The 61,510-nt window shown below is 45.2% G+C and overlaps 1 protein-coding gene across 3 annotated transcripts; it reads left to right on the forward strand.

The window, feature by feature from the left end:
* Positions 1-9,021: 9,021 nt before the first annotated feature.
* On the forward strand, positions 9,022-57,883 carry PITX2 (paired like homeodomain 2). 3 transcript variants are annotated; one of them, XM_042470154.1, is made up of 5 exons: positions 9,022-9,577; positions 16,885-16,940; positions 18,233-18,370; positions 50,690-50,895; positions 56,191-57,883. In XM_042470154.1, the coding sequence occupies exons 2-5, from the start codon at positions 16,895-16,897 to the stop codon at positions 56,746-56,748; spliced, it is 948 nt and encodes a 315-aa protein (XP_042326088.1). In that variant the 5' UTR covers positions 9,022-9,577; positions 16,885-16,894; the 3' UTR covers positions 56,749-57,883. The 3 variants fall into 3 exon arrangements, with proteins under 3 accessions (XP_042326088.1, XP_042326089.1, XP_042326087.1); XM_042470155.1 differs by lacking the exon at positions 18,233-18,370; XM_042470153.1 differs by lacking the exons at positions 9,022-9,577; positions 16,885-16,940; positions 18,233-18,370 and adding an exon at positions 46,340-47,474.
* Positions 57,884-61,510: the final 3,627 nt, after the last annotated feature.

The raw sequence follows: 61,510 nt of genomic DNA on the forward strand, positions 1-61,510 counted from the left end.
AAGCCCGCCATTGAGAACTAAGTCAGAAGCTGAACCCTGATGGGACTTTGGTCAGATTTTGAACACTGTAAATTCTCTCTTTATCCCTCACTCTTTTTTCCCTCTTTTGTGCTCTCTTTCTGCCTATCATTCCCGGTTCTCGTTCGGTTCGACTAGTCGGTTCCAGGGGCAATCTCCTATTATTATTATTATTATTATTATTATTATTATTATTATTATTATCCAACGGTAATGGGAACCCTCCAAACAAAAGAGTTTTGGAATAATTGGGGTGGAGGGGTGGAGAGAGAAAGTTGCGACTAAGCCAACTCTGTTGCTGTCAAGGGCCTCCTTTCTTTCTTTCTTTCTTTCTTTCTTTCTTTCTTTCTTTCTTTCTTCCTCTCCCTCCTTCCCTCTCTCTCCTTCTCCCAAGCCGCTGATGTGGTAATTAAGAATTTGGTGAGAGCCGCGGTCAGGTCACCTCGTTTCTCAGATCAGAAATTCTTTCAAGTGTCCTTCTGCGTCGCCAAAGATGACAACAGCAAATCAATAAGTGCTTGAAATGAAAGGGGGAGGCTGTCCGGCCCCCGAGGCTACAGATTTTCACACCGCCAGCCTTTTTTTTCCCCTTGCTTTCTTTTTCTTTTCTCTTCTTTTTTCCCCCTTCCCCCCTCCCTCTTCCCCTTCTCCTGCTCCTTCTCCCTGAACTTGGAGACATTCCTCTGCTTCGCTTCACCTCTTCTAAGGAGAGCTGCTCCCCTTTCATGCCCAGGCGCAGCGAGACCGAGGTAAGCATCCCCGGGCCCTTCGCTCGCTCACAGCTCTAGCAGCCCTCGCAGCCCAGGCCCACGCTCCAGCGCTCCCTTTCTCGCCAAGGATGGATGCATGAATGCATGGATGGGTGGATGGGGGCTAGCTGCTCCTCTCGCCTGCTCGCCTGGAGGGGGAAGGAGGGCAGGGGGAGGAGAGGGGGCATTGGCTAAAGAGCTGCTGCTCGCCTTTGCCCCGACCAGAAGGAAAGCCAAGTCAGCCTCGCTCAAGAGGAAAACAGGCAGCACCGAAAGGGGCCTTTCCTCTCCCGACCACTGCTTTGCTACTTTGCTTTCCCTCCTTTGCTTTCCTTGCTTTGCTTTCCTGTGCTTTCCCTCCTTTCCTTTCCTTTCCTATCCCTTGCTTTCCTTTGCTTTCTCTGCTTTGGTTTATCTCCTTTGCTTTCCTTTGCTTTGCTTTGCTTTCCCTTGGTTTCCTTTTCCTAGCCTCTTCTGCTTTCCCTCCTTTGCTTCCCTTCCCTTTCCCTTCCCTTTCCTTTCCTTTCCCTTCGTTTTATTTGCTTTGTCTCCTCTGCTTTCCCTCATTTCTTTTCCTTTCCTTTCCTTTGTTTTTATTTCCCTTGATTTGCTTTCCCTTGCTTTACTTTACTTTGCCTCCTCTGCTTTGGCTCCTTTGCTTCCCTTCCCTTCCCTTTGCTTTCTTTTGCTTTCCCTCCCTTGCTTCTCTTTGCTTTGCTTCTTCTTCTCCTCCTCTTCCTCCAGAGCGTTGAAAGAGAAGGTGAAACATAAGTGAAAGTTTCTTCTGGACGCCTCTTTTTTGCGTGCACTCGGATTGCTCCCCACCATCATCATCACCATCATCTCTATTTTTCATGTCCGGGTTTCTTAGGGATGGGGTTTGTTTATTTATTTATTTATTATTTTAAAAATCTAAGGCATTGTGTTCTTCTTCCCCATCTTCGACCCAGGCCCCTCTGCTTTCTCCCTGTCCCACCCTCCTATAAATAAATAAATAAATAAATAAATAAATAAAGCCAAACCCCGGGACATTTTAATGAGGTCCTTCATTACTGAGTCAATGCGGACACACACACACACACACACACACTTTTTAGCTTGGTTTCCGCTAAGATGATCAAACCAACGACGTACATGAGGTACTAGGATGGGTTTTAATTTATATGCAAATCGATGGGTCGGTTTAGAAGCCGAGGGTGGGGTGGGGGGGATGCGTTTCTCCTTCTTCTTTCTTTCCCTATGACAGCCTCGGAATCAAATCAGGCAAGATCTGAGTCAGTTCCCCCTCCCGCCTTGGAAATGAAGAGGGCTGGAAGTCGAGTAGCCAACAAATCAATAATTTTCTCTCTCTGTGTGTGTGTGTGTGTATGTTTGTGTGTGTGTCTAAGTCTAATTAACTATAGAAACTTCCACACTGACTTCAAGATGAATAATTGGGAAAAGAAAAGCTGGGAAACAGGGGCCGGGGTGGCATGAAAAATTATGCTTCAGGATTTGTCAAACAGTAAATTGGAAATTATTGTTTAGGAAAGCTTCTATCTATCTATCTATCTATCTATCTAAAGAACTGCCTGATCGGGGCTCACTTGTTGTCAAGTTCACCAATGGCAAAGCTAGTTGCTAGATCCTGGATATTTCTGCGTTTTCTCAGTCTCATATTTAAGACATCAACGTTGAATGATTCCAAGAAATAAACATTTCCAGTTAATATTCCTTCAGCTCAGCTCTCTTATGCCTGGAAGTTGTTGTTGTTGTTGTTGTTGTTGTTGATGATGATGATGATTCAGCAGTACCTACCCAAATTGTGGGCGTGCACTCCGGTCCTAAGAATACTAATGTTTACTCAGAAGTAAGTTTCCTTTGAATTCGATCAAGAAATATGATTGCAAGGCTGAAGTCCTAAATTTACCTCCTGAGAATCAGTCCCCTGAATACGGTTAGTCTTACTTCTTGGAAAAGGCACCAATATACTGTTGGACACTTCTGACTTTTGATGGGTTTCATATTTTGAAGAGTCTTTCCCTGCCTACCCGAATCGAGCACATTTCCAAATCTCATAGTCAAAGGACGGAGTCCTAACCTCGTTTACGTGGCAGTGGTTTTCTTCAAACAAACCATTTCTAGGTGAGGGACTCCAGTGGCAATCCTAAATACGCTCAGCTGGGGATAAATGGCACTGAAAGTGGAGGGGGTTGGTTGTCAGTAAATATTCATAGGCTAGGGTACTAGCCTTGTGTCCCGATCCTAGTCCATTGGAAAGGAGTGAGAAATAATCCAAAGGGATCATACTTGGGATCGGAGTGATAACTTTTCAGGATAAGGCGCATTTTGACCAAGGAGAGCTCGGCCACTGGTGTCTCCTTCAGAGAAAAAAGATCGCCTCCAATCCGACTATAAGCAATTTTTTTGTGAGCCCATTAATCCCTTTGCTTTCCAAAACCCGGGACGTCCTCTAATTTGTGTGTTTTAGGAGTCCTTTCCAATTTATGGCGACCCTAAAGCCAACCTATCAAAGAGTTTGCGTCTTTTCTAATTCCTCCATTCTTAAATTTCTAGAGGAAGAAGGAAGGAAGAATTCTTTCCAGGACTGATGTTTACAGATTTCGGTCAATTCTCTCTGTTTTGCCGATGACAGTCTTGGGGAGGGGAGATTTGATCCGCAGTCTATCTAAAGATTTCTTTCTTTGTTTTTCCAAAATTAAGGTCGAGTGGGCCAGAAGTTGCTAAAGAAAAGGGCTAAGCAAACTAGGCTGCTCTTAAAGTGGCTACAAGTGGAGAGAGGTGCGGTGAAGAAAGGAAGGGATCGTGCCCTTTTCCTTCCCTCTAGACCTCTGCCAACCAGTTCCAGGACTGGCTCCGGATTAACGGGTGGCAGGATCGCAGCGTTGACTTTGAAAGAGAGGGAAGCTGGTCGTTTGGGGCATCTCTGTGCAAGGTTTGAGCTCTGAGGAAGCAGACTTGAGTCTAGGAAAGCTCCTGCTGACTAACTTCTTTCTTTCAACGAGTCTCAAAGGTTTCTCAAGATCTCTCTCTCTCTACACACTGATTCTACAGCTGTGTCTTTGAATTCTGTGCAAAGGGATCTTGTGGAATGAGTCCACATCGAAATCACAACCCAGGCATTTTGCAAAAAGATCACCTTCGCCTTAAACCGGCGGCGGCGGCGAAGTCGTTGCCCTCCGCCATTGCTTCCATTTTGCTCTGCAGGAAGCCAAGGGCTGCATCCATAACCCGGTTTGGCACCGCTTTAACTGCCCTGGTTCAAGGCTATAGAATTCTGGGAGTTAGAGTTTCTTGTGGGGCCCGGAACGGAGAACAAACTCCAACTCCCAGAATTCCATAGCCTTGAGCCAGACAAAGAGTTCAAGCGGTGCCAAACCGGGTCATTTCTCCAGTGTGGATGCAGCCAAGGCATATCTAAAGCGCGGAGGGCCTTTTACCTGGTGCAGGGCTTTCTTGCAGGGAATGGGGAGGGGAGACCAAGGAGGGGAAAGGAGAGAAAGAGTGGCTGGGGTGGGTGGGGGGAGAGAAATGGAAATCTTCCCTTCCAGCAGCTCCAGAGCCCCTGGCAGCCCTCTCCCTGGGCCCGCCTGCCTAATGTATTCCCCGGGGCTGCTGGGCATTAATTAGTTGTTTAATAGGAGTATGACTAAAAATGTAAAAGAAGGATTAGGAGCGCGGAACGTATGTCCAGCTCCTTCCAACCCACTCGAGGAGGGAAGGGAAATCGCGGGGCCCCGGCGAGGCATTTGCATTTCTCGCCAGCTGCTCACTTCAGCTGCACCGGTGGGCACAGGAGGAGCCGGACTATTCCAGAAGAAGGCCCGGCCTGGCAAAGGGATCGGAAGGGGGGGACGATGGGGCACTGTCCCAGGCCTGGCCACCCAGCCCCAGAGAGGAAAGCAAGGGCTGGGGGTGGGAGGTGGCAAGCATGCAGGGAAGGAGGGAAGTGGTCTGTCTGGGAAAGTCCAATTTCAAGTCATGGGGGGGGGGGGGAGGGAGGGGCGGGGTGTAGGAGGGGGGGGGGGGGGAGGGGGAGGGGAGGCTGTCTCGCATTCTTCAGATGGGTTCGAAGCCCCAGCAGTCCCAGCATCCAGAGAATCTGTTTACCTTTATTATTTTATCCCGGGACTGTCCTTCCTTTAATGAGGGACACAGAAACGTGGATATATTCCAGGAGGAGGCAAAGGGGGTGTCTGGTAGTTGCTGACAACCAAACAAAAGGAGACCTTTCTTTCTTTCTTTCTTTCACATGATTTTTAAGTTCCTTCCTTCCTTCCTTCCTTCTTTCTTTCTTTCTTTCTTTCTTTCTTTCCACCTCCACCCTCCCAGCCAGCCTCTCTTTGCAGAAAGAGAGAGCTTAGGGTTAACTCCAGTTAATTGGTCCTCCTCCCCAACCACTCTTGCTTTCTCCACTGAGCTACAACGACCCGACCTCTGCTTCAAGAGCATCCAAACTCCACCAGACAGTCACGCACTTTTATGGGACCAACCCAAATGCAGACTATCTTGCAAGCTGTCGAAGCTCCACCGGCAACGTGTCTATTGTGCATTCGGGTTGGTCCAATAAAGGTATCACTGTTTGGTGGGTTTTGGTTGTTCTTTTATGGGCGATATGGCCACCACGGCTACTTCTGGATATTCTCCCGATCTCTTGTAAAATAATAATAATAATAATAATAATAATAATAATAATAATAATAATAATAATAATAATAATAATTGTTGACAGTCGCTTCGGGAGGACGAAAATACCGATCGTCTGAAGCCTTTTCACACGCATAGATGTGCGGGTTTGTGTTGGGGGAGTTGTTAGAATGTGTGTGTATGTGTGTGTCCACACATCCAATAAGACACAACTTGTATCACACACAAAGACACATATGGGATAGGGAGACAGGCATATGCTAGTAGACTCTGTGTGTGTGTGTGTTGTGTTGTGTATGTGTGTGAGAGAGAGGAGATCCACCCAAGATTGATGGGCTACCCCGATTCCTCGTCTCACCCCTTCCTATAGTAGTAGCCTCATCTTAACATGATCTCTTCCTAAAACAATGAGGGGTCATAGTAGCTCCAACATGATCTTTTGCTTTGGCATGTCAGCTCTTAGGAGTATTAAGATTATCCATGGGAAAACAATCCCCCCCCCTACCCAACTCAATTTTTTTCTTCTTGATTTATAACCCCATATCTAGCCATTTACACATTTCATAAGTCCTATTGATTTCAGTGAGGTTTCCTTCCTTGTGATTTTGCCTAAGGTTTATGGGGGATGTGTCAATACATTTAGCAACATAGGGAGGGAAGTTTGTGTGTTATCAAAGCTTAGGGCGAGATCCTAACCATTCATATCGAAAGCAAGCCACGTGCCCTTAGGATTGGAGTCCCAGAAAGAATCACAATGGTATCAATTTATTTCCATTTCCAATTTTGATCCCTTTTCCAGTGGAGGATAAAGCAATCTCAAATAACCATCTTTCATTTTTATTTTTAAATAATGTGGTGTTTATTTATTTATTTATTTGCCATAAATCGAGGGAGGTCGCGGGTTTCTGAACTTTAAAACGGAAAACTTTTCATAACACGAAGTAAAAACACGGTGGGGGGGAACCCTTAGTTTGTACCACTTTGGATCATCAGTACCAAATACAGAGCAAATAAAAATAAAAATCATTTTAGGGTTTGGGGCCATATTTTAGTGCTAACACCCCCCATTCTAATGCTCTGAAACCCATTCAGCCACATTTATATCCTAACACTTTTTACAGCATATTTAAGGGGGAGGGAGCATGGGTGAGGATAGTAAGGAACAACCATGGTTTAAAACAATTTATTTATGGTTGATAGGAAAGAAGGGATTGCATGTAGCCCGGATCTGGGCAGGTTTCCCAAGACGTTATGCTCAACTAGGATTAGGGCTGCATCCACACTGTAATAATAATCCGATCTGTGACCACTTTAACTGCCCTGGCTCAATGCTATGGAATTATGGGGACTGTGGTTGGTTGTGGCAGATCAGAGCTCCGACTACAATCCCCAGAATTCCATAGCATTGAGCCATGGCAGCTAAAGTGGTCTCAGTCCCGATTATTACTAGAGTGCTGATGCAGCCTGCTTAGGACGGCAACAGAAATAAATTGTGTTCTGGGGGTAGATCTCGCTGGAAGGCGTAGAAAAGAGTTTCTTTCCCTCCCTCTGTCCTGAGACCCACCGTCCGTCCCCCCAACCCACCCCTTTTGGCCTCCATCTCTTCGGGTGAAAAAAGGAGTGATCCTGACCCCGCGTGAACCCGGTGGGTGCCACAGGCAGCGGCAGAAACTCGAGCCTTTGGGCTTCTGGCGGGGCCCCCTCTCAAGCCTTCCTTTCAAAGTGCCTAACCAGGCTGGGCTGCTTCTCTTCTCTAGCCAGCCCTCGACCCCCGACTCGCCCACTGGAGGACTCTCCCATCCTTTCTTGGGTCGTTCTTCCTTTCCTGCGACTTGACTTTGAACTCCGGAGACTGGAGAGGCTTTCCTGGCTTCTCCTTGATTCCAGCCCTCCTAGCTCCTGATCCACCCCACAGCTGGGATTAGGGGGGGGGGTCTTGATCTCTCCTTTCCCTTTGGCCTCTGGGGGGCCTTGCACCACCAACTTTCGCTACGAATGGCCACACACTTTCCCTTTCTGCCAGCCTTTGTTGCTCTCGATTCTATCTTTCGCGCTGGGTTTACTGGTGGAGCGGGAGGGGTCTTAGTTTAACAGAGAAAGCAAATAGATTTCTGAGAGAGTGTGTGTATGAAAGAGAGAGAGAGAGAAAAGGAAGGGAGGTTAGAAAGAAAGAAAGAAAGATTCCTCCATTCTTATTTCTTCTCCTCTCTCTCTCTCTCTCTCTCTCTCTCTCTCTCCCTCCCTCCCTCCTGATGCTCCACTACTTTCCCGTTCACTGGCCCAAAACAACACACTGCAGACCAACACCACCTAAACAAAATTCATTCATACATATTTAAAGTCACATAGGAAAATAAGAGAATGCATAAGAGTATGTATGTATGGTGTGTGTGTGTGTGTGTGTGGTCCAAAACACACTGCAGAAATAATCCACGTTGAGACCGCTTTAACTGCCCTGGCTCCATGCTATAGAATTCTGGGAAGTGTAGTTTGTTGTGGCCACAGAGAAAAGCTCCAGGGAGTTGGGGGGAGAGAAAGGAGGTTCCCTGGAAAGCCAGCAAGTTCAAGGAGGCGTCAGCCCTGAAGGACTTGGTAGCCACTACCCCCCTTTTTTCGCCCTCCTTCCTCAACCGTCTAGTGAGGGATTTGAGTCAACTGGCCAGGAGGAAAGCTCTGGTGGCCACACAACCCACTCCAATCCCCACAAATCCATAGCATGCGGACAGAGCAGTTAAAGGGATGTCAAAATGTGTTATTCCTGCAAGGCGGAGGAGGCGTCAGTCAGGCCTAGGGACGGCTTTCCCTTTCTCTCTCTCTCTCTCTCTCTCTCTCTCTCTCTCGCCTCGTCGCCATCTGGCTACCTCAGGGTTGTCCGACCTAGACGTCTAGACCCCTCTCCACTCTTCAGATCTGTCCCGACGTATGCCCCTCCCCGTCTCTTTCTCTGTCCCAGATCTCCTCCCCACCGCCTCAGCCCAATCTAAACCCCCCACTTTAAATGTCTTCCCTTTTCTCTGTCCCACTGCATCTGCCCGTCTAAACCACCCTAGTTCTTCAAATCCCCCCCCCCCCATCCGACGTGTGTCCCCCCCTCTCTTTCTTTCTCTGCCCCAGAGCTTCTCCCCACCACATCACCCGGTTTAACTACCCCTTTCAGATCTGTTGCCCCCATCCGAACGTGTGTCCCCCTCCCTCTCCTCTCCCAGATCTCCTCCTCATCGCATCAGCCTAGTCTAGACCCCCTTCAGATCTGCCCCCCAATCCGACGTGTGTCCCTCTCTCTTCCTCCCTTCAGATCTGTCCCTCTCTGCCACCCGACGTGTGTGCCCCCCTCTCTCTCTCCGCCCCAGATCTCCTCCCCACCGCATCAACCAAGTCTAACCCCCGCTTCAGACCTGCCCCCCCAATCCGACGTGTGTCTCCCCCCCCACCCCTTTTTCTCTTTTCTCTGCCCTGAGATCTCCTCCCCGCCACCTGGGTCCGGCTGAGCGCCCCCTGCTCTTCTCTTCTTTCCCCTCCTTCCCTCCTTCCCGCCTTCTCGTCTCTCACCTCTCTCTCTCTCTTTCTCCTCCCCTCTCTTCCTTCCTTCTCTCATAGCTCTCTCTCTCTTTCTCTCTCTGGGTCTGCTTTGGGGGTCGGCAGGGAGTTTGGTGGAATCTCTGCTGACGTCAGGCGGCTCCCCAGCCGAAGGCGAGCCTCAGACCAAGCCGAGAAGAAGAAGGAGAGCCCCAGCACAGACCCAGAACCCAGGTCCAGACTCAGACCGGCCAGAGGAAGAGGAAGAGGAAGAGGAAGAGGAAGAGGAGGAGAGTCTGCCCTGAGGGGTCCCGCAGCCGCGCCATCCAAGGCCTGCCTTCTATCCATCCCTCCTCCTCCTCCTCCTCCTCGACGGAGCGGCTTGCCAGCCAGGAGCCCACCCTGCTTCTCTCCTGCGGGGCCAGAGGAAGGGAATCTTCTCCCAGCCTGTACTCCTCGCCCGCCCCGTCCCGTCCCATCCCAGCCCGGCCTGGGAGGTTGGGGGGGCTCCGTCCGAAGCGAGCTTTCCTCCTCCTCCTCCTCGGTCCTCTTCCAGCCCCTGGCTTCCAGCGCAAGAAGGCAAGAGAGAAGACCCCCCACCCCCCGCGGAGGCTCAGCAGCAGAGGAGCGCTCCCGAAGGAGCCCCGGTAAGCGCCCCCCTTCCTCCCACACAACACACAGGCTCCCAGGCCCCTTCTCCGCGGTGTGAGACAATGCGAGTCGGGCGATTGGTTCCACTCGGGGCCGGGCCTCCCGAAGGGTGATTTGTGGGGCTCCAGCCCAAAGGGGCCGCCGGGACGCCAGACCCAGGGCTTGCCTCTGTGTGTGTGTGTGTGTGCGCGCGCGCGCGCGCGCCGTTTATTTATTATTTCCCCCAGTTATAAATCGAGGTCGGGGGTGCAGGCGTTTCTTTCCTTTCTGTATTTCTTTTCCCTCCTCCCCTTCATTTGTCTTCTCCCCCCCCCCTTCCCTTCCTCCTTCCCCAGCATTTTTAACCAGAGTCTCTTTCCTTGCAAAGACATCTGGGGAAGACTGGCCTTGAGGAACGGCCGGGGGGGGGGGGGGGGGGGGACCGAAGGGCCCAAAGGGGGAACAAGGGGGAAAAAAAGGAAGGAAGGAAGGAGGGGAAAGGGGGGGGGGGAAAAAGAGAGAGAGAGAGGGGGAGGGAGGGAGGGAGGGAGAGAGAGAGAGAGGAAGGAAGGAAGGAAGGAACGAACGAACGAAAGAAGGAACGGAGGAAGAGAGAAAGATATGGGAAGAAAGGAAGGGGAAAGAGAGAGAGGAAGAAAGGAAGAGAGGACGAGAGAGAGAGAGAGAGGAAGAGAGGAAGGAAGGAAGGAAGGAAGGAAGGAAGGAAGGAAGGAAGGGGGATTATTTAGGGGAGTTGAGAGGAAGGCCTGATCCTCAGGCCTTTCCCCCCTTTTGCAAATTCAGTGTTTTTCCAACGGCTTTCTAGCCGTTGAAGTTAGCGACTGGGGCGACAGCCAGTCCTGAACGAGGCCGATCCCGAAAGAAATGTATAATAAATTACTCCGCTCCTGGAACCGGAATAAAAACAGGAAAGAGAACAGTAAGAGAGCCATCGCTCCTCCTGCCGTTAGGAGAGCCAGAGCGGTGCCTCTTAATATTTCCACTGCAGGCCAACAGATTATTTAGCGCTAACTAGGCACAGAGTATTAACATTCGTGTATGTTGATCTTCTTCTTCTGTCGGAGTGTATTTTTAAGGCACGCAAACACACTTTTCTCCAAAACTTTGATACTTGTTTTTCTTTCCCTGGCCCTTAGCAGTCTGCAAAAAAGCGGCCTCATTTTCCGGTATTATTATTATTATTATTATTATTATTATTATTATTATTTGATTTTGGGAAAAGTTTGTTTTTATTTTTAAAAAAAAACCCCATACAAATATGTACAGACATATACTCATATGCATTCTCTTTTTCATATCTGACTTTAAATATGTTGAACTAATTTAATTAAATCACATTAAAGAAGGGGTTAGATTTAAAAAGAGGAGGGGTGAGAAAGGGGTCGTACTTTCTTATGGGGTTTGCCCAGCTTTGCAAAAGTTTCTTTGTGGTGAAGTGAACGGCACATCTTTCCGCTGAACTTGTTCGTCCCAATAGTTTTCAGAATACCTAAAATAACCTACTATTTAAAAAAAACCCTAATTATTAGGCTTTTAAACTTTCTCCGCCAATTCTTTTTACCTCAGTGACTTTGCAGGAAAAATAGCAATCATTGAGTTCAAATAATTGGATGTGTCTAAGATTTGCTGGTTTGGGCCCTTAAACAAGTCCCAGTCCAATTTCGTTTAGGGGTCACCTCCTACAACCTTCCTCCAAATCCTACTTTCTAGTATGTGATCAGACATCTTTCTTGGATGTCCCCCAGCATTTATGATCCCATTGATTATATCCTCTATGGCTCACAATATATTTAACGCAGGAAATTTCACTGCCGCCCAAGAAGATAAAATAAAAAGTGATCAGGGAAACTGGGCCAGAGATTTGGGTTTGGAGAGGCGCATAGATCTAGTACTCACAAGGTTTAGTGGCGGTTTAGTGGCAGAAAGTCTCAGGGTTAGATTTGGGCTGGTCTTTGACCGCAATAAAGATTCTGTTCTATTTTATTTATGATTAGATCGATGATTGGGTAAATCGGTTTACCATAGGCGCTTCGTGTTAATATGGAGGGACATAACTTCTGAAAACTCCCCACCTTTTCCATTCAAAGGGGCCAGGTATTTTCATCCCTTTTAACGCCTGTCAATAGCACCTAAATTAAATCTATTCATACATATTTAAAGTCATATAGGAAAAAAGAGAATGCATACATATGACTGTATCTACCTCTCTCTCTCTCTCTCTCTCTCTCTCTCTGTGTGTGTGTGTGTGTGTGTGTGTGTTTTGATCCAAATACACTGCAGAAATAATCCAGTTTGAGGCTTCCTTAACTACCCTGGCTCAGAGCTAGGGAATCCTGGGAACTGTAGTTTATTGTGCCACTAGAGCTCTCAAACAGAGAAGGCTAAATGTCTCACAAAATTACAATTCCCAGAATCGGCTAGCATTGAACTAGGGCAATTAAAGTGGTCTCAAACTGGATTATTTGTGCAGTGTATTTTGGACTATATATATTTATCATAGCTACTTGAATTCAGGTATAAATGAGTGTATAGGCAGAGGGAGCTGAGTCTTTAAGAATCGGTTTTCCTTTGGCAATCCTTTACAGGACAAAAAAAATCCCTGGGGAATTTCCTTCCCCATAAACCAGGTTAGGCTTGTCTTGCAACCCGTCTTTCCTACTCCAGAGCCCCATCAAGCCTGGGATCAAATATTCATAACCATGTTGACCGTATTCATATTCACATCCAAATATGAAGGTCTATCTTGCCAAAAGATTTTTATTCATTCATTTATTTATTTTTGAAATAAAGTACAGTAGAGAAAGGTGAGCCTTGGAGGCCGCTGAAGTTTCTGGCATGTGTTTTTAAGGAAGGGTGGTAAACCAGTGTCATAATTTTGGGAGGCAAAGGAGGCCTCCGAGAGAAAAAGAGGAGGAGGAAAGAAGTTGTACGTCTCAATTTGTTAGATAAATTAGCCCTCAAGACGGGCCTTGGGGTTGGGAGGCCGAATTTGTCATATGCGAGGTTTGTCTTGACAGAACCGGTTGGAGGGCCATCAGAAAGGCATGGAGGAGTTTCTAAATTCCCTTCCCAAATAATTTCCCCACAATTTATATATATTAGGCCTCAGGATTGCAGAGGCGTCCCATACACTCCTTTTCCTCGGGTCTCTGCGGCTTGGAATAGCAGTTAATCTGGTCCTATTAGAATCCTGTGGCTAACCTGGAACGCATCAATCCACACTGCAGAATTAACCCAGTCTGAGACTGCTTGAACTGCCCCAGGCTCAGTGCTAGGGAATCCTGGGCCCAGAACTCTCTGAAAGAGAAGGCTAAAGGTCTCACAAAACTACAGTCCCCAAGATTCCCTAGCATTGAGCCAGGGCAGTTCAAGCGGTCTCGAACAGGATTATTTCTGCCGTGTGTTTTGCCCCTATGTCTTTGAATTTAATCCAATGTAGTTTAATGTGGCATCAGAACCATCTGACAGAGAAGGCTAAATGTCTCACAAGAATTCCCTAGAATTGAGCCAGGGCAGTTAAAGCAGTCTCAAACTGGGTTATTTCTGCAATGTGTTTTGGACCTTTCAAATCAACGGAAGTCCGTAAGACTTTTCTCGCTCCTCATTTGAAAAGCCACCGATTGCCTGCCTTTAATCGAATATATATAAATTCCAAACTGCAACAAATAATCTGTACGAAGACAATTGCAAGAAAACCTGCTCAAGATTTGGATATTCTTAATTATGTAGTATTTTTCTTCTTCTTCTTTGCGGCTTTTCTCCTCCTCACCCTTGAAGGCAGGGATTATTTGCATTTAGTTACTTATATTCATTTTATTTCTGGACAGGGCTCTTTCTTTCCTCAAATCTTAGCCAGCTTCGCCAGGATATTTATATTTATCTGCTCAGTAACGATGTAAGCACCGACTAAGAAGGGGAGCCCCTGAACTCATGGAAATAGGAGAGGTGGGCTTTCAAAAAAAGAAAGAAAGAAAGAAAGAAAGAAAGGGGGAGGTTTTGAGAGAATTACTCCCAACGATGATGACATGCAAATTTTCCACCCAAATTATCATAAGTAAACATTGGAAGCCTGGGCTAATAAAATCCCATCTGTGTTACTTCATATCGAGTTAGTAAGAGAGCGCTGATAATGATTTTTGTAATATCTCCCGAACAGACATCTCAATCAGGCACTAATCCTGCGATTTCCCCCCCTCCTTCCTTCCTTCCTTCCTTCATTCCTTCCCTTCCCTCTTCATTTTATTTTCTTTTTTTTAAAAAAACCTTAGAATGACTAAAATCTTGAATTTCACAGAAGTGGCATCTCAGAGTCTGGTCTCAGGCGGCCTTCAGCAATGGGCCTTCCTTTACTCGAAGGCTGGATGGGAACTCCAGTTAGTAAGGAAATGGTATAGGTCAACCTCCTCATCCCTCTCCATCCTTCATCCTAACATACACACAAACGCACACACATAGGAGTCAACCCCTGCGAAGATACACAACAGGCTCTGAGAGGTCCTACTTCTGTTCCTACCGCCTTACTCCTTCCTAAGACCAGAAGCACCCCATTTCCTATCATAGATAGATAGATAGATAGATATTGTTCATTACAGTCATAGAGCAGTAAAATTTGCACCAGAGGCATCTAAATATGAGTTACAAATATTTACGAAAAAATACAAAAACATAAACATACAAATATGTAATCGCATAAAAAGAATTGTCGGAGAAGCGATGCTCCGTTTCCTATCGACTGCAGAAAAACTTCCATCCATCCCTCGCTTTATTTCTACCGCCCTTGTTTCCAAACTGGGCCTCCAGGCGCTTTACAAAACATAGGGAAATAACAATAAAAACTTAGTTAAAAACAGGCCCAACGTTTTTTTGAAAGTATTCGAATTAAAACCATTTAGGCAACTTATTATTATTTATTATTATTAGCATGCAACTCGCCCCTTTTTATATACACACAAACGCCTTCGGGATTAAATTAATTCATACATATGTAAAGTCATATATGAAAAAGAGAATGCATATCTTTATGTATGTAGGCCTCCGGGGGTGTGTGTGTGTGTGTGTGTGTACTCCTTAAACAATCTCTCAGCCTCAGAAGAAAGCAGAAGAAAGCCCACCTTCTGGACAAATCTTGCCAAAAAAAAAAAAAAACTGTGATAAGGGAACCCTAATTCGAAAACGATTTGAAGGCACACAGGGACCAAGTATGGCATTAAAGCCAAAAATAAGAGCCGTGCAAACACCATCAAAAGCCATTTTTGTCTTTAAAAAAACAATCAAACTCTATCTGTCTCATTCCCTCTTTTTAAGGATATCAGAGCTAGTAAGGGCCCGCTCTATGGTCTAAAAATATACATATATACTTGCAAATTTTATATATTTGTAAAATTTAAATACACACACACACACACACACACACACACACACACACCAGCACACACTGGAAAGAGGGACTCTCTGGCCAGTTTCCAAGAAAACAGCTTTCCCTAACCCCACTAAGATGGAAAGAGCAAAGTTGAAAATCCCTTCTCTTCCCTCGTCCTTATTGTAAAAATTAAAGCAATTGTTCAAAGCCTTAAATCAGACAAAGAGGTCGCCTTTCCTCAGCTTCTTCGACTCCAAGCAGCCGGACTCTGGATTTGTTTCCAGTATTTTCAGCATTTCTAGGATCGGGCTGCGTGGAAAGGAGATCCCTTACTTGAAAAAGTAGGGTGCCCTTACGTTTCCTGGGACTGGCTTCTGTGTAAATCTACCGCTTTGCCGCCCTTGTGCTTATGGATGTCAAGGGATGCCTCCACACTGCTGAAATAATCCGGTTTGACCCCACTTTAACTGTCCTGAGTCAATGGTATGGAATTCTGGGAACTGCAGTTTGTTGTAGCACCAGAGCTCTCTGACACAGGAGACTAAATGTCTCACAAAATTACAATTCCCAGAATTCCGTAGCACTGGGCCGTGGCAGTTAAACTGGATTGTTTCTGCAGTGCAGATACAGCCTCAGTATAGGGATGGATGAGGATTTTGTTTGGTCTGTTATTTTTCAGAAAAAAACTTTCCAAAATTCATATATTTCTTCATAGGTTGTTGTTGGGGGGGACTTAAGGTATATGTGGACCAACTACAATTCCCAGAATTCCATGGCACTGAGTCAGGACAGTTAAAGCGGGGTCAAACCGGATTATTTATCCAGTGTGGATGCATTTTAGAAGCCTTTAGAATCAGAGGACAGACTCCCCTCAGGCCGATCTTTAGGACAGAGGATCTGAAAAGAAGTTAGGATTCTTCGCAGGGGCAGGCTTCGGTTGTGTGCCGTTTTGTGTTTAGTTAACATTTCAGGTTGGTTAGGTAAACTGAACCGAGCTGTTTTCGAAAGAGGCCGAGGCTAAGCCTCCTTCCCCAGCATTTTAATTAAAAAGCCTGAGCCCAGCTATTTCCTCTGGCTTTCTCCCCAGCCAAGGTGGAGGCAAGGCAGATAGATAGCCTGGCTATTGCCATGACTGCTTTTGGTATCTTAACATTTTTACTTGCAAATATGTCCAACTACCGCATCCTTTAAAAAATAAATTTAAAAAAATATGCAAAGGGAAGTCCAGTCCCTCTCCTGCCCCCATTAATAACTTTATTTCCCCCAAAACGTTTGCTAGATGGGATGGTTTGTCAAGTAAGAAAGAACCCCAGAAGTCGGAGCAGGAATATGCATGATGTTTTTGCATCAAAATAAAAATTATAACAACGAAAAGTGTCACCTTAACCAAGGACAGCTTCCTGAATAAGAATCCGAATCAATGACGGTCCAAAGCTCCAAACTTGGTACAGTGTGATAGTATTGCACTAGAATCAGGTCTGTGCGGTGTGTCTATTTAGTTTTCCCAGCACAAGAATTTAAAAAATCAGAATTGAAAAACAGCTGTATGGGTGCGAATCGCCTTCATTTTCATGAAAACCCAAACATCCAGAAGGAGGGGGGGGCTGAAGGGGGGGTGGAAGCCTTAAATTGAATTAAAGAGACATATTTCATTTCCATGGACTGGGAATGTCTGCAGAAGTGTCCCCCTCTGCATTTAAATATAGAAGAAGGAAAGGCCTCTTGCACAGGTTTGCTCTGAAGTATATGTGGGTTTATTATTTCCCTCCACCAAATCCCTGTCACCTCTCAGCCCTCCAGAATATAAGAAAGGCAGCGACCTTTTTTAAAAAATGGACGGGGGGGGGGGTCAGTTTGGCCTCCTCTCCTCGCGATGCTTGAGGTTGTTCTTCCCTGACTTCCATTTTGTTTGTCCTAATGTTCAATACGTCTAATGTTTTGCAGATAACGGGTTATGGAGTCCAACTGTCGTAAACTTGTATCGGCTTGCGTTCAGTTAGGTAAGAGAGACCTTTTCTGATCGATTTTGCGCTTTAAAAGAGGACGGTTTGCTTGCTGTCGCTTGGCTTTCCTTTTTAAAGCCCCGGGATGCTCTTGAACAAAGGGACCCAGACAGTGGCAAAACTTCTGAGATCCCACCCGAATCCATAAACGAGTTCAGAATCTGAGTGCGATAATATCCACAATCCACACATCAGTGATTCTTTCATGGGGGACAATTAAAATGCACACAAATGTTTGTCGCAAGCTTTGGAAGCTCCATTGGCTTCTTCCATCAGGCAAAGGTTTGAAAAATTATAAAGGATGGGATATAATGATGTTAGTCCCACGCCTGCACTTGATCAAGATGTGGTTATTCTCAGTTCAGATGGTTCAGGTGGTTCAGATATATTTTATGGACATCTGAAGCGATTGTCGCACTAGCCGCTTAGGGTCCAGGTTTACTGAGGATGATGCAACCACGCCCTTGGGTTTCTTAGGTCGAAAACACACTACAGTAACTATCCAGTTAGAGAGCGCTTTAACTACCCTGGCTCAGTGCTAGGGAATCTTGGGAATTGTAGTCTATTGTGGCTCCAGAGCTCTCTGACAGAGAAGGCTAAATGTCTCACACGACTACAGTTTCCAGAAACTCCTAGCATTGAGCCAGGGCCCTTAAAGCGGTCTCAAACTGAATTATTTCTGCAGTGTGTTTTGGGCCTGAGTGTCACCTCTCTCCAAAGGCTGCATTGCTGGCGCTCCGGCTCAAGCCAAGGGGCACCTCCCTCTGAAATGGCACCTCTTGTCTAGAGGGACTGGTTAGATCCGGCGTTTTCTCTCTGCCCCAGAGATCTGCAAAGCTTGAGGGCAAACATTGCCTGGGTTGAGGAGGACTTGGCAGCGGGGAGTTGGTGAATGGATTTGCCCAGGCCTAGCAAGAACTTGGAGGGCATTTCCCAGGAGCGCCTCTACGAAGGAAAAGGAGGGCATTGCCCCGCCGAGGGACAATTCTCTTGCTTCCCAAAAGGAATTTTTTGCCCCCAAAATTTCTAGTGTCACATAACATCGTTCGGGGGGGGGGGGACAGAATTCTTAGAATTCAATGCCCTCTGTTGCCACATCCCAGGCATTTCTACTTGTTTAGGTTAGAGACCCCTTCCTTATCTTTAAACTTTCTTTCTCCTTCTTTCTCTCTCCCTCTCCTGTCTCTTTCCCTGTCTGTCGATCTTGTCTTTCCTTCTTCGGAAAAAACTCTCCTCCTCCCCCTCTCCATTCCCCACCTTGCACCACTCCTTTTTCTTTTCCCTCTCAGGGGTACAACCTTCTGCTGTTGAATGCCTTTTCTCCAAAGACTCCGATCTTAAAAAAGGAGAATTCACTGATTCTCCTGAGAGCAGGAAAGAAGCTTCCAGCAGCAAACTGTTCGGGAGGCAACACACTGGCGCCAACGGTGAGTTGCCTTTGCTCCTTTCTTGGGCGGCCTCCTGCCGGGATCCACACCCGATCCTACTCCCGATGCCCGCCCCTCAGATGTCCAAGCAAGGGGATCGGGTGCGATCTCACATCCCTGAGAGGATCCCACCCATCAAGGGAATAATGGGCCACAGCTTTGAGCTGGGCAAGGGCTGGGAAATGTGCATGGTGTGCCAAAGGAAGGGAAATGTCTAGTGCTCCTGCTCTGCCTTTTCGAGCTTTCTTCCCCATCTGGTGACTCGTCTGTCCTGGTCCAGTTCAGACGTTTCTCCTATCCTTTCCCCCTTCTGTTTTTCCTCCTAAAAAAAGAGTGGCCCTAAATGCAGTACAACAGCGCCCTCTGCTGCTCAGGTTTGAATGGGAAACTGGAAGGGTGAGCAATAGGAGAGGGATTTTGATGCTGAAAAATAGAGCAGAATCCAAAATCCACAAAGCAGCCTTACTTTCACTGGGCCAACTCCAAAAAATGCATCATGCAAGCATTCCAGGCTTCACTGGCTTCTTCAACATGCCTCTGAGGAATTAGGCTCAAGTCTAGGAAAACTCATGCTACCAACTTCTTTCTAGTTTTCAGTTAATTTCATAGGTGCGACTAAGATCTCTTGGCTTCTTTATCAGGCAAAGATGTTAAAAGTCATACAGGAGAAGGAAACATATCCAGAGGTAGCTGCCTTGGCCCTGTAGCAAAGTACAACAACATATTTATTTATTCAACCAACCAAAAGGTAGAAAATACATGTTGCAGACTTTCGAAGCTCCATCAGGCAAAGAAAAAATCATACAAGAGGGAAAAATATGACAATGTTAGTCACAGGAGAAGGAAGTGAGGATGTTGTCAGTCGCAGGCCTACATTTTGGGTCAGATGTTATTCTGATGTCAGATAAGATGATATTGAGGGATCTCAAGGCAGGCAGAGGGCAGTCCCCCTTCTTGGACATATGAGAACTAGGGAAAAGGGGCAAAAAAGGGCAGGTTAATAACATTTTAATTCCATTAGCAACAGAAAAGTGACTTCCAACCCACTGAGGTTGGCCAATTTACCTTGGAGTTGGCCCAATAAAGGTGTGACTGCTTTTGTGGATTTTGGATTTTGTTGCATTTTTTAATCTAAGGTACTGAATGGACATCTTGGGATACGACAGGAATGGAGGGGAAACAAGACTATCCCAGAAACTCGTTTGTTTCTGTAGCAGAACTACCTTGAATGTGTTTACTCCAAAGTAGATCCCATTGTCCTGAAGTAAAATTTTATAACCAACTCTTAAGGTTATAACCAACAATATAATCTCAAAAAAAAAATCATAACTTTAGTCCCTAATCCAAAAGGCACAATAGAACAGGGTGGCCAGACGCCCTCCTTTATCCGGACGTGTCCTACATTTCCAGCCTTCTGTCCAGGAGGAATTTCAAAATGTCCTCCATTCGGAGCATGACTAAGAAGCGTGAATATATATTTGTGGTAGTGTTTTTAGCTTTTCTTTGGAAATGTCTTTGATGGTCCTACATTTTGCGGTGCCTTGTCCTCCTTTGCGATGGTGGCATCTGGCCACCTTGCAATAGAAGCATTGCCTCTTTGGTTTCTAGGAGGAGGAAGAGGCTCCCATTGACAGCATTAGCGAAACCAGAAATTTTACCTGCACTAAAGTGGAGGAGAGGGAGGGGGAAGATCCATGCATATCACAGCAATAAATTGGGTCTGACGGCTCTCTAATCCCTGATCCTCGATCCATAGGGAGAGGCCGGATATTTATTATTATTATTATTATTATTATTATTATTATTATTATTATTGGCTCTTGAGTGCCAGTTGAGTTACTTGAAGCATATAAACCCACATTATTGAATTTGACTGGTAGGCTGCCTCCTCACTGCAGAAATAATTTGCTGTGACACCACTTTAACTGCCATGGCTCAATGCTGTGGGATTCTGGACATGGTAGGTGGTTGTGGCACCAGAATAGAGCTCCGGGACAAGAGCTCCGGGAGACCTGGGTTCGAGACCCTCTCAGTCACTTGGACAAGTCAGGTTTTCTCAGTCTCAGAGGAAAACTAGGGCAAACATTGTTTAAAAGGGAACCTTGGGTCCTCCTTAGGGTCTCCATCAGTCGAAAATGGCGTGAAGACACACAACAACCATAGTATTTGTCACAGTTGAAAGCCGGGGCTGGGATCTCCTTGCTGTTGCTGTTGTGGTGGTGGTGGTGTGCCTTCAAGTCCTTTCCAATTTATGGATGTTCATTCTACCAACTTCGGTCAAAAACACACTGCAGGAATGGTCCGGTTTGAGACCGCTTTAACTGCCCTGACACAGTGCTAGGAAATCCTAGGCATCGTAATTTATTGTGGCACCAGAGCAGAGGCTAAACGCCTCACAAAAGTATAGTTCCCAGAATTCCCTAGTATACACTCAATGGGATCTACTTCTCAGCAAGTGTTGCTTTTCCCTTTCCACTTAACACACATGGGCTGCTGGAATTTCATCTTCCATACAGCCATGAAAAGCACAGGAGCCCGCCCCGGTTTTCAGGCTGGCAACCCTACTGGAAGTACCTTCTCTGGATATTAAGAGGATTGGAAAGGAATGCCTGGCTTTGAGGGAAGGGAGTACTACAATAGCAACCTTCGTAGCCAGGGATTTTTATTTCTTGATAAAAGGTCTGTAAGGCTGCATCCACATTGCAGAAATAATCCAGTTTGACACCACTTTAACCGTCATGGCTCAATGCTATGGAATTCTGGGAACTGTAATTTCCTGTAGCCCCACAGCTCTCTGACAGAGAAGCTAAATGTCTCAACAAAAAAAACACCCCAAAAAACCCTATTATCCCCACAGTTCCTTAGCACTGAGTCACTGCAGTGAAAGCGGTGTCAAAGTGCATTATTTCTGCAGTGAGAAAAGCTGGCTTTCTTTGGACATCGTTATAGCACCATCGGTTAAGTGAAAGAGGGTTTTAAACGTCGAACCCACTTTGAAGCAGCGCAGAAACACGTTTCAGGGCACGAAACATTCTTCTGAGAAGGAAGGATGCTTTGGTCCTCTTCCATGCATTCAGGATTAGGGTTTCAAACCCTGAGTTTGGATCCGTGGATCCATGCCATTCACAACTTTTTGAGGACAAAATTGTTCCTGGCATTGGTCGCCTGTGCTCCCTTGAGCCCATTCAAATCGAAATAGGGGTCACACTCGAGTAGACCTTCTGGATACATGGGATTTACCTAGCCCTGGACTCTTCCTTCAACAATTGGCGCAATGGGTCTACTTTGAATGGAACGAAGGGAAGGTTAAGAGATGATATGATAGCTTTGTTTAAATATTTGAAGGGATGTCGCGTTGAGGATGGAGCAAGCTTGTTTTCTGCTGTTCCAGAGAACAGGATCGGGAGCAATGGATGCAAACTACAGGAAAAGAGATTCCACATCAATGTTAGGAGAAACTTCCTCAGAGTAAGAGCTGTTCCACAGTGGAAACACTGATGGAGTCTCTTTCTTTGGAGGTCTTTAAACAGAGGCTGGATGGCCGCCCGTTGGGGGTGCTTTGATTGTGAGTTCCTGCATGGCAGGGGGCTGAACTGGATGGTCCTTGGGGTCTCTTCTATGATTCTATGACCATCCAGTCCAGGGTCTCCAAGAATGAGGAAATCGCCTTCTGTGTCCTTCTGAAGAACATTAGGGGACGTTTAATCCGCCTCGAGTAATTCCAGCTCAGATGGAAGTGACTTCGAACTAAACAAAGGACCTCAGCCCTGGGAAGGCTTTTCACATGCTCTATGACCCTTCTCTCTCTCTCTCTCTCTCTCTCTCTCGCCTTGCGGAGAAACCAATGCCTGTTTTTCTAAGCATTTATGAAGAGCCCGGGGTTTTGTACCTACATGTTACATTTCCTGCCCTGCGCCATATCCTCTGGGGATGGAGGGTCTCTCTTTCGCTCCCTTCCAATCAGAAGGGAAATGCCTAGGCAAACAGACCGCGACTTTGTTTGGTTTCAACATCGCTTTCGTCTCAGCATCATGACTCTCTTGCTGCGAAATCCTCTTCTTTTTGGGAAGAAAGGCCCATTGAGTTCAGTGGGACTTACTCCCAGGAAAGTAAACATAGGATCACGGCCTGAAGACAATCTGCATCCCTTCAGATACTTGGTGAAAAGTTTGGGGGAAAAGCTGAGTCCCTGGATATTTATGCTGTGTATTTTAATACTCCAGATCTGACCGTTGGTGCTTGTTGTTCTGTGCCTTCCAGTCGACTCTCATTTATGGAGGTGCTATCATTGGGGGGGGGGGTGGAGAAATTTATTTAGAGGAGATTTGTCATTGCCTTCTGAGAGAGTGTGACTTGCCCAAAGTCACTGAGTGGATTTCCATGGCTTTAGCGCGGTTTTAGTCTCCAGAGCTGCATCCGCACTGCACAAATAATGCAATTTGACACGGCTTTAACCACAATGGCTCAATGCTATGTAATTCTGGGGACTGTAGTTTTTTGTGTCATCAGTTCTAGAAGGCTAAAGGTCTCACAAAGCTACAAATCCTGGGATTCCACAGCATTGAGCCATGACACTTAGAACCACGTCAAACTGGATTATTTCAGCAATGCAGATGCAGCCCAGAGCAAGACTTAAACAACTGTCAACCAACCATTTTATGGGCTATATAGTAACATACCTTCCAAGGCAAAGGCGGTCCACATAGCTGAAATCAAAACCTTTAGGACAACCCTCCCCAATTTTGAAGGCTTCCGTTGTTTTGGACTACAACTTTCTTCATCCTCAGCCATAAAAGCCAACGCTTGTATAGCATGGGAGGTATAGTAAAAAAAAATCTGGAAGTGAAAACCTGTTTGTGGGTGTGATCCAACCCACCCTTACCTATGCCATATGGTTTCTGTGTTTGGTGGGGGCATTAAGGCCGCGTTAAAATCCTTCCCATGGAAGTGAAAGAGACTTCAACAGGATTCAGTTTGTAAGCGATGGTGCTCTTGAATAGATAAATGCCCTTCCATACTGGATTAGAGAGCTCCTAGGATCCTTTCTTGCTTGAAGAGGGGTATGTTGGGCGTGATCCATCGCTTCCAAATTCCCATAGATGTCATTGACAGAGAGAGACTCCCTTTAAAATAAGTGAGCATTAAACGTGTTTCTTTGGGGGCTCGGGGGTCTTATGCTTGTCACTATCTTAAACTCCCTTTAGCCTGAGCATGATCAGGAAAGCAGTCCCACTAGTCCTTATTTCTGAGCAAACATGAGTCAAATTGTAGCCCTGAGCTGGTATCCTAAGGCCACCCACAGGGTCCCATAACCTAAGTCGGAAAAAAGATCTTCCTACTGAAATGAACAGGAAGCTTCACCTGGCTCCGGAAGTCTCAGTGGTTCACGGTGTTTCTACTCTTTGGAAGTACCATTCAGTCCAACTGTTATCTTCCCTTCCTTGGCTTGGGAAGGGAGCTCCATTGGAATGAATGGAGATTTTGTATGTGTCGGGTTTTTGAGCCTCCGCCGACGCTTGGATTTGAGATCCTAATGGCTGCTCTTTTCAGTCAGTCTCTCAAAATGTCTCCTGCAACTTCTCTTGAGCTTTGCCTTTTCATCCATTAAGTCCCCGTTGTGGGAGCAGGGATATGCTTATCTGACTTTGTTTTGGTTTGTTTGTTTGTTTTTTAAGGTAAAGGAAGTAGCTTCCTAAACTTTGGGTCAACATTTATGGCAGTTTCTAGGTATCAAGAAACTGAGCATCAATAACTTTCGCTCTCCAAAGCTTTCTTTAAGAGAGTAAGAGAGAGAAGTTAAACATAACAAGGACATAACAAGAGAAGTTAAACAACGTTAAGGCTGCAATCCTATCCGCAGTCACCTGGAAGTCAGTCCCATTGAACTCAGTGGGGTTTATACCTGAGTAGCCTCCCCAGATCTGCATCTACACTGCAGAATTAATGCAGTTCGACACTGTTTTAACTGCCATGGCTCAATGTGATGGAATTCTAGGATTTGTAGTTGGGTCGGGTGTGATATTTCGCCTTTGTTCTGGTGCCACAACAAACTACAGATCCCAGGATCCCATAGGACGGAGCCATGACTGTTAAAGCCGTGCCAAACGACATTAATGCTGCAATATGTCAACAGCCCAGGATTTCTCTGTCAGATTCCACAAAACGCATGCGGAACTGGTTGTTTTTGTGCAAATATTTGTGTATATATATCGTAATGAAAGGTTGTTAGGCGTCTCCGCGTGCAATCTATTAAAGCTGGAGAAGTACCAGAGTTTTCTTGGTCGAGTCCCGACACCTTGGCTGCGATCCTTGCAGTAGATATCTCTCAGAAATAAACCCAAGGGAGTTTGGTACAGGTTTTGCAGGCGTTACTTTAAAAAAAAATGCAGCACCCACAAATCCCCAGACTGCAGCTGGAATCCCAGTTCCAACTTGGATAGCCCCAGTCAACCGATAGTTGGATGGTGAGCCATTCCAACAGGATCCAATGGATCTACTTTAGTCAAGATTTAGGTCAATATTAAATCAGTCACGGACCATGGGAGTGGTTGTCTTTTTCAGACTCTGATTCCAACGTGAGTATGTCTAGGATCATAGCCACTTAAAGAAGGACAGTCCTCTTTTTAAAAGTTTAAGCCAAAACATTTTTTAAAAATAATTTTAATTCTAATGTGTTTAATTCTGTTTTAAGGAGGGATTTTGTGATATTATACATAATAAGTATTGTATGTTGGATTTTAAAACTTTGTTAGCCGCTTTGATTGTTCTTTTACAGAACAGTGGGGTACAAATAAAAGTTTTATTATTATTATTATTATTATTATTATTAAGCGTTTAGGGAAGTTTGCAACTAAAACTAAAGGCAGGAGGGAAATGGGACTGCAGTGTTTGGGCATTTAGTATTTTGATGGACTGAAAGGTTGCCCCTCTGTCCCTTTAAATGTTTAGTTTATTGGTGTTTTTTTTTTTTTAATTCAAGATCTGACACAAATTGTAAGTGGCAAACTTCGAAGTGGCATTCTTTCTTTTGGTAGATAAAGAAGAGGAAATTATTTGCTTGGCTAAGATGATCCAGCTTCCTGTCCCAAGATTTCAACATCCAAATGCAAAGTCTAGCTTGGGCAAATTCTTTGATTGGACTATAATTTCCAGAATCTGGTCCCTGGCTCTCTGACTGGGGGGGGGGGATTGGTTGGAGAGTTGTAGTTCAACCAAGGAACTTGCCTAAGTTCTGCTTTTCAATACAGAACTGATAAAGTATAAAAGCTGTGCTTTTATCAGATCATCTCTTCCAGCATTCTGTTCCCAAAAACATAGGGCAAAGGTACAGGCAAAAGGAAGGCATTTTCCAAAAACTCCGTTGATGCCAGTGAGAAATCTGAGAATATTCTTAACATAATTTCCATAGAATTTAATAGGATCTGTAGCCAGAATTTATAGGAAGTCGGTCTTATTGACCTGGATCCTGCTTCCTTCTGAGAAAGCATTGCTCTAACACTGTGAATTGATAAGAGACTTCCCAGGGTTACCTTTTGACTTGTGTGTGTCCACTGTGGAAAGGGCACTAACATTATTATAGCTTTCGTTGGGGCTTTCTCCTAAGCCACTGTGTATATGACTTCAGCCTTAAAATCCAGGTATCTTCCAATCAGGTTTGTTTAAGCAGTATGTGGAGAGCTTTATAAGAACAACATCTTAAATAGCCCTTGGTCTAATGAGCAGAAAATGCCACCACTGCAACCTTAAAGACTACTCTTACTAGAGGAGTAACTTCCATTGCATTCTATGGGACTTACTTCTGAACCATCAATTTAGGACTCCACTGACTACCAAGGAAACATTCCAGCCACCTCCAAATCCTATTTCACCAGAATTAAGTTGACCCACTGAACTTCTATTCAAGACTAGGCTTCTCCTTGAAACCTTGTGAAGCAAGAAGAAAGAAGGAAGTGCTTTTAACCATATGTAAAGTTCCTCTTTCTTATCTGGCACAATTACATACCTCCTACCCTCTGTTATTTGGTGTTTGGGCCTTCAGATTTTCCAGCAGACTTTGAGCTTTCAGAAGCCTCCAGTAGCACACTGTTGGGCTGCAATCCCAAGAAAAGTGGCACACTTAAGTTACAGTCCCAAGGAAATTTGTGTTTGTGTTACCCTTCCAGTCACCTGTCAATTTAGGGTGGCTTCACGAAATTAACAGGTGTTTTCCCCCAGCACTAAATCCTCAGGAGTGGTTTTGCCCATTCCTTCCTCTGAAATACCACCTACAGTATCTAATATTCCTTGGTGGTCTCCCATCCAAATACTAAGCAGGGCTGAAGCAATTTAGTTACCAAGGTCAGACAGGATCTGGTGCCTTTAAGTTATTTAGGTTCTTAACAAGATTTAGCTCTGCAGCAAACTCTTGAGTAGACAAGATGGGATGCACTATGGAAGGATCTGGATTTTTAAAGGATTTTAAAGGAAGGGAAGTTGCTTGATGTGATGTTAGAGGAATGAACAATGCATTATTTTTATATCCTGTTCTTCAGGTATGGTTTGATTCCAACATCAACGAGAGATGCAATATAAATAGGTGGAGATATGTGCAAGTGTGAATCTGAGAAGTGGAAGAGAACATGAAAAAGCTTCCTTGTTTATGCTATACCTCTCAAAATCTCTGAGCCAGTACAGCTATTGAGATTTGTCGTCCCCAAAAAGTAACTTCTCTAAGCTCTTTTAACATCACGTTTCTTTCTGCACCTTTGAGTCTGATATTCAGATTCACTCCTTAAAGGCTCTGGCTTGGGAAAGCATCCCAATTAAATTAGTGGCTTTGCTTCCAAGAAAATGGTTGGGAACAATTCAAAGGATATTGAAAATGAGCAACCAGGCTGTAGCATACATACTTTAAGGTCTGTGTACTGGGATCAGGGTATTTTCAGGTTCTTCTTAATGGAGCAGTTTCCCAGAGGCTATTTGTATGAGCCCAAACCTTTTAATTAGGAAGACTTAAAATCATCTTTTTTTTAAAAAAAAAATACAATTCATGAAGAGGTATTGCATCTAAGAAAAATGCCCTTTAATAAAACATAGGGAAACTAATTTGAGATTTGGTGTTGGAGAAGAGTGCTAAGAATACTTTGGACAGCCACAGAGAAAAACAAATCGATCGATTAAATTGAGGCTGTCCTACTTTGGCCACAACATGAGAAGGTATGAGAAACAAAAGACTGTAATGCTAGGAAGGCAGTAGAAAGAGAGGAAGACCATAGGCCAGACTGATGGACTCAATGGGCCAGGGGTCTGAGTTTGTAGGACCTGAGCAGGACAATGGAGGACAGGGAGTCTTAGAGATCTCTCATCCACAGGGTCATTGTGAGTCCTGCAAACTTCACTCCAGGGCAGTTAACAACAAGAGGGAAGACATGTAAGCACAATCTATTATTAAATTCCCCCCTCCTCTTGCAACAAATAGTTAACTCCTCTACTTAAATCCAGAGGATAGTCCCAACTACAGTATACCCTACTAAATCAATGGGATTTACAGAAGTGTTCATTTACCATTCAGGACTTGATTCAATAGGTTTACTTAAATTCAAAGTAGCAATTGGGTTTAGGGTTTAGGATTCCCTGAATTATTCTGAACAAAGCTTGAAGGTTTCTTTGTGGAACTATAGCTATATCTGAATTCCCAGCTGGCTGGCTGGCTGGGGATTTGGAAATTATAGTCCAGAAAATTAAATTCTCCAAGCATTGGTGCTAAGATCATATAATTTCTTTCTACCTTTTACTTTAAAAAAGCCAGTTCAAGTCTTGGTGCCCCACATATTTTGTCTCCCATTTGTCCAATATGAATGCTTGGCTATGGATTCCATATATTATTCCAGAAGCAGTGAGCCATGGCTAGAATGGTGAAAAGATACTTTGATTATATCCTTGGTTAGCCTGCTGTCTCTGCTGAGTTTCTATCCCAACAGGTGAGAGGGTGTAACCAGAGATGCCCTGAGGCTAGTTTTCAGGTGCAATAAAATCAAAAGATTTATTTAATATTGTAGGAAGCACATGTTCTTCAAGTCATAAAAGATGAGAACATGCTACACCAGAAATGTTTCTAAAAGAATACATGTTCATGATTTATGGGGAGAAGTAAAAGAAAAGGAACACTGAATGCAGAAGTAAAATGTGAAGCATGCAATGACTGCACAGATAAAATACAATTGTAACCATAACCCACAAGGTCAGGGAGGGAAACCGTTGCATGCAAAGATTAAACAGACAAAGTAAATTGCAATGCAATTATGAAGTTTATTAAAGAAATAAAATGAAATGAAATGAATGAGACCATCAAGTTAAAAAAATGTGATGTGAAAAAATTATATCAAGCAAAATGACAATCTGCAAAAAAAATTGAATAAGGGAATCAATTCAAATAGCTATGAGATGCAAAACATGTCATCAGGCAAGATGAACAGCAGTTTGAATTGTTGCTTAGCTCCACCTAAATTCCCACCAGTCTAGACTAGTTAAGTGAAGATCCTAACATTTCAACTGTATAGGTATGTAGCCTAACGAATCAAAAATCTTCCTAATGGTATATCAATGTGAGTCCTGCAAACTTCACAGGAGCACCATCCTATATACCATGAAGAAAAGTAGAAAATCCCATCTCTGAGGGACTCAAAGTAAGGGACTCAAAAATGGTCCAGGCAAAGGAAGCTGAGAAAAATATACAGTAATAAAATGATGAGGCCAAACCCTTGCGGAGTAGAGGTTGTGACAAACTAAATATACATTTAAGTTAAATAAAAGAAAGAAAATGTGGGAGCTTGGGAGAAAGTTGAATCTATTTCCAGCCGTTCAGGAGCCAAATATCCAGCCCCAACAAGCTGACTTGGGAAGAAATGGCCCAGAACAGCCTCAAAGCCAAGAAGAGACATGTTCAGAAGAAAGGAAAGCCTTCTTCTTTCAAAAACAGGCCAAAAACAAAGCAAACTAAGGCCCTGAAGGCCCTCAGAGCAGGTAAAATCTGCTCAGTCAAAAACAACAGAGCTGAGCAGAAAGGAAAAGATTAAGTAAGGAAAAGAGGAGAGAAAGTGAGCTCCTCTCCTTGGATGCAGCCATTTCTTGATTTGCTGCTGATGCTCCTAAATTTTGTGATTGGCTTCTTATCCCCAGATGTTCATTGGAAAATTCAGTTCTGAATTGGTGAATGACCTAATTTCAAGAAGGTGTTGTAAATATTCCCTGCAAAACAGGTTTTCATTGTTTTAGGAAGTTGGCATAACCCTCTGCTTTTTTAGGGTACAGAGGAATATCCCACACTTATGGAGTGACTGGAAAAAGTTGCAAACTTTATCTCTCCTTCTCCTTTTATTGTCTTTTGTATTTGAACATATATATATATATATATATATATATATATAGAGAGAGAGAGAGAGAGAGAGAGAGAGAGAGATCTTGTAGCACCTTTGAGACTAACTGAAATAAAGAAGTTGGCAGCATGAGCTTTCGTAGATTTCAGTCTACCTCCTCAGATGCATCTACAATATATATAGTAATCATAACTGCCTTTAGCTTCATCATCTCGGACTCCAGGCAGTTTGTGAATCAAAGTGTCATCCTTGTACTCCCTCAGACACTGAAATCCCACAAAAGATTTGTTGTTGTGAGCCTTCAAGTCCTTTCTGACTGATGGTGGAGAAGGTATCATAGATTTTTCTTGGCAAGATTTCTTCAGAGGAGGTTTGTCATTGCCTTCTTTTGAAGCTAGGGAATATGACATGCCCAAGATCATAAAGTGGGTTTCAGTGGCTGAGCAAGGATTCAAACTCTGCTTTCCCGGAATCCTAGTTCAAACATTCAAACTACACCATGCTGGCTCAGAAAAGGTACTTGAATATTATCCACTTGTTCCATCTATTATGATTTGGCAAAAGGGATGATCTGAACAGCCTTCTAAGGACAACGTTTTACCAAATCCCAAGCCTGTGGGTACCAGGATGAATATATTAAGCCAGACCAGTTTGTACTTGGAAGTGGGATTTGTACTGAGTAGTTCATGGAAGTACATAGACTACACTACATTATTAAAATACATAAAAGTGAGAGCTTCCAGCAAGTGTCCTCAATAAAGTGTTGAGCTGGGACTGGAGATCCAAGCTGAAGTTCCTGCTCTATTATTATTCCTTTAGTTGGGGAAGGTGAAGTGAGTAAGAACATAATAGTTGTCTTAGATTAAGCTGAGATCTATCATATTTAGCCCTTTGCTTTGGGCAAGAGCTGACCTACTGCCTCTCTAAAACTCAACAATGATAGCATGGATAAAAACAATCTCCATTTTCACAGCCTTTTCTCCATTGCCAGGTTATCCATCCCTTTTCCTCCATCACCTGGGAGAGGAGGACTGTCTCTTAACACGAAGCTTCCACCACCCACCGACCTTCATCTCTCTCTCTTTCTCTTTCCCATAATACAATTTCTTTTGGACCTCACAGGACAATTGTGAAAAATAGTGGCACTTTATAAATTTTATACACTATTAAGATATTTTGGAGGAGGCGAAGGCCTGACCCAAGACAGTTTTGTACCTGCACACTCTTTTTTTCCCAACCACTTGAGTCAAGGTTTGCAACCTCCAAAGCCAGCAAAGTGATTTGGGAATTTGTGGCACCTCTGCTCCTGGTAGTATTCGTTACTGTAGTAGTAAGACCAAGATTTCCTTTATTGTTGCTGCTAGTATGTGCCTTTAAGTCGTTAGGGACCTATGGCGACCCTAAGGCGACCCTTTCACGAGGCTTTTTTGGCAACTGTCTTCAGCAGAGGCTTGCCTTTGGTACTGCCATCCTCTGAGGCTGAGAGAGTGTGACTCACCCAAGTCCACCCACTTGGTTTCAGTGGCAGAACCGGGATTGAATCCCTAGTCTGCAGACTCATAGTCCAACACTCAAACCATGCTGGCTCTCCCAAGATTCATAACTCCCTAGGTCTGCCCCCCTGCCTCATGGTAGAGCCGGCCTTGTGAAAACCAGTTTCTGCTGGATTCCCTCTGTCCTGTTGGAATGTTTGTGGTTGGGTAGAAAGAGAAGGCGATGCATCGAAAATTAAGGCGGTTTTGAGTTCTAGATGGCTATTGTATGTAAAACTTAAGAGGAATCTCCTGAACTGAGTGAGCTGCGAAGTACTGAAAGAGAGGAAGGAGAGGAAGGCAGGAAGGATGGTCGAAGGATAAGCCAAAAAAAGGGTCGGATTTTAGGGTCGCAATAGACCGTTGTGCTAAATACAAGGCAGGCTTGACCATATGCATATCTCCCACTCCATCTGATCGCCTCTAATTCATCTTCTGCTCCCTGAGCCAGATCCTCAGCCATCAAATCCCACATTGCTCTCTATGGCATTACCTGTGACTCCTGGTGTGTGTGTGTGAGTGTGTGTGTGTACACACACACCATGGGGGGTTCTCCTCCTCCTCTTCCTCGGCCCTTAATCTATGGGCCCGTTGGCAGATCGACTGGGGCGGGGAGAAACGTGTTTAACGAAAGCTTTAACCGTGAGCAGGAATATCCTAATGGAGCAATCCGATGTCTTTTTAATCCTCTCTAAAAAGCTTTGTCGCCTTCCTAATATTGACTGAATGGGTAATTAATGGCTCTTCATCTAGGCGAGCCACCGGTAATCCAGGAGAGGCGAAAGGCGACAAGACAAAGGTTTTTATTTTAAAAAATAAAAAAGCAACAAGAGGTCTATAGCCAAAAGGTCCAAAACAGTCACTTAGCCCAACAGAACCAGACAGGGGCTCAGAGGAGAGAGAAAGGGAGGAGGAGGGGGGTTAAATTAGGAAACACCCCCTGCGCCATCAGAAAATAATCCTCTTTTTCGTTGTCTTCCTCCCTTTTCCACCCAGTCCGTTCAGAGGGGGAAGGGTGGCTTTGTTTGTTTGGCTTTTGCATTGGACCATGGCACCTTTAAGAACAAATTAGTTCTCCTCTACCTCTGCCAGCGACTGAGAAAACAGAAAGGAGAGACTCTGTTTATTCCCGATTAATTAACCACCCCGGAAAGTGACTGAAAGGAACACCCACCAAGGACCTTTGGAGAAGGAAAGAGAAAATGGCTTTGGGGGGGGGCAACCCCCCCCCCCGCGGATCCTGTTGACCCAGGAGCCAGATTTGAACCAAAAAGGTTTTATCTAAGAACGACAGAAAAATTATGTTTCTTTAGGAGAGGTGGGATTCAGTCCCACTGAAGGTCCTTTTGTGAAAAAAAACACTGGAGATAAGCGATGTCAGTAAATCCGAAATTGTCGGGAGCAGGTTTAGACTTTCGTTCTGCGGGAGCTTTGCTGGTAGGCAAAGGGACCGACTTGATCCAAGAAACCATTTTTATCTGTCATCTCCGAGGGATACCCAATTTTTACCTAAGAGGAGACAGAAACTTTGCTGTTTTACTCATAAAGAAAGGCAGTAGAGCGTTCAGGTTGGAAGAAACAAACCAAAGCTTGGGAAATAAAAATCCGACTTCTTGTGGTGTGCCTTAAAGTCATTTCCTACTGTTTTCTTATGCGGCTTTCTAGGTTGTGCAGAGTTGTGCAGAGACACTTTGCCTTTCTCTGAGGCTGAGAGAGTGGCACGTGCCCAAGGTCACCCAATGAATGGCCATGGCTGAGCCCAGATTTGAAACATGGTTTCCAGAGCCATAGTCCTATGCTCAGACCATTACATCGTGCTGTCCTTTCCCAAAATCCCCCAGCTAGCATTATGTCTGGGGAGTTATTCACATTGTAATGTTAAAAATAACTTTCCCAAGCTCTGATTTGGGCAACACATTTTAATGCAACCAGTATCTGCAAGAACTCTTTGGAAGTCGTCTTCTCTTCAGAAGATGGATGAATCAGAGGGTCCTCAAAATGGCCTCGGGGTTCAAATTATCTGTCACACCGCACAGTTTTTGCACTCTGAACCAGTAGAAACAAACGTTGAATGGATGGTGCTCTAAAGCGAAGGTAGATATTATTGGTTCAATGGGTCTAAGGCAAACATAAGATTTAAGACAGTATGTGCAAAAGGCACAAAATCAATAGTCCCTGTCTCACTATACTGTTATAGCACTTTGATACCTCTTTCACTGCCACTATCCAATCCTACAGAATCCTAGGATTTGTAATTTCGTGTAATATTTAGAATAGTCTGCTGGAGAATTCTAGTGCCTCACCAAAGTACAAATCCCAAGATCCCATAGGAAGCAGCCATAGTCCCAGAATATCCCGGAATTTTAGTCTGGCTTTTAGCTCTTAAAGTCTGGGGTCTCTTCTTTAGCTGCTTTTCTTTAAGGAGTGCTTTGGACATGTTTTAATTGGTTTTTAATTATTGGTTTAACGCTTTTAAAGTGTTTTTACTAATTGCGCATCCCCTCTGGGATCCTGTTGAGTCGAGAGAAGTGATAAACAAATACCTTAAATAAGTAAACTAACAAAAGGTTGCTAAAGTGATATTAGCCAGCATGGTGCAGTGGTTTGAGCGTTGGACTATGACTCTGGAGATCAGGGCTGGGTTCCCAGGCGAGCTTTTAAAAACCCTCTGGGTGACCTTGGGCAAGTCACACTCTCTCAGCCTCAGATGGCAAGGGCTGTCCCTCTGAAGAAACTTGCCAAGGGAATTCTACGGCCATAAGTCAAAAATGACTTGAAGGCAAACAGCAACAGCAGCAGCAGCAGCAGCAGCAAAGTATTGTGTGAAAGAGGCCCCAGTCTGAGCATCCCCAAATTCAGTTTGTGTGGCTAACATATATTTAGAGTAGACCCAAGGCTGGTGATGGGTCAAAAGCCTACATGGGAAGGCCTCTTCTTAGGTGTGTTTGCTGTTTCTCTGTGGCGCATTGAGATCCAGAGGTGGGTCTTGTAGGGCGTCTCCTGGATTCCTTTCTGTCACGGTGAGGTTAGTCTCCTAAGCTGTTTTGGCACAATGCTCTTGGCAGTGGCTTTCAGCTGAGGCTTCAGCCTCGAAGGCAACCGAAAAGGAGGGGCCCAAACCCTGCGGGAAAGCCTCCTGCGCAAGTCCATGAAGAGGTATTGGGAAAGAGGGCCGCTGCTTTCTTTATGACTTCCGCCCAAGTTCGCTTCGGATCAAGGGCTTTCCCTCCCCCAGTAGATCTCTTCTGGGAACTCTCCCTGCCACGCAGTGTGGCTAAGACTGGCGCCGAAGGTGCCCCCCTCCCACATTGATACATTCCAGCCTGAAGTCATCACAGTCCAGCTTCTGGCTCAGAGCTCCAGATCCGGGACCTCCAGGCATCTAGGAGCAACTTGTCGGGAAACAGAAAGCTGGACATTTGGCTGGCATCTGGGTAGTTGGCTCGCCACTGTCACATTTTAACCTACCCCATGGTCCTGCAAGGAAGGGGAAATCGAGGTTTACAAATGCTTCAACTGGCCCAGCCAGCTGGGACTTTTTTTTTTTTTTTTTTTTTTGTACTTTTGAACCCAGGATTTTCCAAGACAAATGGCAACCCTACTTGTAGCACCCTCAACTCACCATGCAAGGTTAGCAATGTCTGTGGATTAGGTAGCATCTTGAACTGAAGGTGCCACACGTAGAGTTGCCATTTGTCCCAGAAAACCTGGGAAATTCCAGATTTCAGGGACCAAAAAATGTCCCAGCTGACTGAGCCAGTTGAAGCAGTGAAGTTGGATTTCTCCTTACTTGCAGGAAAATGTGGCAGTAACGATGAAGCAGGAAAATGTGCAAGAAGACTGGCACTGATGGGAGCCCTGCAGGCTCAGGTTGCTGCTACGCAGGTCTAGCATTGCTACCTTATTCTTCCATTCCCTTCCTGCTTCCTCCCACAGGCCCAGAAGGCAATAAAGGAAGGCAAGCCAGCAGAGAAGGCCTTGTGTTGTTCAGTGATTGTGTTGGTGACTTTGTTGACTTGAGTCTAGAGCTGGGCAGCATGGTGGACCTTTGCTTCTAAACAATCTGGAACTCCCTTTGCTCTCTGGGGCTGCTTGGAAATTCCCTTCACACCAACTTGGGGGATGGGGAGAAGGAAGGAAAAGAGGTCTTAGCTTGGTACTGGTACTGAGGTTGAAACGTAATGGTACAAAAAGTGCCATTTAATGTGTTGAATTTGCATAACCAGAATGCAAATTAATAATGTGCATAATTATAATCACTTGCATAATATGCAAATTAGATTCCCAGATATGAGGGATTAGAATATGGCAACCCTAGCAGCAATGAACTGGGAGATCATCGTTCCCCCTGCTGTGCTCCATGCCAATGAGAACCAACATCGTTTAAGGTTAACAGAGACAGAGCTACACCTTAGAGCAGTGCTTACCAAACTTTGGTCCTTTAGGTTTTCTAAACTTCAGCTCCCAGGATTCCTCACTTTTGGCCGAGCTGATGAAGGGGCGTCTGGGAGTTGAAGTCCAAAACATCTGGACTACCAAAGTTTGGGAACCACTGCCTTAGAGGTTCAGCTCGAACTCACTGAGTCTGCCTAGCAGGGTTGTTGTAAGAATAAAATGGGGAAGGGGATGAGAAGCAGATTGGAAGAAAGTTGAGATTTCTTTTAAAGTAATAATAGATTCGTTATTTAGCAGCACAACACTATAACTATCCCCATAACTATTGCTCTTACTACTAATACTCCCCCCTTCCTCCTCCAGTCAATTTTGAGGAAGGACGGATGCAAAGCAAACAAACAATAGCCGAAATCCAATTATTGGTTCCAACTCGAGTAGTCTCATTGAATCGGTAAAATTTACATCAATGTCGATTTAACACATTCCGATTAAGTCAGTGGGTCTCCTATAGCTGGGAGGATGCTACATTTAGGTTTGGGACAAAGAGTTATCACTATTATTCTAATTCCACTTCTTGCTTACTGCCTTCTGGATGAAATAAAGGGGCACCTAGTCGAAATTTGCTAAGGACCCCTGCCTTCTTTGTCCCTCACAAAATTCAGGCCACAAACTAATGAAGACAAAATATCAGGCTCTAATCCAAATCAATGGAGCTAATTCAATTTAAATCTTATTTCAGTGTAAATCGACTGGGGAATGAGCTCCGTTGTACATTCAAATGTTTGCCATACCTGGACCTGGGTCCATCTGAAAAACGATCGCCTGAGAATCGTTAGTCTGTGATAATGATAATAGAAGTGATGCCTTTTATTTATTTTATTTATTAACCACTATTTGCTTAGTAGTATCGGCTATTCCTGATCAGTTATCAGTGTGTATCGCTTTGTTGTTGGTGGTGTTGTTGTTGTGCCTTCAAGACGTTTCCGATTTATGGAGGCTCTAAGGCGAGCCTATCATAGGGTTTTCTTGGCCAGATTTGTTCAGAGGAGGTTTGCCACTGCCATCCTCTGAGGCTGAGAGAGTGTGACTTGCCCAAGGTCACCCAGTGGGTTTCATGGCCGAGTTGAGAATTGAACCCTAGTCTCCAGAGTCGTGGTCCAATGCTCAAACCACTAGGCCGCTACCGCTATGTCTCTGATATTCTCAATGGTCCCAAACACACTGCAGAAATAATCCAGTTTGAGACAATTTTAACTGCCCTGGTTCGATGCTAGGGAATCCTGGGAACTGTAGTTCTGTGAGATAGCTCTGGTGCCACAATAAACTACAATTCCCAGGATTCCCTAGCACTGAGCCAAGGCAGTTACAGCAGTCTCAAACTGGATTATTTCTACAGTGTGTCTTGAACCAATGTCCTCCAAGATCTAAGAGTAATAGAAACATTGCTGGACTAATGGACTTGGTTTCCAAGAATTCTGGGGGGGGGGGGGAATATAGTCCTTGAAGAGACTGCAGAACAGTCTCCCTATTCACCGTGACCCCTTTTGTTTTGTGATAACTCGAATACCACAGAGATGGTCCAGAGAGAGAGAGAAAAAATGGAGTTGAAATTTGAAATAATCAGTGGAGAAATGGCTGGCTGCGTAGAGAATGAATTAGTCACAAAGCGATAGATCCCAGATTCAGAATTCCTTCCTTCAACCCATTTTCCTTCAATCCATCCTTTTTTTAGCATTTCCAGGACTAGCCATGAATGGAGGAGGCACGCTGGCCATGGGATATTAAGTACCCAGTGCCCAAACGTTGGCTTAGGGATCCCATCTGGGGCGAAAGGCAAGATATAAAATAAATATGAATAAATAAAATATGTAAATAAATAAGGGAGAGAAGCCCTGGCTACCTGTATCCGAAGCCTTAAGAAGTTCTGACTTGAAGGAAATGACGCCTCCGTGTCGCCTATCCGTCTTTTCAAAAATATTAAACGCCTATTAAACTCCTGGATGAGTGCGAATCGGGTTGAAGCCTGAGGCACGATTCTATGCCAAGTTATTCTGCGCAAATTTCTGCGGAATGACAGCTGTCTTGACCTGTCGCAAAAGAGAACTTTCTGCTGACTCCAGTCTGCATCCACACTGAAGTAATAATCCGGCTTGACACCGCTTCAACTGCCCTGACTCAGTGTTATGGAATTCTGAGAATTGTGCCACAACAAACGAGAATGGCCTGCCATGTGCCTGAAGAAAACTCTGGAACTTTAAAGAGAAGGAGTACTTCCTTCATTGCACACCTCTGAAAAAGTTACCTTTTTAACACCTCCATTGGATAGACCAGAAAGAAACTAGGGGTGGATAGGGAACTGTGAAGGAGGAGGAGATGGTAGGGCAAGTTATGAAAGAACATATACAGTCCCTACATGTGACAGAGGAAAAGAACTAGTGGTTTGAGGGCTGAACTAGGACTCTGGGAGACGAGGGTTCGAATCTCTGCGCAGCCATGGAGTCTTCAAAACCTCCTTTGAAGAAATCTTGCCCAGGAAAACCTAGGATAGAGTAGCCATAAGTCAAAAGTCCATTTAAAGACCCGGAACAACACAAACCATGAGAGGAAACACATGCCTTGATGAGCACCTTTCCCTATTGATCAGAGAGCTGACTGGTTAATTCCAATTACACAGCTCTAGGAACCTAAAAACTTCCATCTCATTCGTGATTAAAACAAAATGAGCAGAGAGGTTCCGTTGAAGCTAGGAACTGTTTCCCAGCCCACCACGCATCTCGAAAGTGATAAAGCACAGGCTTTATTCACAAAGGATATGGGCTCTTGCCTACTGGTTTAGCTAACTCATAGATAAATCAAATGGATTTAATCCAGTTCGAGCTAAGAATAGGATTTAGGGTGTCATATTCTACCCTTAATGTTCCCAAAGGCACCAGATCCCATTTTATCTGAGAGATTCATCCAGCAGGGATAGCTCTGGTTAGTATACGGATGGGATACCACTCCAAATGCTGAAGGCTATATTTCAGAGGAAGGAACTGGCAAAACCAACTGAGTATTCCTTGTCTTTTTAAAAAAAACTTATGATATTCATTGGGTCAGCATAAATCGTCAGGCGAATTGAAAGCATACACACATTTTAGCCCTGTAAGCCAGTGTGGTGTAGTGGTTTGAGCACTGGACTAAGACTCTGGAGACCAGGGTTCGAATCACCGCTCAGCCACAGAAACCTATGGGATGATATTAGGCAAGTCACACTCTCTCAGCCTCAAAGGAGGACAAAGGCAACCCACCCCCTTCAAACATATCTTTCCAAGAAAACTATCTTTATAGGTTCTCCTCAGAGTCGTCACAAGTCGGAAAGGCCCACAACACCAAGAACAAATTCCATCCCTGACATCCGCAGGGAACAATCTTCTCAAACCCTGGAGAAGTGCTGCCCTTCAACACAGACAATAGTGAATGCATGGGCCAGGGCTGCAAAAATTGGCCTGATAAGCTATATGTCCATCCCAGAAACCTTCCTCAGTAGGACCACCTCCAGGTAAGATGCTTACTCCTGAGGAGGTGGTCCTACTGTTCTGGCTGATGGGATGCCTTCCAACTAATTCCTAAAGTGCATCCCAGCCAACAGAGTAGAAGATCTAATTAGACTTTCTCGTTGTTGCTGTTGTTGTTGTGTGACTTTAAGTCGTTTCCGACTTTGGTAACATAAAGGTGAACCTTTCACGGGGCTTACTAGGCAAAATTTGTTCAGAGAGAGAGAGAGTTTGCCTTTGCTTTCCTCTGAGGCTGAGAGAGAGAGTGACTTGCCTAAAGTCACCCGGAGGGTGTCCATCTCATTCCTGTGCTGCTGGTTGCCTCAAATAAAACGTCTTTGAAGTTTAAAGAGAGAGAATGCCTCCTCTATTCCACGCCTTTAAAAAGTTTACTTTTTGAAGGACATTTCCCAGAACTCCTTCAACAACATGGGAATTCTGGAGGTTGTAGTCAAAAAATAACTTTGTCGACCTCTGCCCCCTCTGAGCAGGTAAATCCAGCTTCAAGGAGGCTCTGCCAGTAGGGCAAACCTTATCACATTTTATTGCGTGGATTTATCTACTTATCAATTTCATCTTTGTCGCGTCGAGTTCCGCACCAGATTGTGCCTCCTAAACATTTTGTCTGGATTCTCTGCGTCTTTGTGTCTGGTCTTCAGCCCGGCAGGAATCAAAGGAGACGCTGGATGGATCTCCCAGATAAAACGGGGCTGCCCTCCCTTCCTTATCTCCTGAAGACGGAACCTTGACAGTCCCCACGTAAGGAAACACCCGAATCGCCGCATTGCTTCACCAGGTCGCTCCATTTGACTGGGCCCTCTTCCTATTCCGTCCTTTATTTAGCAGAACACTTAATCCAGCGCTGGCCTATTTAAGAACACATTTCGCTTTGATTTCACTTGAAGGATCTCCCAAGCTCCTTCAATCGACATCAATGGGATCAGCTTCCGAACAACTTTTGATCCAGGGCCACGAAAGGGTGTGTTTGTGCGTTTTCGGGTGGCTTATCGTCGACTCCCACTGCCCATAACAATGAAGGCTCTTGTTTTTGTTTTAGATCACAAACTCTGGGACTTGGATCCCAGGCAAAGTCTTAAAGAAGTAAGTCTCATTGGACCCGGTCGGGCTTACTTCTTCCTAACTACCTGTAAGGTTGATCTATATGGCGGTCACTTAGAAGTGGTTGATCAAACTCTGAATCGCCTTGTCATAGATGTCCGGTCCATAGTCCATTCATTCTGCTTCCTTCCTATCTTGGAATCCTTATGATGTAAAGGAATAGGAGCCACACTTAAACTCACTTCAAAGGCAGGAGTAGTTACCTCTGAAGGCGCCATCCCTGTTTCATGACATATTCAGAATTTAAAAGGAGTCCATAGACTAATCCCTTTGAGGGTGGAAAAAAGACTTCTGATCCTTATTAGTGGCGGTGGGCAGCGGGGCAGTAGTTGTTCCCAACTGTGTGTGTGTTGTGCACCTTCAACTTGGTCCCCCTCCCCCCCCGATTTTTGACGACCCTTAGGCCATAATTATCATGGGGTTTCCTTGGCAAGATTTGTTCAGAGATTTGCCATTGTCTTCCCCTGAGGCTGAGAGCATGTGACTTGCCCAAGGTCACCCAGTGGTTTCATGGCCGACCTAGGAATGAGCCCTGGTCTCCAGAGTCGTAGTCCAACGCTCAAACCATTAAGCCATACAGGCTTTAATACAAATACAAGGAGCTGGTTTTGTGACAGCAGAGGAACAGCAGGTAAAATCCAGTGGTTCAACCGAACTCCAGTGGTTCTATGGAATCAATGGCTTCCATAAGTACCATTCATTCTAGGCGATGCTGCTAACCGCTGGAGATAAATAATGCTTTTGTTCCTTCTTAGAGAAAAGTTGGACCCGCTGGATCGATGGGGCTTTCACAATCCTTGACTTTCCAAGTTCTGCTCATTCAGTGAATCTCCTTTAAGACTAACCATTGCACCATCCTCTGTTCCCACTTATAGTAGTTGTATTTATTTTTTATCTTGCCTTTCTATCAAAATGGGTCCCAAGACAGTTTGCAAATTGAAAAAAAAATAAAGAACAATACAGCTAAAAACCTTTTTATTCCAAAAGTCTTTGCCTATAAATGGAAGAACAACAAGGAGGGACCATTCTACCCTTCCTGGGAATGGAATTCTAAATCTAGGGAAACAAATAAGGTCTTATGTGGTGTCTTCACTATCCATGCCTGAGATGATAGTGGGACTGAGAGAAAGAAAGGTCTTCCCAACCAGACAGGCTCATAGGGAAGATATGGTCTGCCAGATAGCCTAAACTTGAGCCATATATGACTTGGTAGGCCATCTCCAGTACTTTGAATTGTTCCTGGAACTGTTGTAACAGGGAGTAATTTAGTCCTTGTAACCTGCCCTGTAAATACTCTGGCTGCAGCTCTTTGTACTACCTGAAGTTTCAAAAACCTCTTCAAAAGGCAGCCTCATACGGAGGGAGCTAAAATAATCCAAACGTTGGCTCTAGTGAATCAATGAAACTTCTATACGTGTTGACCTGGTAAGTCCAGTTCATTCAATGGGTCTACTCTAACTGGGACTAACCTTTGGATCATTTGCTTTTCTCACTTAAAGAGCTGGTCCCATGGAATAGATGGGGCTCCAATCAGCCTTGACTTCACACCTTCCATCCATTCAACATTCAACATCCATTCTTGTTCTTATGTGTCCAAGTCATTTCCCCCTTATGGTCAAGTCATCTCTGGTTTATGTAGACCCTAAGGCAGACCTTTCACAGGGTTTACTTGGCAAGATTTGTTCAGAAGGGGTTTTCTATTGCTTTCTTCTGGGGCTGAGAATGAGACTTGCCCAAAGTCATGTCAACCAGTGGGTTTTCATGGCTAAACTGGGATTCCAACCCTAGTCTCCTGGAGTCTAACACTCAAACCACTACACCACTCTGGCTCTCTTTTTCTGGTACTACAGATAGACTAACCCTGACCCAGAGACATTTCTCCTCCCATGTAGACAGAACCTGTTCACTAGGAGCCTGCGGCACCCCCAGAAGAAAACAATGGAAAACTCCTTCTGAGGGTCTCCATAAATCGGAGATGACCTGACCATAAGGGGGAAATGACTTGTGGAAAACCCATTAATTGTATAGGGTTTTCTTAGGGGAGGAAGGCTCCCTGGCCAAGCTAGGATTCGAACCTGGGTCTCCTAGAGTCCTAATCCAAGACTGCAACACCTCACTGGCTCTCTCAGGTCTAGCCTAGTTGGCATTAACTATTAGGTTTCTCCCAGGGAGTCCTAGAGTCCAGATTTCCCTTCCTTCCCTTCCAATGTTCTTTCAGCCTTGCTTCTCTATCTAGCCCTATATAACTCAAGGGTGGTGTAGGTGTGGGCTTTGTATTTCCCCCCCTGGTTCTCAGGCTGCCAGGATTGGCTGTCGGCTCTCCTTCTGAGCGGCTTCCATCGATTAGGAAGGGTTTGGAGGGATTTGCGTGAAGTGTGAACCCCCCAGTTAGCCCCGGGAGGTTAAGGAGAAACCGGGATATGATTAGTAAACAAATTGCGCAGAAAGGCGCTGGGATTCTTATTGACTTACTGATAGGTCATCCGCTGGCGGTGTTGTGGGAGAAACTATTTACTTTACACATATACTTTATGATCTTGGGGGAATTAGAGGAAATTCAATAAGAAAAGGGCTAGAATCATTTTTTTAAAAAAAAACACCCCTATTTAAAAGACTTAAGCAAATTAGGGTCTTATCAGATTAAAATCCACTACAAATGTAAGAGTATTGTCTCCATCCCAACGCTGTGGGGTCTATCGGAGGCGTGGAGTTGCAGTGGCGGAGAAAGAGAGACTTTGCCAAATCTCAGGGATAAACCACGTCATTTAAACATGGGATAATGAGGAGAATGTAAATTAATTTGACCTTCTTTACCAACAGCCTCTGCTAATCTAATATGCAGAGTTTAACGGTAAATCGGTAAGACTGGAAGAGGAAAGAGGTAGGAGAAGAACAGCTCAGGGACCAGCTCAAAAACAGGGCTGTAGGGAATGAGGTTTATTGTGAAGAGGGACCTGAGACCATGATTTATTAGCATAGCAGCTTGTCTTGGGATCAACCGAGCCGAGACTGTCAGAGCGCATTCCGAAGATCAGTTAACACGGGTTAGTTATAGCTAGGTCTTCAAGAGCCGCGGTTGTTCTCCTTTCCGATTTATGGCTACCCTACCATGGGGTCTTCTTAGCATGCTTTGTCCGAAGGGGTTTGCCACTGCTTTCTGCTGAGGCTGAGAGAGTGTGACTTGCTGCAAGCTTGTGGTGGCAGCAAAGCTCTCGGAGAGAGAAGGCTAAATGTTGTATCTCACAAAACTATAAATCCCAGAATTCCATAGCACTGAGCCATAGCAGTTAAAGAGGTGTCAAGCTGGACTATTTCCCCCCTGCAGCCTTGGTATTCATTGGCGGTCTCCCATCCAAGTACTAGCCCTACTTAGCTACCAAAATCAGACGGGCTCTGGTAACTTTGGGGTATTTGGGGTTATTTGGGGCATCACCACGACTCTGGGCTCGTTATTCTGCATTAATTAAAATGTAAACAAAAGAATGCAATGTTTTTAATACGATTGTCTAAAACTGGATGAAGGAGAGGGAGGGAGAGAAAACAATGTGAAAATTGCTAGACCTTTGCAGGATCCGTTGGGTCGGACCTTGGAAATCGATTTCCAGGAGGTCTTCGATTTAGGTTTTGAACCCGGTTGTCGGTCAACCGAGTAGTCTCTCCATTTTATTATTCGGTTTTCCCAACCTGTTGGAAAGCTTGCTAGGCAAAAACCGCAACCGATTCTATTTTTGCTACCGTCCGCCTTGTAACACAACACCAGACCTTAAGGAAGAAAACCAAAGAACCCTGACAAATCGCCTTGTGGATACTACCTTGTATGTGACTGATAGAAATGATGTATTAAATAACAGCCTTGTTCGTAGTGAAGTGAATTAATCCAGCAGATGGGTGCATTGACACTCAGATCATATCCGTAACAAAAATTGTCCGTCTCGTTTTCAGTATATATCCGTATTGTGATATCATTTTCAATTTTTGTGAGAAAAAGAGAAACTGAGAGTTAATCTGGTTTTTAATGGGGGATGGTTTAGTGGGCACTGCTTCCTCACTGCAGAAATAATCCGACTTTAACTGCCATGGCTCCATGCTATGGAATTATGGGAACTGTAGTTTGTTTGTGGCACCAGAGCTCAGTTTTTTGATTTGTTTTGTTTTTAGTCTTTTTTAGTTTTTTGATGTGTCGGGGGGGGGGGTTAAATCTGCATCCACGCAGCAGAAATAACCCGGTTTAACACCGCTTTAAGTGCCCTGGCTCAATGCTATGGATTTCTCCGCTCAGGTGCTGCGAACAAACTTCAGTTCCCACAATTCCATAACATGGAGCCATGGCAGTTAAAGTGGTGTCAAACCGGGTTATTTCTGCAGTGCGGATACAGCCTGGGTGACCTTGGGCGAGTCACACACACTCAGCCCCAGAAAACCTTGCGGAAACGACTTGAAGGGACACAACAACCACAACAGCAACAAACGGCCGAGCTCCGTGGTTCCAAATGATACTATAATGGCAGTATCGCATTAAGCAGTTTATTGACACAACATCATTGGGTATTTGTATCGATTTTGCCTTTCTCTCACTCAAATTTCACTTAGTGGAATTAGCAAGAATTACTAAGATTGTAGATTAGATCAAAGAATGTTATATTTCTAACAAAAACCTTTGGAGATGATTTTTTTTTAAAAAAAAAAGAAAGAATTGACATTGTAAAAGGCCCATTAGGACGCGGCGTTCCGGGGATGACAAGTTAATTTTAGAATGTGTTTGACTTAAAAAGTGAAAAATGAGGGGCTGGTTGGATGTTCTCCATAATTTTTCGGAAGTGGATCTTTCGGAATTCAGTAGGACTTAGGTTTCAAAGCCGTCGGGAGCTTTATTTGCGAATGAACTGCCGGAGGACTGGAATGTCAGGCCCTGAACTAGAACAACGTCAAACAGAAAAATGGCTGTAAAGCTGTGGCTGAGAGGAGGGGGGAAAGTCTGAATGGTAAATGCTTTTATAGGCCTGTCTATGGTGCTATTATCAATTTTCTGTAAAGTAATAGGAAATCTAAGGTTTGCCTCTTTGCAAATGGAAACAGCAGTGTTGGCTTCGGCGAAGGTACTATGTATAGTTTGGTTTTTATTCCCTAAAAGAAAAGAAAACAGTTCGGAGCCATTTAAACATTTGTTGTGTTAGGAAAGATTTCCCAACTCTTTCAAGCGGTAATATCCATTTAAAGTCTTTTCTTTCCTTTTGTCTGGGGGCTTTTTCAAAGGAAACTTTTTCCTCCTGATCTGAGTTCTCAGCCTTTGCAAATAAAACCTTCAAAGATGTTGGATGACTATGTTTCTCTTCTACCACATTTGCCCCTGTCTTTTTAATGTAGCAAAAACAGTATATTTTGGTAGTTAATGAGGAAATTTGCCAAAACTCTTTTGAACACACAGGCGTCGTTGTTTCCTAAATAGAATATTTAAAGTATGTGCTATGTTCTAAACTGCGGAAATAATCCGGTTTGACTCCACTTTAACTGCCCTGGCTCAGTGCTATGGAATTCTGGGAATGGTAGTTGGCTGAGATACTTCGCTTTCTCTCTCAGAGATCTCTAGTATCGCAACAGGCTACCAATCCCAGGGTTTTACAGGTTGGAGCCATGGCAGCTAAAGCGGTGTCAAACTGCATTGATTCTGCAGTGGGGCAGCAGCCTGTGTGATCACTTAAACGGAGCTCTAGTGCCATAACCAACTGCCATTCCCAGAATTCCATAGCATTGAGCCGGGGCAGTTAAATTGAAGTCAAACCGGATTAATTCTGCAGTGGGAATAATGTGTAAAGAAAAAGAAGAAGAAAAAAGCAAGACTCCTGTCGCCTCCATCGTGCATTTCTTGCTAGGTCCCCTATTTAGTTACCCCCCCCCCCTTGCCTGACTTCCAGAGCCAGCTTTTCAGATAAGACCCAGACCGAGCTGGAGAAGGGAAGCAAATGCCAAAGGCAGGAGCTGGAGCCTCCGATAGGTTGGGCTTCTGCAAAACCCTGATAGGTTGAGCTTCTCTGATAACCCTGATAGGTTGGGCTTCTTATAGCCTTGGCGAAGGCGTCCTGCTTCCTGATTGGCCGCCTTCCACGTCACTCGGGGCCGGAGCGGCGAGTGTGGAAAGTGGGGGAGGCAAGGAGGGAGGGGGCCCGGTGATATCATTGCCCCGGGAAGGCCGCCTCTGGGCTTAAGACGTTCGGAGGACCGGGAAGCGGCTGAGCTCGGTTGCTGCTGCTGCTGCGGATCGGAAGGCTGTGGCGGAGGCAAGAGGAGAGAGGGAGCCTTGGGCTGGAATGAGGCAACGCTGCCTGGGCAAACTGAGCTGAGGAGAAGGAAGAAGAGGAAAAGGAGGAAGAACCCTTTGCTTCCTTCTGCAGCCGCCTCCTCCGCCTTGCATCTACTCGATCCCAGTAGATCTCGCGTCCCGGAGCCGCCTCCGGCCCAGAGAGTTCAAAAGCAGCCGGGGAATTAATTCATGGTCGGTGAAGTTGGCCTCGAACGGTGAAGTTGGCTTCGAACAGATCGAAGGGGAGGCGAAGAGGAGGGCTCCCTGCCTTTGGCCGGAGGGGTTTCTTCGGCCGCCGCTGCCTTTGGCTCTCCGAGGCTCATGCTGGCCAACCTGTCACCGCCGCCGGGGGACTTTAGGGGGGGAGGGCGGGGGTCTCACTTTAGCCCCCGGCTCCAACTGGACTGAAGCCCTCTTTGCCTGAGCAGGGACTTCTCCGCCGCCTCTCCGCCTCCTCCTCCGCCACCGACTGCGGCTGCATCCTTTTCCCTGTCACCGTTCCAGATTCACGTGCATCACCACCACGGTTTCTCTCCGCCCGGGTTCAACGGCAGGATCAGCCCCCGGGCTGGCTCTCTTGTCGCCCCATGAACTGCCTGAAAGAGACCCTGAGCCTGGACCGCTTGGGAGCCGGGAATAAGCTGTGCTCCCCCTCCCCTTCCTCCTCCTCTTCTTCTTCTTCCTCTTCCGCCTCCTCTTCCTCCTCCTCTTGCCATCATCATCATCACCACCACCACCATCATCCCCAGCCGTCCCTGGTCATGGCTTCAGCCCTGACCCCCGGCCAGCCGCGATCGGCCTTGGATTCGGCCAAACACCACCGCCTGGAGGTGCACACTATCTCCGACACCTCCAGCCCTGAGGCCGCAGGTAAGCCAGAAGGCAGCTCTCTCTCCCTCTCTACGGCCATTCCTAGGGCTCGCAACTGTCGGGGTCCCTTCCCTCGCTTCCCATCGGGGAGGCTTTAGAAAGCAAAGAACTCGGAGGCGGGGGCTAGAATAAGATCCCGATCCTCCGCCGTTACCCCGGGATTTAATAGCGCCACTGGCTCCTTTGATATCCGTGGCTTTGCTATGGGGAGAAAGGGGCCTGGGAGAGAAAGGAGTGGACCCACCTGAGAAGGTGGCACACTCGCGGCGCAAATTGCCCCCCAGTTTAGCCAGATCGCGTTGGTAAAACGCCACTAATCACCGATTCATAAGCAAAATATCCCTAACCACCTCGTAGTGCTCAAAGATACAACCGTGTTAGTCTCTAGAATCAGTATGTTGAAAGATCTTGTAGCACCTTTCAGAGTCATCGAAAGAAAGAAGTTGGCAGCCTGAGCTTCCCTAGACTTCAGACTAGTAATGCATCTGAGGAAGTAGGCTTAAGTCTGCGAAAGCTCAGACTGCCTGATTTCTTTCAGTGAGTCTCAAAGGTGCTACAAGAGCTCTCTACACCACGTAGTACATCCGTCATATACAAGTCCAGGGCACTCTATCATCCTGAAACAGCAAGGTTGGAATAAATGGGTTCTGAATGGGTTGAACCTCCTCGGTTATGCTCAAGTTCATTTCCAGATCAGTAAACCTCATGGAACATAATGAAGGTGTTTCAAGTGTAACATCTGACACTTGTTCCAGTTGAGTCAGTGGGACATATTTTGGAATAGCTGGTGGGCCATTCATGTACTCACTAAACCAGGTAGTCTCATTGAATGCAGCGGGGCTTCCTTTTGAGTAAGGGTGGGCTGCTAGATTGCAGTCATATATTGCCTAATTGGGGTTAAATCCTATTCAATTGAGTGAGATTAACTACCAAGCAAACCTGGCTAGGATCAGCTCCCGTTATATCCAATCCAAGTACTTCAGCCTAAAGTTGAAGTCCTATACCTGTCGAGAGTTAGTCCTTTTGAACTCAGTGGGTTTACATCTGAGAAGATTGGTCTACTTAAGGCGATCTGAGATGTGAGGATTATGCTGCCTATTCTTAAATATCTAGATATGTCTTCTTTTGGGATGATATAGAGGTAGGGCATCCAGAAATTAAACCAAATTAGTATATGCTAACCGGCCTAATATCCTACAGGGACTAGATCCAGTCTGATCTTGAAAGCACCAGGAGGGTCAGCCCTGGTCAATACTTGGATGGGAGACCACTAACTAGATGTTGTAGGTTATACTTCAGAGAGGGGAACTGGCAAAACTACATCTGAGTATTCCTTGCTTAAGAAAAATCGAGTGAAAATCCTGGGGTTGTTATAAATGGACAGGAGACTTGAAAGCACATATATGATGAATAGGTGGGTTAAAACTGGCTTCAGCTGAACACTGATACAAAGCCACTGAAAATGATGAATGCTTCAGCGGGGGCTGTAAATCCTCTTTTCTAAATGGTGTCAGACCATTTACAGTCTATTTACAGACAATGTAAACGTGTTGGGATGGCGCCCTTTAACTACAAGGGGGATTCGCGTGTTCTTGCGCAAGTAGACAGATCTGTGCGTCTCATACAGCGATTCCTAAGTATAAGCACTTAATAGTAAATTATTGCGTTTAAATGAGACATTTAATACCTAGTAACCAGGGCTTGGACTGATGTGTGTGTGTCGGTGTGCAGGTTTCAGTATTCATGCATTTATACCGAAACAGATGCGACATAACTCATTCCCCTTGAAAGCTTTTATACTGAGTATATTGCAGAAAGTGTGACAGAACAGCGTCGTACCTGTCAATTACAACAAATGCACAGAGATCTATATTTCAGCACAATGAAAGTACACACTTTGGAGTGAAGGTGTGTATGGGGACAAGTCTGAATCCCTGTCACACTAACCGGTAAAATATTGAATGCTCAAGTCTTAAGCACTGTTTAAAGATCCGAGTTCTGCACCTGCGTTTTTTAGACCCATGTTTTGGGGAATTTCCACAACCACAAGGAGATTGTCTTGAGATAGTCTTAATAATTGAAGCATAGTTAATAGTTGCGGCATTGGCCCCGATTTGGTGCACACCTTTCAAAGGAAGAGCATACACTAGTAAAAGGGAGCGCTTGTACTGGGGTTGGTGCACCTTTTTCTCGTAAAAGCCCTTAATTTCCTGGATGCTTTAGAATTTCCCCTTCCTCCTGAAGCCAAAACATATTTATTTCTTAACTGACAACAATCGTGTTTCTTCCTTCTGCGTTGTTCCCCATGACAATCCCAAAACCAGCTGATAAGGACTTCACAACAGCACCAAGGCACACGCCTCCTTTGCATGTACAGGATGGCAGCCTTTGGATGGGCCTTGCACACTCTCACTTACAAACGATCCCTTTGGAAGCGAATTTCCTTGAGTTCAATGGGGAAGGGACCGAGAATAAACGCTAGGTGTGTTTCCTCTTCAAAAAGCCCCATGATTATGTGGGGCAGTGGTTTGAGCATTGGGGGTTACAACTCTGGAGATCGGCTTCAATTTTCTGCTCGGCCATGGAAACCCACTGAGGCGACTTGGGGCGAGTCACACACTCTCAGCCCAAGGAAGAAAGAAAGAAATCCTGATAGAGGTTTACCTTTGTTGTTGTTGTTGTGTGCCTTCAAGCTGTTTCGTGGGTTTTTTTTTTTCTTGGCCCTAAAGTTTGCTCATAAGTCAGAAACGATTTGTAGGCAGGCAACTATGTATGTTTTTAAACTGTATGGTGTTTTTTAAAATCCCTAAAGGGACCAGATCCAGTCTGTTAACAATGTTGTAAGCCGCCCTGAGTCCCAGTCTTGGCGGGATATAAATAAATAAATATAACAATAACAATAATAACTTAACTCCTAAGCTCCGGGATTCTAAGGGGCCCCAGTATAGGATAGAGGTCTCTGGATCGCATTTTTTTTTACCCAGTCCTAGGTGTGGGTCATGGCGCCGACTGCGGGCGTTGACTGGGAAGCCAGTAGGCCTAGCAGAGGCTGCTTGGGGCCGATCCTCTGCCCTGGTCCTCCTCGCCCCTCCTCTTCCTCCTCCTGGGTTCAACCTCTCTTCAATCCCCCCTCCCCCCCGCTCCATCCGCGGCGGGCTCTTGACTCGCCTCTCTGTCTTTGTATTCCGTCCCCCCCCCTTTCCCCCCTTTTGCAGAGAAGGACAAAAGCCAGCCGAGCAAGAATGAAGACGCGGGGCCCGAGGATCCGTCCAAGAAGAAGCGGCAGCGGCGGCAGCGGACGCACTTCACCAGCCAGCAGCTCCAGGAGCTGGAGGCCACTTTCCAAAGGAACCGCTACCCGGACATGTCGACGCGGGAGGAGATCGCCGTGTGGACCAACCTCACCGAGGCCCGAGTCAGGGTAAGGCCAGGCAGGGCAGGGCAGGGCAGGCGGGACAGGCCGAGGCACGCTTTCCTTTGGAGGAGGAGGAGGAGGAGGAGGAAGAATTCAAAGACATAGCCGTGTCAGTCTGTAGAATCAGTACGTAGCACCTTTGACTCACTGAAAGAAAGAGATTGGCAGCAGGAGCTTTCCTAGACTTCGGTCTACTTCCTCAGACGCTTTATAGTAATATAATATACAGAGAGATCTTGTAGCACCTTTGAGACTGACTGAAAGAAAGAGATTGGCAGCGTGGGCTTTCGTAGACTTCAATCTACTTCCTCAGATGCTTTATAATAATATAATATACAGAGAGGTCTTGTAGCACCTTTGAGACTCACTGAATGAAAGAAATTGGCAGCGTGAGCTTTCGTAGACTTCGCTCTACTTCCTCAGATGCATTGGAGGAGGAGGGTGGTTTTCTTCATTTTTCCCTTTGGCTTCGGTGCAGCTTTTTTTCTTTCTTTCCCCTCCCTGGCATCTCGGGAAATGATGGATGGCCTCGGTTGGGCACCGTGTTCGGAACGAGAGGCGAGCCAGGAGGAGGCTTGGCAGGGAAGGCGGCCAAGGAGGCGAGTTCCGACGTGCGCCAGGGCTCCGAGTTCACCAGGGACCTGCCCTGTTTTGCCTTTCCCTCCTCCCTCTCTCTCTTTCTCTCTCCTTCTTTCTCTCGGGTTTCACCACCATCATCACCAGCACCGCGGTGGCTGCCTTCTCTCCGCCCTCCTCTCTGCCGAGATTTATGGCTTCCATCAAAGTGGAGGGGGGGGGATCCGACAGGATCGTGCAATTCCAAGGAAGGGAACCGAGATGGTGGAATTTTTTTAAGGCTGCATTCGCAGGGCAGGAACTCGGTTTGACACCGCTTCCAGTGCCTTGGCTCAATGCTATGGAATTCTGAGAATTGGCTTTTGTTGTGGATCCAGAGCGGATTGTCAGAATTCCATAGCATTGAGCCAAGGCACTGGAAGCGGTGTCAAACCGAGTTATTGCTCCGAAATCAGGCAAATTGAAGAAGGGATCCCTCGGCCCCGTTTTTTAAGCATTTACTCTGAAGGAAATTTCCTTGGGATCAGTGAGAAAGAGAGGAAGAATTAAGCGGACCTTTAAAGTGCTTAGGGTCTGTTGAATTTCAAAAGAGTAAACAGGACCCCTTTTATTCTTCCCAGCCTTAGACACACCCTTATATTAACTATGAGGATGTGGCGAGAAAACGAGGGAAAACCTCTAACTTGGGGTTGCCGAGGCTCATGGAGTTCAGTGTGTTTACTTTTGAGCCAGTTTGAGACCTAGGTGTAGTTAGGAAATGATTCTCTGTAATCATTTAAGAAAGAAAGCAATGTAAGAAAGCAAAATAATCTATGAGACAAAGAGAGGGAGAGATGCACCCGTGTAAATGCGTTATGGAATAACGTGAGATGTCCAAGTGACTTCCTTTAAAAATGCCCAACCCTGCAAGACGGTTCCATAATGCATTTTAATCAAAACACTTGGAATTAGGCCCATGGTAAGAATCTTCTTCCGTTTACTCAAAAACAAATCCTGTTCCTTTCAGCATATTTTCTTAGAAGTGTGTCTTAGGCCTAGATCCAATTGTAAGGTTAGATTTGTAAGAAATATTAATGGCTCTTTGCTTCCATCAAGATTATCGCTTTAAAAAACAGAGCGGTCCCTGTCTATATTTTACTTGGTTCAAAACTGCTGGACTTAAGTTAGCAATGCTTAGTATAGAAGTGAGCATATTTCTCAGGAAAGCCGTTTGTAACGTTTGGTTTGATCCCAGTAAAATTGTGACGGCGGTGTGGTCTGGGGTTTTTAAAAATACACCCGCAGGACCTTATGCCTGGTGTAATGATCGAAAATGAGAGAACAACACAATGGGATCTGATAGGATCTACAGTTTTTCACTCATAGGATATTGACTGGGAAGGCAGTCATGCTGAGTTCAGAGTGGTTTGTCCCCAAATAAAAATCCGAAGCACAGCGTGGTGCAAAAAGAAAGGTACAAAAGTAAAGCTGTTTTTATTCAGTTTTGAACCATTTTTAATCACTGTGTACAGCAACCTTGAAATACAAACACGTTGATTTAATGCGTTAATTTTAGGCCTAAATCCAATTGCTAGTCCCAGCTAGAATTAGTCCCATTGAATGGAAAATCAGCTCATGGGATCAGTTCTATTTGGGATTGGAAATTTATTTATTTTATTTAATTGGATTTAGGGCATCATTTCCCAATTGAAAAGAGTAGCATGGAAGTTTGTCTGTCTTCTGTTCTGCGTGGAAAATGAGGAATGCTTGAGATATAAGGAGCAATATAGCAAAGTATAAAAGTATAAACCAAGATTTATTTAGTCTCAGAGGATCCCGGTTGTGTAAGAAGTATGCTTAAAAGCTTCGGCTTGTCCCTCTGGGCGATAGAAAAGGGATCACTTCCTAATTTACATGTGGAAGATGTGGAATGCTTGAGATATATGGGGCAATGAAGAATTATAAACTAAGATTTATTTAGTCTCAGAGGATTGTGTAGGTTTCTGCAGCTTGGTTTGGTTGGGGGGGGGGGAGGAATCGAGGGAGGGGAGGGGACAGACCGGATTAAAAGAGAGATTTGTAACCTAAAACAGAGGCTGTGTCAACAAAGGAGGAACCCTGCGCCGGTTTGAATCCACATAATAACTTCGCAGACGAAGGGATGTGGATTGGGAATGGGTCGCACGCCTCGGCCATTGTCTAACCCCGCCGAGGCGCTTCCCTTGAACAAGTCGGGAAGAAGGGAGACCTTTGCCAAAAATTCAGGAAGACAAGGGGGGAGTAGCGAGTGGATCTGGCTTGGCTTTGCAGATGATTAGCACATGAAAGAAGCAGGCCCCTTCCAATAAGCTGGCGAGGGAAAGATTTATTAGGGGGTGCCCACTTCCCTATCCTTTGCATTGGCATTTTTTTATTTGTATTTTGCCCTGAAGGCTGAGCGAGCATTTTAGACATGGCAGAAAATAGGAAAGAGGGCTGGGATGCGACAATTCGGTTCTCTTTGGTGCAGGCACGTCTCGTTTGGACTTTTTTTTTAAAAAAAGTGATTTATTTCTGGTTTTGGAAAGAGTTGGAAACCTTGCCATTTGGAGGCGGGTAAAGAGAGGCTCTCTCTCTTTCTCCCCCGCCCCAGCCAAGGACAAGAGTGTGAACAAAATGGAAGGAGGGCGCCCAACTCGGGTGGAGAGAGCAAGAGGCAGATATATTGGACGGTTTTTTGGCCCGGCGTCAAGGCTTGTTGCAAACTATCGGAGCAATCGGGCTACAAAGGAGGTTTCCTTCTCTGGATAATAATATAATAATAAGTTTAATTTATATCCCGCCTCTCCAAAAAAGGATCGAGGAGGGTTACAACATAAAATAAAATGCCTAAATATATACATAACGCAATACATAAATCTCCTTACCCCCGTCGGTCCAATATCTCTGCCTCTTGGTCCACAAACAAGTTGCATTTTTATTTATTTATTTATTAAATTTTATTAAATTTTATTTTGGACGATGCGGGGAGGATTCTCCACCCAGGAACCTTTTCCTTCGGCTTAGTACCAAAGGCGCTCATTTTGTGAAGGTACATTTCGATTTTTCCCCTCTCGCTCCGAGTATAAAAGGCGGGAGGGGACGTGACTCCGGTTTTACTTAGGGCTAAGCCTCCGGATCTCTGCGGGATCAAAGCAAAATATTTTCAGTCCCGTCCTCTGCTCTTTTGCACAGCCACTTCAAGAAACCTTTAGTCGGTAGGATTCCAACCTAGGACCCAACCTAGGAAATTCCCCATCAAAACATGGATGTTCAGAGCTATAAGGCCAGAGCTTAAGTATATCGCTTTGGAAGTAAAATCCCGCTGAGGCCGACTAAACTGTCTCCCAGCGATTTGCAGTGAGGGGAAATAAAATAAAAGAGTAGGTTGAAATACAGGAGTTCAGTTATGGGGAAGGAGCAGTTTTGGACTAAGGATTAGAGAAAGAAAGCCTTGCACTCTTGGTTTGAACACCCATCCTAAAGGTTTTTTCAAAACCTCCCAGGAGCCTCCTCGTGGTCCCTGAGTTGGGCAAGAGGTTTATGGGACTCCCAACTATTCCTGAGGTGCTTTCTCTGATTCTGCGGATGTGATCTTCCCAGTAAACCCTGGCAGGGTCGCCGCTTTCTCGTAAATGTCTACTTTATGGTTCTCTTCTAATTTGTTTGATGGGGGAGGCCTCTCTTGCTTTCGATGAGCCCCGTGGTTCTTGCAATGGATGAAGCCCCTTGGCTCGGGGTTGGTCGCCCACCCACCTTTCCCCCTGCCCCTCCCGTGCTTTGCCCGCAGGGAGCTGACCTGGACGACAGCTCCAGGGACCTTACGATGGCGGTTGTTGTTTTTGCGCGGCAGAGAAGCTGTTACACCACCTCCGAGAGGGCAGAGCTTGGGAAAGTAACTCAGCTTTCAAAAAGATTTAGGAGTTTACTAATTGTATTGGATTTTATTACATGTCTGGGGGGGGGGGGGGATTCTGAGAGCAGTGGCCAGGGAAAGTAACTTTCCTAAACTCTGACCTCTGGAGGGGGGGTAACCCAGCTTCCAAGAGGATTTCGGAGTTTATTACATTTATTATTATTATTATTATTATTATTATTATTATTATTATTATTATGTTTTATTTATAAAGCGCTGTAAATTTGCTAATTTAAACATATTTTATTACATGGCTGTGTGTGTGTGTGGGGGGGGGGGGGAGAATTCTGGGAGTAGTGGCGGGAAAAGTTACTACACACTACTCCCAAAATCCCATCCCACCACCCAACATAGCCACGTAATAATATCTGCTAAAATGAGTCGGTTAGGGGATTCTGGGCGAGTAAAAGAGACGAAACTGAATGGGAAGCTGTGTTTGGTGGGCGCTTCTCTCAGTGAAAGGCTGAGCCAAAATTGCTCAGAATACCCTACCCTCTTGGGCTACATCGACACTAGAGAAATAACCCGGTTTGGACCCGCTTTAACTCTTTCTGGCTCAAAGCTATGGAATTCTGGGAGTTGGAGTTTGTTGTGGGGCCCACAGCAAACTCCAGCTTCCAGAATTCTAAAGCCTTGCGCCAGAAAGAGTTAAAGCCGGGCCAAACCGGGTTATTTCTCCAGTGTCGATGCAACCCAAGAGCGTAGATTTCTGGGGATGCTGGGGGTTGAAGGCTGGAGGGGCAGCTGCGTTGGGTATCCCCCAAGTGACCAAGGTGTCCTTTGCCCATGTCCCCTTCCCCGGTGCCTTGCAGGTCTGGTTCAAGAACCGTCGGGCCAAGTGGCGGAAGCGAGAGCGGAACCAGCAGGCGGAGCTGTGCAAGAACGGCTTCGGGCCGCAGTTCAACGGCCTGATGCAGCCCTACGACGACATGTACCCGGGCTACTCGTACAACAACTGGGCGGCTAAGGGCCTGACGTCGGCGGCCACGCTCTCTACCAAGAGCTTCCCCTTCTTCAACTCCATGAACGTCAACCCGCTCTCCTCGCAGAGCATGTTCTCGCCGCCCAACTCCATCTCCACCATGAGCATGTCTTCCAGCATGGTGCCCTCGGGGGTGCCCGGCTCGGGCCTCAACAGCCTCAACAACCTGAACAACCTGAGCAACCCGTCCCTCAACTCGGCCGTGCCCACCCCGGCCTGCCCTTACGCCCCGCCGACCCCTCCCTACGTTTACCGGGACACGTGTAACTCCAGCCTGGCCAGCCTGAGACTCAAAGCCAAGCAGCACTCCAGCTTCGGCTATGCCAGCGTCCAAAACCCGGCCTCCAACCTGAGCGCTTGCCAGTATGCCGTCGACAGGCCCGTCTGAAGGGAGGCAGGGCAGAAGGAAGGCCGGTCCGCCTCGTCGGGGTTTTGTTGTCGTTGCATTCAGAAGCAAAACATAACCATCGGACCTAAAGAAACCAAGGGACGGAGGGGGGAAGCCATGTCGCACACTTCTGGACCCCCGACAGCAGGCTCCCCTTCCTTAAGGACTTGAGCCGTCGAAGTCAACCAGCTTTGAGCATTTGGTTTCCCCAAAAGAAACTTTTCCCAAATAACATCGGGAGGCAAAGAAAACCCAGCACTCACAAGGAAGACAAGAAGGAAAGGAAGGGAGGGAGGGAGGAGGGAAACCACTGTAAAAATCGCCTCCTTTCCTTTGTTTTCCAAAGGAGCTTCTTCTCCGGCTCTTGTTTTACTTTTCATTGACAATGAAAGCGTGAACCGCAACAGCAACAACAAAAAAGTATTTCCGACTGCTACACAAGGACATATATTATAAATATATATATAAATATATATATATATATATATATATATATATAAATGCGGACAACCGTTTGACTGGATATGGTATGCCCCTTTTCATCTTCCTATAAGCTTGTTCTTTTTTTATGTTTCGCTGTTGTTACCATTCAAAAAGGAGACACACATACACACAAAATATAACAACGGGAAAGGATGTATATATATATGGAAATGTCAAAATTAATTTTATAAAAAGCAGTTGTTAGTAATCTCTCTCTCTCTCCACAGTGTTTTTAAAAAAGTTAGGCTTTTAAAATAAAGCATGTTACACAAGAGATTAGGGTTGGGTTTTTTTGTTTTGTTTTGTTTTTTTCCTTTTATTTTCCGTTGTTGTTGTTGTTTTTGTTTTTTCCGCTTGCGAGCAAGGGAATGTATATACTAAAGGCGACACTGTATGTTTCTAACATATTATTATTATTATTATTATTATTATTATTATTATTATTAAAGAAAAAAAAACACAAGTCCCATTGTGTGAATTTCGGTTTTAGAATAGTACTTCTGGTGGATGCAATGGTGACTCTGAAACTGCAATGTAAAAACATACCCTGTGTATAACATTTCGTATAATACTAGTGTTTTTTTCCCTTTTCAGACAGCATTGGAAAAAAATGTGTTTTCTTTCATGGGAGTAAAATATACAGCATACCGTTTTGGTCTGGATTTTTCTTTTAACGAGCAGAATGAGCCAAAGGCGTTGTTGCTTAAAAGTGGCTGAAAGAAAGATGAAGCTTAATAACCTTACTTTGAGAGAAAAGATCTCTTTCTTTCTTTTCCCCAGTAACAAAAGTCCCCTGCGACTAGATAATACAAAGTTTCATTCTAATAAAAAGACAAAAAAGGGGTGGTGGTAGTTAATGGTGGGGGAGGGAACACTATAATTCCCCGGAGGAGTAAAGTACAGGCTTCTGCTGCCTGTAATCCTTGGAATCGAGTTGGTCCTGAGCACAATCCAGCCCTACTCAGCGCTGCAGAGCCCTCTCTACTTTCCCCTGGAGAGGTCCCCCCCCCAGATCCTTTATTATACCATAAGTTTGGCTAAAACCATACCTCTCATTGCTCTCCATGGGACTTATTTGTGACTAGACAGGCACAGACGCCCATTTCAGGCCTAAAAGGGCCTGCATTCAAGGCTTAGGTTCAAAACACACTGCAGAAATAATCCATCTTGAGACCACTTTAACTGCCCTGGGGAATTGTAGTTTTGTGAGACATTTAGCCTTCCCTGTCAGAAAGCCCTGGGGCCACAATAAACTACAATTCCCAGGATTCCCTAGCATTGAGCCAGGGCAGTTGAAGCAGCCTCAAACTGGATTATTTCTGCAGTGTGTTTTGGACCTATGCCCATATTACAGTTAGACCGATTGACTCCATGGGATTCACCTCCGGCTTTTCCCTACTGATCCCCATGGATTCAGTGGGTCTCCCTTAAATGAGTCTAACAACTGGACTGAGGCCTAAATGTTCAACTTTGGCTGGATTGGACCTAATACGTAATACTCATGCCTTGAGTGGAATCAGCCCCAATTAGAGTAGGCCCACTGGATCAATGGGATTTACATAAGTGTTGATTTATGTGATTCAATGCATATGATTTGATTTTTGGTTGTTCCTATAAAGGTATCACTGTTTTGTGGATTTCGAATGCTATTGATTTTTTCATTGGGTTTACTTGGGACCAACCCGCAGCATTCCAGTCCCTAATAATAATTCTGAACTAATAATAATAATTCTGAACTAATAAAAGGGTCCAATAGCTCATCACTATTGTGCTCCACTGTTTTCAGTAGAGTCTTCTCTTAAACCAGGACCCATCTGCCTCCTTCCCTCTCTTCCCCCCTTTTCCCAGATCTCAGCGCGCACACACACACACACACACACACACACACACACACAAACACAGATCAAAACAAGAAGTTAGAGCTGGGGCCTCCCTTCCTCTATCCCTCCCTGGACCTCCAGGGCCTTGAGTTGGTCCTCCCAAGGCTTGTCCTGCAATCTGTAGCCGAGTGGAAAGGTCGCGCTCTTTGTGCCTCTGCCCTGCAGAGAGAGAGAGAGATCTATGGACACACACAGACGCCCCTCGGGCTCAGACTGCTCGCTCCCGAAGAGAGGCAGGATTAGGTTTTGCATGTTTGCGGGAGGGGGAAGCAAATTAAGATTAATTATGCCACCTTTCTTCTCAGCAAGGGGCACTGGGAAGCCTGGAGCAGGCCAGGCTTGGGGTTAAAGCAATAATAATAATAATAATAATAATAATAATAATAATAATAATAATATCTGGAGCAGGTGACACTGGTGTTAAAGCGTTTTCTACATGATGATGATGATGATGATTCCTGGAGCAGGCGAGACCGGCGTTAAAACATTTTAATAATAATAATAATAATAATAATAATAATAATAATAAATAATCGGATCAGGCGAAACTGGTGTTAAGGTGTTTTTAAAATAATAATAAATGATGGTGGCGGTGATGATGATGATGATAATACCTGGAGCAGGCGAGACTGGTACATTAAAAGATATTATTATTATTATTATTATTATTATTATTATTATTTAAAAACAGTTTAACGCCACTCTTGCCTGCTCCAGGTATTATTATTATCATTACTATTATCGTTATTATTATTATTATTATTATTATTATTATTATTATTAATACCTGAAGCAGGCAAGACTGGTGTCAAAGCGCTTTTTAAAAATAATAATATTAATAATAATTAATAATACCTGAAGCAGGCAAGAGTGGCGTTAAAGCGTTTTTTAAAAATAATAATAATAATAGTAATAATAATTAAAGTTTAAAGTTTAAATAATAATATTTAAAGTTTAAATTTAAAGGGAAAGAGAAGAAACAACAGGTTTAGAGCCTCAAGTAGGCGAAATGTTGGAGATTTGCAACTGGAAATCCCCATCTTTCTATTTTCTTTTCTTTTCTTTTCTTTCTCGCCCAGGATTGGGCGGGCTGAGTGCATTTTTATCTCTTGCAACTAAGCAAGGGACCGAGCACACAACCTTGCCTTTGTTCTGCCCCGCGACGTTGCTGTTGCTGCTGCTTCAAGGGAGAGATCTCAGATAATAGAGTCTGGTTTATGATGGTCAGTCCTTGCGCCTTCATTTTTCTCTTTGCCCCCGACCACCTCCTCCTCCTCCTCCTCCTCCTCCTTTTCTTTGGGGGATCCCCAAAGGCTTCTTCTCCAGGGCCCCTTGGGTTCCTTGGAAGGAGCAGGAAAGAGACCCTGAAGGGATGTCAATGAGAAGGAACACCGCTGGAAAGAGCCTGGGTCCTAACCGCGTCGAGGATTTACGCTTCGCTGAAAGAATATAGCAGGATTAAAACGCTGCCATCCTCCAAGCACATTGGCTTGATTTGCAGCCTCTAAAGCTAGTCCCTCTTTCAAAAATAAACAAACCAGGGGGTAGGCTTTGGATTCAGATCTGGAGTGGCATTCCAATTCCGGATTGCTGAGTTTGGAAAAAGTTCCTTTTTTGACTCCAACGCCCAGAATCCCCCCTCCCAGACTTATATCACTACTTTAAGGTCTACTCTTGAAGGAGGTATCCTTTTAGAATGGTTTTGAGTCCAGGTCCAGTAAACCCAATGTCAGCAACTGGGTTAAGAGAAGCAGAACAGAAGACCTCAAAGTATGTGAAGAACCAAGAACTCAAGCACACGATCTCCTCCTTCAGGCTATGTATTGTAGGAGGTTTTATTTAAAATAAAAGAGAGGAGGGGGGAGATTTAATTTTGAATTTAATTTCTACATTACTTCTACTGTGTCCAGTCAAAGCAACTCAAGTCAGAGCTAAATAGGGAGCCCTCCAGAGTCAGATCCTTCCTGAGTCCCATCTCTTCAGTCAGATGGACCTGGTATCTATTAGGAAGGGGGAAGTTTAGGGTTAAAGACAACATTTGCACCTTTTGCAAATAGGTTGTTTCTTAGGGGCGTCCGGTGGGTCCTTGGGGAGATGAAGCGGGTGCTTCTTTGCGCCAGATCCAGGAGGCTTTCTGCCCCATTGCCAGGGGGCTTGCCATCGATTGTCTCTCTTTCAGGTCAACATTTTCCAGCGAGGAGCCTGGACGGTATTTATTGGGGCTATTTTTGTGGCCTCCTGTGCGTGTCTGTGTTTAAAGGACTGGTAATGATTAAGCCAATTGTTCCCAACCAAAGTCAGGCCACCCAACCCCCTTTATAAAAAAAGATAACCTGGTGAGATGTCCTGACAAGCCCATTCTGGGCCTTGAATTAAATATTATGTTGTGGTCATGAGCG

The sequence above is a fragment of the Sceloporus undulatus genome, chromosome 5 (genome assembly GCF_019175285.1).
Source record: "Sceloporus undulatus isolate JIND9_A2432 ecotype Alabama chromosome 5, SceUnd_v1.1, whole genome shotgun sequence".
Lineage (NCBI taxonomy): Eukaryota > Metazoa > Chordata > Lepidosauria > Squamata > Phrynosomatidae > Sceloporus > Sceloporus undulatus.

Bases quoted from the DNA above. Each gene is read 5' to 3' on its own strand.
- PITX2 (XM_042470153.1), top strand. From the start codon at position 47,192: ATGAACTGCCTGAAAGAGACCCTGAGCCTGGACCGCTTGGGAGCCGGG. The intron at 47,475-50,689 runs GTAAGCCAGAAG...CCCCTTTTGCAG, and splicing joins CTCCAGCCCTGAGGCCGCAG to AGAAGGACAAAAGCCAGCCG. The intron at 50,896-56,190 runs GTAAGGCCAGGC...GGTGCCTTGCAG, and splicing joins TCACCGAGGCCCGAGTCAGG to GTCTGGTTCAAGAACCGTCG.